The following is a 72,089-nucleotide window of genomic DNA, read 5'->3' on the forward strand; positions in this document are numbered from 1 at the left end:
TATGGACTCTAATAAAAATAAACAATCAGCATATAAAAATATAAATCAATTCATAGACTCAGCAGGACTTAGGAACAAAATATAATTACTATCCCCACAAAACCAAAAGACCCAGTAACTAGCTAAATAAATTTAGAAGCCACCACATAAAAAACCATAACATATCATTCAATTTTATAAAAGTATTAATAAATAATTCACTTACGAAGCACCTATAAAAAACTAAGGAAACCGCAAAATCGGATGTCCTAGATGTCCTTAACGAACCGAGTAATCAGCTAGGATTCCTGTCCTAGATGTCCTTAACGAACCGTGTAATCGGCTAGGACTCCGGTCTCTTGCTAAATAAAGTATAAATAACATTCAATCTCTAAAAACATCAATTAATAAATAGCTTAAAGAGGTAATATCTAAAAACTTATAAATAACATAACGTAGGAAACACACCCTAAACACCTCGACTAGTAATATCATAATAACCTTGAAAATCTCTCTTCATACATGATATCTACTAAGAACCTCTATAAACAGCATAGAACATCCCACCTCCTTTTAGAACATTTTAAAGAAGAAAAAAAAACAACAAAAAAAACCCCAAAAAAAAACAAGCCACCAGGCAAATGCAACAAGAAACCAGCGATGTAAAGCAAGCAGGACCGTTCCCGAGCTCTCCTTCCCACTAATGACAGCCAACCATTCAACTGTAGGGACCTTTATGGACCCACAGATTGAGGCCAAACTATCAGGGTTCCTTGAATCCATAAAAGCCTGGGGGAGGTGGCACCATCCCCTTCCCCAGGAACAACTAGCAGGCTGCGGTGCAGTCAGAAAAAGTGGCACATGCACAATTGTGCGAACGCTACTATAATTAAACTCAACAACAAAATGATGATGATAATACAATTTTGGTCACCTATGCAACTAGTGCTTTCGCGACCGGTTAGGTCCTGAAGGTCAGGATTCCTTATTGGTCGGGGATGTGGGTATGGTGCCACCACAGCCCCGTTTTTATGTGCAAATGTTGCACTCCTTAATTTTGGACATGTCTAGGCGAGGAAAGGAGGAAAGACACCCCGGGGAAGCAAAAAGCCACAGGAAAGCGGTAGGCCCTTAAACGTTGAAGCGCATATGGTCAAATTTTAGTCCAGTTTGGCTAGTGAAAATTACATTCCCAATAGTGAGTGAGCCACCTATGCAATTTTTCAAATGTTTTGAGTTGTATAAGTTGCTTTACTATTTTGAAAAAAAGTTAGAACTTTGTGTAAATGATGTACCTTCAATTTTCTAAATAGTACCAATCAGATGGGTGTCAGGCACCCTATGGGCTTTTTGTGTCATGTTATGTTTTCTTTGGTTTTGAATTTTGATGGTGGTAATCAAATATCAGATCAGTATTTGAGGGAAAGAGCTGTTTTGAAATGAGGACTTTATAAGCCAAAGGAAGAACATCATATAATCAGATTATTTGAAAGCCAAACTTGGTAGGTAGTTAAGTTAAATTAACGTCTATTTTTCGCCGGTTAGGGCATGTTCGACTATTTATTGCAGCACATCTGGATGTTTAATTACTCCTGGGGTAATGAATCGGTGCCTCATCTCCCAGGCATTTATGTGTTCAAATAACGCTGATTAATTTGTCCATCATGAGTGAGAATGAACCCAACACGCACTCATGATTAAAAAGTTTAATTCAGTTGTGATTGAACACACCAGGTGTCAACTCAAGCAGTATGTAACGTCCGCTACGATTGGTCGGCAGCGATGACATTACATTAGGACACCTGGTTTGTTTTGACGGGTGGAAATGGTTCCACATCTCCGTCAATGTACGATATCTGAGTGAGGCAAGGATGCAAGGAACTCGGCAAGCCAGCCATGGATGTTGTGTACTCCCAGAAATTCCAGCCCGTACTTATTTCAAATATAGTCCAGCTATGCTAATGGACAATAAAAAAAATACAAATAATGTATTATCCACCTGTGCAATTAGATCAAATCCAACAAGTCTAAAAAATCCTTCTTCTTAGCAAATATATCTAATGCTAGTACATAGTGTACATAATAAATTCCCTAATTGTCCTTTTTAACTAATATGTCTAAGCGACATATAAAAAGGTTTGGTCACTATTAGATCATAAGAAGTTTTAAGTTTCGATGTGGAAGTCCAATAGATCAAGTTTGTGTAAATATGGCTGTATCAAAATGGGATACCAAGCCAAAATGGTTCCCTAAATATAAAACACAATTCAAGCCCTTAGAAGGGCTATTTTTGTGGCTAGAAGGTGCCACGTGTGGTCGTCTGCAATCTTGACCTTTTCTGCATTTCGTTTATCTTGTCCTTTAATTTGCGGGAAAGCTTACTGGTGCATTGTGGACACGAATTCTGCAGCTTCTACTAGTTGCCAGAGAGGATAATTGGAATAGGTGTGGTGGTAGTACTGCGTGAGTATCCTGACCCCGTAATACTATTGGGCAGGATTTGGCTTGTCTGTTTCCAAAGATTTATAGGCAATGTATTTCACAGCGTTAGTGAAATGTCCTGCTTTCTTTACATCTTCCAACGCTGGTGCTCGGCCCATTTCTTTGTACTTATTGATTAGGGGATCAGTTTCCTCTTCTTCTTCCTCCGCTTCTATGTCTTCCTCATCGCTCACATCGTTTGCGATGTAAGATTATTCTGTCGTTTTAAGTTGAAGACATGGTCAGGTCAGCTGCAACTGTGTCCTCTGTTTCGCTCGTGGTTTCTTTCTATAGTGGAGCTGCCTGTATTACAGGAGTATGTGTTACAATTCTCACAAAAGTCTCCTGTAATGTTTGTTGCAGTCCAGCTGCGACATTAGTCCGGGCACAATGTTGTTGCACAACTCTTTCCGGAGTAGTTATTTTGGTTGGTACTGTCGGCTGTTGATTGCTGTCTTTTGAGTTGACCTAGGTTGGTTGCATACTGGCTGGATCTGCATTGACTGCTCCATCTGCTGTTTCATATTCTTTCCACCACGGCGCCACCTGGGCCTTATTATTTTATCTTCTTTATTCTCCCAGATTAAGAAAAGCGTTGTTATACTTTGTTGGGTTCTTAAATTTCAGCCGGAAGCAACAAATAGGCCTAAACCTTTTATTGCGTTCAACGCCTGGGGTGGTGGTATTAATTCCGTCGCTAACTCCATTGTATGTGTCACCTCTTGCTCTGTTCTCTGCAGACTGGAATGAGTGAATGAGTGGAATAGGAAAGCCAAACTGATGATGATGATGATATTTGATTAGAGTCGCTTGCGCGCAAGGTGCATGCGCGACGATTTAAATTCCGCAAGAGCCGACTAATTAATTGTTCCAGGGGAACGGAAAAAGAGCCTCATCCCCCAACGCTTTAATGCACACAAAGTGTGCTACTTAGTTGTGTCCGATTTCGGGATAATGTAATCCCACGGGACAAACCACGAGCGAGAATAGGAGCACCCAAGCTCATCGTTTTTAGTCTGTATCAATTGCTTTGCTTATTGGGGAATTACATCCCACTTATAGCGCTACCCCAGTACCATGATGGCAAGTTCATCGGGGTAGTAGGCTTAATACGTGCTGCATATTATGACTGAATATCTGGTTGAGGGTAGGAATGTAGGGGTATAAATAGTACGGGAGCTGTTTCAGACATCAAGAGTTGATTTTAATCCCAATTTCCAGAGGAAATAACGTCTGGCTGTATTTTTAATGATTTTATATGTGCTGCTGGATATAGTGAAAAACGACAGAAAGGAATAATAATATTTTTAAAAAATATGCATTTCAATTTTTTAATTTTTAAAATGTTTTTGTTGTTGAGTATACAGTGTTTTGTTTGCGATTAAGTTCTACTTTACTTCCATACGGTTTTTATTTGTATCATTTGTGGAGTGGAGTGAGAGGATGATCATATAGGTTTACAATTTTCCTTGTTTGCCAATTTCTTTCAGGAAAAATAGGATATTATTATATGTAGAATTGATGTTAGGGTTACTAGACGACAGGAACTCCGGGAATATTGTTGGAGATCCTATGTGTTTTTGATTTGTCTTAAAGCTGTCACGTTGTGTTCCACTCATCAAATACATGGTGTAAATCTTCTGGGGTGGGAAAATGCAGCAAGTCACGCTTCTAACATTGTTAATATGGATGTATTTTCCGAAACTGCTGGCCAATAATGTATTTCCAGTTTGTATTCTATTGATAATTTTCTGGTTTTGTTTGTTGGCCAGAGTGGGCACTTTTATATTCCTGTATATTTTCTTTTGTATGAGGTAAAGCGTGCTACCTTTTGTACTATCGTCCCATTCCTGCTGCCATTTCCATATAATTTTATTCCTGATTATGCTATAGTATTCTTTGCAGCTGTACTGGAGTATGATATGGTTGCTTTCTTGAAGTTTGTTTTTAGCTGCTTGGTCAGCTTTTTCGTTTCCTGAGACGTTGATAAGTGATGGTACCCACATAAATTCGATTATCCTGTCCTTGTTTTCCATTTGTCTCCGTAACAGGTTGGTCTGTTTGACGAAATTGTCGAGGCAGGTGGAGATTCCGGATTTCAGTGATTTTAAGACACTTAGCGAGTCACTGATAATTAGTACTTTGCAAATGTTTGTCAATTTCAACCATTTAATGGCTTTAACGCGGAGGGGGGGGGGGTGACTGGCTTCACTCTCCCAGTTTTCACTTTCAGGGATAGTGAAGACTACCCTGTCTTCTCCTATGCCGCACACGTGGATGCTGTGGTCTCTTTGCACTGGTGGCAGATGCTGTGACTGTAGTGCTGGTACTGGCTACGGAGGCGTTCCCACCTCAGGCTTGACCTCACACAGAGATCTTAGCATGAGGTATGGCAGGATCCCTCTCTTCTTTTCCTTTTCTCCTTCCTCTTCTTTTGTCCTGCTTTGTTCGGCTATGACCTCCTTATCCAACTCAAGCAATTTATCAGTTCTGTTACTCATGATGTCTTATTGGCGATGGGTCGCCACTGACGAGCGCTCCTTATCTATATTTGTCAAGCGCGGACGTGATGGAAAACATCCCCTTGATACCAAAACGTACACGACCCATATCATCACCCCAAAATGGATCGTGCGGACCTAAAATAATCACTCTCTCACTCTTTTAATTACAAACACAAACACATACAGATTATTTTTGACAAGCTACGGAAAAGAAGTGATTATAGTCACATTTCTAACAAAGTCAAACAAACAAAGTGCTTATAGACACACTTGTTAAAACTTACTATCATCATTTGGATTATAGACGCTTCCGCCGAATAAGGGCGTGTGCGTCTGGCTTATGTTCATAAACAGACTATTTAATTGATCCCGGGGGAAGGAATTAGAGCCTCATCCCCCTGGCATTACTATAATCATAGATCACAAATTAATTGAGCAATCATATCATGGGACTAATACCCGATGGCCAAAGTCCCTAACGACCTGAATATAGGGCTTATATGAATGCGAATGGTCTCAGCACACACTCATCTTCAGAGACTAATTGCAGTCTGCCAGAACTGAGCAAGGGTGTCAACCAAAGCAGTATGTCACACCAATAGAGGTTGTTCGCCACTACGAAGTCACATCGGGACACCAAGCTTTGGACGGGAGGAAATGTTTCCACATTTCCGTCAATGTCCGATGTCATAGACAGGCAGGAGAGGCAAATAGCTCGGCAGCCAGCCATGAATTTTGTGTATTCCTAGAAAAATCAACTCGTATTTATTTCAAATTTAATCCAGTTATATAAATGGACAATAAAATGCCAATAATGTGCAAGCCACCTGTGCAATTATTCAAATTAACTAAGTCAGAATTTTTTACGAGTGTTTCATTCTGAAGTTGGAATTTAGTGTACAGAGAGTACATTAGATATGCCAATCAGTAAAGTCGAAATGACTTATGAATAGTTTGTATCACGCATAAGAGAAAATAGTGGAATAAAATTTTTGATGGCGGTAACGAAACAGGTCAAATTAGGATTTAAAAAAAGAGATATTATCAAAAACAGTTTTCCGCCAAATGAAAACCGTATACTTTCAGGCAGTGTTAGCAATCTTTCTTTTCTGCGTTGTTCTTTGAGACTGCTATTGTGGAACAGGCATCTTCTGGAAATTGGTAGCTGCTCCAGTTAAATTAATACATCTTTTCTAAAGTATTGGGGTAGCCCTGTAGACAGAAAGTTATGGCAATCTTTTATCATCTAAGATTGTGTCATCGTCTGGCGGCAGGCGTTCCCACAGGATACGGCCTGCCTCTTCGGAAAGCAAAGGAGAACTCTTTCCTGTCTACATGGAGGTCGACAAACCTCTGTTTGGTTCCTGATGCTGCTCTCTTTGCTTCTGAAATATGTACATCTCCGTCCATTCTTCTTCGCTTTCTTGATTTTCTCTTTGAAAAGCTCTTCTATCTGGTCTTTAATCACTTTCAACATCCTAAAATTCTCTATCTTTTCAGGCTTAGGTGTCAGGCTTTGCCTGACACAATTAAATTCACGTAAGCTCCGTTCAGCTTGGCTAGTCCTGAACACATCTTCATAGGAGGATGAGACAACAATGGATGGTCAGACTGGAGACTACCTCGTTTAGTATGGTTCAAGCGCAGACGCGATAGAAAACATCCAACAATGTAGAGTCGGACCGCTGTGATAGTTTTATTTGAGGGTGATGGATAGAGAGAAGTCAAAGAGCATGTATCCTGGCAAAAATTGAAAACAAACAACAGACATGTCTTTTCTTGAAAACTTAACATTTTTACTCAGAAAACAACCAACAATTAAGAATTAACAATACAACTAACAAACAAACTTTTTCAACTAACATATTATTTATGACAAGGGTGACAACGTTGTGAAGTTAAGCTAGACTTCCACCGATTGAATTTCTTGGGCATTGATATACACTACGTTTTTTATCAAAAGATAAAAGTTAACCATAATGATGACAAAACCATCGAACTACTCTGTCAACATTTATAGCAGAGTGACGATCAAAATAAGTCACTAAATGTTCTAAAAAATATCCAAGACTGCGTTTATGAAAATATGCACACAGCATTGTCCATACACCATGGAATCTGTGCCTTGTAATTTCACATTATTGAGTCGTGTCGTCTGGGCATTTCTTCTCATAAAGTCAATGATGTCGTCTTCGAAAGGTGGCAATACTTACGAAAAAAATACTCCAAACAACCTTCTTTAGGAAATTAGACGGCTACCAAGTGGGTTCATGGGAGATGACTGTTGTCCGTGTTGATGACAAGCTTGATGGTCTTGCAGTTCATCTTTACCACACAGGACAAGGTTCCATAAAGCAGTGTACAAACTGTGGTTCAAAAGGTAATAAAGTTCCCAGGTAACCAGTTATGTTGTTTTTTTTTCTTTGTTGTTTTCTTCGCAGGTAATGATAAGTCATCAACTGAATCCTGACGTTTTGCTTGAAAATGTCTGACAAATAACCGTTTCTTCGCCTCTTTGCGCTCTGAGCCAAGACAGTTTCGATGTTATGGATCTCTAGAGCCATCAGTGGAGGAGAGGAATGATCACGGTAATCTTTATACCACTGATGCAACACGGTTTCTTCCGAGATGAGACTCCAAGCTTCGTTCAGATACCTATCCAATAGTTCTTCCTGACTCAGCATCAGGCATTTATCGTGCTGAATTTGACTGGGATGATCGTTTGGACGCACCATAGCAATCTTTATTGATGAATTCCGTAATTTTTTTTCCTGCCAAGTGTTTGGCAAAACAGGAGACTCAATGTTGTTATTGTTCTGCCCATCTGGATTTCATTACCACATCATGTTTGTCTTTGTCTTTGGGGTTTTTCTTCCACGGTATCCTCCCATTTAATTTCTATAGATTATCCACCATTCAAAGAGGGATTACAGTCTTCCATTGCTTCTAATAGTCTATAATTACTTCTCTCAAACTGTTCGATTTATATGGTATATCAAATTCGGCATACAGTCTGACAGTCACTGTGATGCCTAGAGGTGACGCAAACTGAAGTTCCTCACGAATCTGGCCGTATTTCATAGGTTGGAAATGTCCATCGTCGTTGACTTGGTCTCGAGTGATATCAGAAGCCCAGAAAGCATAGCCTCCTGCATAATCGTCGTAAGTAATACCGTGACTGGTGTTGATCCCTAGCTGTTTTGTTACTTCGTACATGGACAAGTACGATCTCAAGTCATTCATATTTCTACCAAACATAGGTTTGAAAGGTCTGGTACACAAGTTCTTGCCATCGCGACTGACTTCGATTTTCTTCACTTTAAAGTTTTAAAAGTTGAAAGGATGTTTATTGAACGCTTCGTTGAAGGCTTCATTTTCGACGATACCAATGATTAAACGCTTGGGTAACTGTCCATGGAACAGATGATCTTCGGTCATCGATTGATATTCACTGGGAATGATAAAAGCTTTCGCTTCCACGTGTCGTATTGGATACTTGGTGGTCGTTCTGCTCAAACTGTGACTGATGTAGTTTCCAACTTTAGGTAACACTTCCACGAGTCGTACGTAGAGCGTGGCGTCCTCGACTTTGCTTCTGGGATTGTCAGTAGCTTCAGATAAGAAATGGAAAACGGTACTGTTGAGATTCAGAGTCAAGCGGACATATGCACCATTCAGTAAATACTTCCCTTGTAACCGCATGTCCAAATTCAAACGATCCTTCAGTGTAAACTCTTCTTGTTTATGATTATTTTCGACGCTCAGCAAATCCATCATTGTCTTTCGATATTTTGTTAAACTCGCCCTCCTCGTCAGATTCCCATAGCACGCAAGCATTTAGACGAGTGTTCTTGGCGTTTATTCCGTACCTCAAAAGATTTTTCAGACAGGCACGGTAAGGGCATATATCCATGCTGATACTTACAAGTTTGTTATTCAAGTACAAATCCACTCAGCTTAACAAGGAATGCATGAAATTGTTGACGGGAGCTACTTTCACATATTCCTCTATAGGATTTCAATCTTTATCACAACTTTGACTTTCAAGAACAAGTAACTGCTATTCAGATCTATGTTATCTTCGGGCTTTCCTTTGATTTTAAACTCGATGGGGGCTGAGTCCTTGACAAGAGGAAACGGGATGAAATTCGCCCCATTGGGTTTCTTGCATCGTCACCATGGTGTGTGGCATGGTAAACAGATCCAGTTCCGACTTGGGACAGGCACAAAACTCTAGGTGCATCAGTTGTTTGTCTCTTTGATTTAATAATCGAAAACGTCAAAGTCTCGGACAGTTCTTCATTTCTTAGTCTTTCTAGCTTATGAGTATGAAGGCTTCTGAAGGGTTGTTTTCTTCATCGTCTCTTTCTGCCCAGTCCTTGCTGTGGCGTCAGGGAAACACGATTGCCTGACTCGGTAACGTCCAGGGCATTTATAGGCGTTTCTCGTCGGCCCGAAATGTCTTTGTCCGTTTTCATCAAGATATTTTTGATTGCTCTTAAGAATGCTTCTTTAGGGTTTTGTTTGTAGGTGTTGCCATTTTGGAGAAATTTTTTGCCTTGCGTCAATGCGGCGTCTTTCAAAGCGTGCAATATTTGTGTCACTATCGGCTTCAAAACTGGGACCACCGAACGAAAAGCTGATTTCAGCATAGCTGCTAAACCATGTCATCGCTGTCGAACGACGCCTCGGTACACTGGATATATGACTTAAGAATCGTTAAGGAATCTTTATTCGACAATGAAGTTTCACCCTGACTTTCCCTTTCTTGAAGTGAATATTTTGTCGCAGATCTCCTTTCATAGCAATGTTGACAGTGTCAAAATACGACTTACTGACGGATAAATGGTGAGGATGAACGAATTCACGGTGAACGTGCTAGGTGTTTCCATCTTCCTCATCAGTGACCGTGGCGGATTCCACTTTGAACAGAATGACACGTAGAAACGGTATGGCGATGTGTCCCACCACGTTGGACTCCACCACATCGAAATACACAAAATTCAAATTGAGTCCTTGGTTCAGTTCTACCGAGGAACGAAAATGTTTCACAAATTTCGAATTGTCGTCAATGATTGGCATTTCTCTTATGATCTTGACATCCTTGATAATCTTGAGTTCCCCACCCAAAATGTCATACAATTCAGGGCAATATCTAATACCTATACCTTTATCCTCACTTTCAAATGTCTTCAGTAGGCGACGAGCCACTTTATAGTACTCGATGGTGGCAGGTTTGTTCAGTTTGGCCAGGACTTTGTCAAATGCTGCATTGAACCTAACAAAAGGACCTGGCACGCGCCGAGCTGCATACGTGGTAACAAATTGACATCATTTTGTGTTTTGACTCGTATGGACTTCCGCCAACCGTTGAAGATGTTAATCGTTTAACGACAACCGTTGCTTTATTCGACAATGTCAATAAAACAGCTGGACGGCCAATATGCGGCCATCTTAACATTTACGGATGTTATTCTGCCCGACGAAGTGGTGCTGATGTAGATCTGAGCAGATCTGAGGCCAAAGCTTACATGTCAAAGTTTACAAATCAAGTTGTTGTTGGTGTTGATGCACGTAGCTTGTGATGTTTAAATATCAAACTGGTTAACTCACAACTTTCAAAGTAGACATTCTAGATAGTATTTCAAGTTGGAAGACGCTGTCGCAAAAAACCTGAGATCACCGAAACCGGCGGAATCATAGACAGCCATGTGTCGGTTGAGTTTATCAAAGACTACGTTGATACTATTAATACTGTAATAAGATAATATGTAATTAATAAAATCCCTAGCGTGCCCGAGTCACCGCGAGTTGTAACTTTTTGGAGCGCAATTATGGAAATGTTAATCAACGAAGGCGAGGAACCAATTGAAACGGTATTTTGAGCAACTGAGTGACTTAATGTAACATATCTTAAATGAAATGGTTTTGTCAGACCTAAAAGTCACACCTTAAAAGTGCGCGAGTCAGGAACATATTTGTTTATCATAACGGGAAGTAAAGGTATATGGGATCGAATGGGTATATTGATAAATGATAAGCGGCATACTGGTAATTTATCACAAATTATCAGGCTGGACTGCATGCTATGGAATTGAACACTCTTGTATTATCAAAATCATTAGTTGCTAGAAATGAAATTCAGTTCGAAGCACTCAACTTTTATCATGATCGGATTTTACCCGTCTTTGTTGTTTGTGGTTAAGATCCGATTTTATCTTTATATAAAAGTAATGGAATCTGATATGGTTGCAAAATTTACCGATGGGGTGCTGTCATATAATTTTGTTAAAGGTAAAGTAGAAATTGCCAAATTGAGATCACCATGATGAATCACAACCAACTCGAGGCCAGCTTGGAATTATAGCACGTTAACGTGAAAACGCCCAAGCGTTGACGTCAGCAGAAGATGTAAAGCCTCTCCGGGATTGTTTTTCTACAATGGTGAAGCCACTCAAAGATGTTCCACCTTATTAAGTTCGCCAATGAATAATACACACCCTCGTTGACTAGATTGAAAATTAAAAGATCTCGGCTGTTCTTCAAAAAGCATGCACTTGTTCAAGTGACAGTTGTTGGGCAAAGACGATCATTAGATGTAAAAGGTGCTGGCGTAATCAGTGTGTTTTTCAGTGGCGCCAGACTATTAGAAGTCATAATCGCCTGATGGTAAAGTTTTTATATAATAATTGTACGTCAATTGTACCAGTAAAATGGGGTCCCGATAACTGTCTACAAGTGCGTGTATGTATTGCGCCGGCGCGTGATGATAAAACCGGACAAGATCTGCCTGTCACACAATTAAAATACGCGATTATAGTATTAATAGAAGAGTTATGATGGATCCTAAATCTTACCGACGTGAAAAAATAATCCATGCAAAACAAAAGCTGCCAGATGAACTTACCAAGAGAAATGAGCTGATCGTGAAAAGGAAACGCGCGTGTTTGGTGGTAGATGCTATTTGTGGTCTTGCCGCAGCAACGACTGTTGGTTTTGGTGTAAATGGAATCACGGACACAACATCTATCGCAGGTGCACCAATCGGTCTTACTGTTGGAACTATATCAATATTTATTGGTGACTGATGTTGCTAGCAAATTAATTTCAATGCGACTTCATTCACAAATACGCAGCTATTCCAAATTGTTGGCAGCCACACAAAACAGTATGTATATGATTAGTACTCGGTTGCAATCGACAATAATATAAGAAGTGCGGATGAGTTTGAGACTCTGCTGGCAGAAATGAAAATCAACGACAATTGCGAGCACAAATAAGAATCAGCTGGAATTTACATTTCAAAATCAAATGAAAAACCCAAGTACTTATCGAAAACACATTAGATCCTACAATTAGTACAATCATTCACTGCGCTTGATTCACAGTGTGTTTTGATCGGTACCACATTTATAAAAAAAAGCATGAGCAGTATCAAATGCTGAGTTTTGAACCACCCACCCCAGTGGAGCTCTTGGGGCACTGACATCCGTACTAGACTCAAGCCCCCATGACTGGTCACGTCTTTGCATATATAAAATTGCTAAACATGGTACGGGAACATATGGGCTAACTATATCATGGGGGGGGGGGGGGGCAGAGAAAGTCAGTGTTGCAAAATCCCTACTTCCAGTCTACTTAACAAAAGCAAAGCGTAACAATGTCAGTAAATATAAAATACTGCCTTGTAACATAATATTACTGCTCCATAGAGGATTCCCAGCGTTGAACGGAGCTGACGAACAGCTACATTATCATAGTGTTGAAGGATAAATTAATCATGATGACTTTTTCCAAGGAAGTTGAATATGCGCTAATGAGGCCACGGTATACCCACTTGACTGCTAGCTAATCCAACTCTTCCGCTTCGTTCCAGATACAAGGACAGACTTGAAAAGAGGTAGTACATGTTTCTCTAATCATAGATATCAGTAACCTGTAGGTACATGAAGTGAATGTGCTAGATATGAGAATTTAAACGACGTTAGCTGTGCAAGCACAAGGGAAACAATCCACTTTACACTGTGTGACTAACAAATTTCAAGCAGTGAATATATAATAAAGTGACTATTCCTAGCCCAATATATGAGGTTGTTAGAAGTATGATTGCCAAGGTAATTTTAACCATTTACAGGCTAAACAACAAATGAGAAACTACAGCTGTCATAAAATTTTGGAGGCTGGGTTGACTTTACCATTTGCGCATGAATTAGTACATAACAGTATATAGGGGTTCAGTAAAAATGTATTAATTAAAATACATTAAAATAAGTAAAATAATTTAATATGGAAATAACATATTTCATATTTAAAAATCTTACCGCATATTATGTACCATATATTCATCAAGCATTTTAGAAGCCGTACGATGATCTATTGGTTCATTTTCAAGTGAGTTATGAATTTTTACTTCGAAATCAGAATAAGAAACAACAAAATGTACCCACTATCATAGAGCAAAATTTGACTCTCAGAAATCTCTTCCATAGGCATCAAATAGCCAGGTAAACAGCTACAGGGAATTCGTACTTTGGTGTTCAATCGATGATCCTTTATCTTAAGAGCTAGAGCACTGGCTGGAAGGTCTCATTTGCATATCATTAGTGTGTAAGATACTGGTCCTGAAATGGCTTAGATATAAATTCCTACATAAGATCTAGTTCCAGCTGAGGTGCAATACCATTTCGAAGTCAAGTGAAAAAATGCATATGATCATTCCTTGCTGATAAAATATGTATTATCCATCTAATATTGTGGTTTAAAACAATATGGATGCCAAAGCCTTGGAAAAATATGTAGAATAAAGAACTAAGTAATTGCCTTTGGAAAAAGAAATAATAATCCTGCTTCGCCAGAAAATCCAAGGTTCAACAACAAACAATTAAATAATCGGCGTTGGTGCACTAATTGCTTATAGCTTTGCTTATGGCACGTTATATTTCAACATCTATCGATCTTTTAAAAGAGGATAAAGTAGTTTTTTTTTTAAACTGAGGAAACAAAATATCTGCCTTTAGTTGAGAGACACATTTAGTGGCTATATTCATAAACCATTCTTTAATCTGTTTAAAAAAATCTTGTGCCATTAGGGTTTATCACGACAGTCTGTTTTGACCTCTTTTGTTTGTCAAGTGTATGGAACCTTCGAATCAATAGTAGATGTGCTGAAGAGTTTTATTTATGAATTGTAATTAAAAATATTGTTCTGGATAAATGTGTTTTAAAAATGTCGAAAATTAATGAAAATTGATATGTGAAAATTATTTTTATAGCTGAGATTTGTTTCCGTTCGAAATATTTCAAATTAAGTGGATGTTTGAGGGGAGGCCGTGCCTTTTGATCGTTAAGTGTATATTTTTGTATATAATCATCCGAATGCCGAGTAAAGGGTGGGATAGTTTGTTATAATCCTGAAAGTGCTTATTAATTTACTCGGTAGAAAACAAAAATAATTTTAAGTCAATTAAGCTCATATGTTGTTATAGCCTCGACATATTAACGTTTTTGAATATTTTGTATGAAATGCTATCAAATAGAATGAAATTTGGAACATCTTGCAAGATTCATCTTGAATGCTTTCAAATTGATATTAATTAAAATTTAATACTCAGGTAACCAGACAGTCTTGCCTTTCGGAAACCGGTATAAGTGGTCATGAAGCCTCACTTGGTTATCGCCCTTGATATTGGTAGTACGTACTCGGGTTACGCATGCCTGTATCGAGATGACAGCCCCATGAACATGCGGATGAACAACAGATGGGGTAGCACAAATACCACCAACAAAACTAAAACCTGCGTTCTAATCAAGGAGAAGGACAAAGAACTTGTTGCCATAGGTGACGAAGCTGAGATGCAGTTTATGGAACTCTATGACAAAAATGAATCACACCACTATCACTTCTTCAAAAACTTCAAAATGATCCTATACAACGAGGTCTGTAACTCATACACTTAAACTTTAGACTAAAAATGCAATAATAGACCACATAACCTCCTGGTAAATTGATCCTAATACACCCATTTCATAATCCCGCTTAAAAGTTGTCGCTCGGACTATTATCTGGGATTGTGTCTGGAACCAGAACGAGGCTAAGGGTATAAGCCCCACCCCACCCCCACCCCCCAGGTTGCATCATTGTATTCTCGATATGTAACAATAAGAAACCATATTAACCGACAAATTATTCTTTGTTTTACTGGTCTATTAAGGTACCGACCAAACGATGAGATAATCAAATTATAAATTTACTTTTATCAACCAGATTTCAAAATAGTCATTTTGTCGTGCAAAATCTATTGGCTGTTCATTCTGGATATGATTTATCACCCACCTCCCTGCAAAGTGATATAAGAACTTATTAGAACATTGATATTTACAGTTTTTACAGTAACCGCTCCGGTGGCCTAGTAGTTAGAGCGTCCGCCCCGATAGCGGGAGGTCGTGGGTTCGAAGCCCGGTCGAGTCATACCAGAGACTTATAAAAATGGTACTAACAGTTGCCTCGCTAGACGCTCAGCATTAAGAGGTCAAAGTTAGGACTGTTTGGCCTGGTGTCAGGATAATGTGACTGGGTGGGACATCATGCTACATGTTTGCGGCATCATGCCTCAGTGCTAGACATCACTTTAAACTGCCACACTGCAGGCATTGTAGCGATATCACTGGAAAATTGTTAAAGCTACGTTAAAAGTCTAAATCACCCCCGCCCCCCACACATAGAGTTTGTACAGTGTGTATCACTAAGCATTGTTAGATTATAAAGTGTGTACCCTTCTGAGTTGGGGCTTTGTCATCTCTTTGGTAAGAACCGATCGAAAATAAGTGTTGCCCCTTCCCATTTAAATGGTATGTTGGGACATTATTGTCATCTTTCAGATATTTAGAAAAAAGAGTAACAGTGGTTGCTAGAGTGAAATCCATATAAATTTACATTTCGGTCATGCATACTTTTTAAAATGTTAGTTGCAATATGTTGATTTTAGTAGCATCATTATGTGTTGTCTGCTAAATCTTAAGCTAATGACAAGATAATATTAGCTAATAGGATTGTTATTTTCTAAATCGTCCTGATAATGCTTATAAAGATCATATATTTCAGCACAGTTAATAGGGACCCCATATCAAATTATATTGGCGTAATTAACATGGGAGCGTTACTTGGAGGAAAATCGATAACACTGTTTCAAGTGGCTGACCTTGATTGGGGTGACAGAGTAACATTGTTCGAATTGACCTCAATATGCGCCACTTTTGACACATAGAAGAAATCCCTTGTTAAACTGGTCTACAGGTTTAACGTTGGAACGGTGTTATAGCCTCAAGCGGGAAGGAACATTACGTTGTAGGTTTGCGACCATTGGGGCCACCGTAACATATACAGTCCTCCACCGGTTTTTTAAAACAAATATTGCATTCATACACACCATATATAGTTCAGCACCCTCTCTATGACACCACATATACAATGCAGCACCCATTTATTTATTAGTATACACCCACCCTCCATCATCCAATGAAAAGGGTAGGAATGTTTCTAGTAGGGTTGTTTTGAAGTGCTAGTCGATAGGGAGTTTATACCAAAACACGTACATAAAACAAAATATTTTGTAATGAAGAATAATATCTCTCTTTTCGAGAAATCTATGTCTTTGAATATATAGCTTTAAACGGGAATATTAAAGTGAACATGTTTACTATCCATACACAACTTACAATCCATCAACCACTTTTTGATTATCCAAACACACCCCTTACAATCCACACCCGGCCGAGTCATGTCAAAGACTTAAAAAACTGGCCGGCCTGGTATCGGGATAAATGTGACTGGGTGGGACATTGTGCTTCATGTCTGCTGCATGATATCCCAGTGCTAGACATCACTATAAACTGACACACTGCATACAGCGTAGCGATATGACTGAAACAGTGTTAAAGTATTTAAGCCCCCCCCCCCCAATCACACATACACACACGCTCGCACGCACGCACGCACACTCACACCCGCACAAAATCCACACCTTCATTTTGATTACAATCCAAACACACCATTGCAGTCCAGCAAAAATAGTAGTAGTGTTTATGTACACTCTGTACTTACATATATATCAACTTAATATCACACTACTATACCCCACCTCCCAATATACTATACAATCACAAAGAAGAGAGGAGTCGGGGTTTTTAAGTTATAGTAGCAAACATAGACATAGACATATACAAGCATGAAAAATTGACAATGATTCAAGGCTGACGAAGTTCGTTTAGCTTATTGCTATTCGGTCATCGATGCACACCTTGTTTCTGAGCTAAAAAAAGAGATAACGATAAAGATAACAAAACTCGTGGAATACTTTGACGTTTCACTGCGAGCATAACTTGAACATTTTTTGAAAATAATGAACAACGCAGTTTCAGCAAGACAATAGACAATCTTCGAAAATGTATTCGCGTTGACCTTGTCTGTGATAATGAACAAGATAAGCTCCGAAGGCTTATTCCTCTCTCGGCATTCGAGTCCAAAAATATTTTCGATGGTGGACTCATTACCGTGCACAGTAAAAACTGAATCTGATGCTGACAAAGCCTATCTACGTTGGCACGTCAGTGTTAAGCTATCTAAACTGTACGAATGTTATTATGATAAGATGACACTGCGGTACGGAGACGATGTACACGGACACAGACTCATTGTGGTATGTACGTGGAAATGGGTGAGGCATCGCTGCTAAATGAGTCTGACACGAGTTATTATCAGAAAGAGCATCCACACTTTAGTAACGAACACAAAAATGTTTCTTCCAGTTCAAAGATGAGTGCTCGCGTAAACATATCCAGGAATACGTTGGACTGAGGCCCAAAATGCACTTGATCATGCTAGGACAGCAGAAGTGTCTCGCCTCCAAAAACACGAAGAAGGCGAAGGTGTCTCCTGCGTTATTGTGCAAAAGAATCTTCGACACGACATGTATGTGGAATAACTTCGCGAGCGCCATGACGCGAACCTGAATCCCACTCATTATATAAACCTCAAACCCCACCAATGTATAAGCCCAAATAAGCGGAAAAAAACAACAAGCACAATCGGCAGTCCCACCCGAACTTGTACATACACGCGAACCTAGGTGGTAATCGACTAATTTCCTTTTCAAACAAGAATCTACACAGAAACAACAAAGACCACCCTGAATTTCATGTTGGGACAATGTTCTTCTATGCACCAACCAAAACGTTATCAAACCAAGGTAGACCCTATGCACTCCACCCCCACTCCCATTGGAACAATGCTTTCGTCCAGTTCAAACCAAATATCTAAGAGAACAATATGAACTTAAACGGTGGATATAGTAACAATGAAAGAAAGGAGACAGTTGTAGTGGACTGTATGGCCTTAATTAACTTGCAGATCGGCTAGAAACACTATTGGGACTGGTTCAATCGGGCATACAAACGACAAAAGTCCTTAATGAAGCCGCACCAATTTGTCAGCTGTAGCTTATCATAGACATCATTGATATGGGAACGTTTAGCGCGTTGATACATGAACTTGTGGAAGACATCGACGCTGAGTTCTGAGGCGATTATTATCGAATCCAATTTTCCTCTTCAGAGTGTTGCTGCAAATACAACTACGAGTGTTGTCAATATGATCCCGGTTTCATGAATGTGTCCAGGATTGTTTGTGGCTTTTTGACAACATTCACAACTGATAAATACAACACACTCAAGATCGCACTGGTACCGTTGTTCGTATATACCATTTGACCTATTATTCGATCATTTCAATTTGGGTGCTTCCCCGCAAATAACGGCTCTTTGTTTCGTCAGACTATAGCACCACTTGTAGATTTTTTGAACTTTCACCAGGCGCATAGGAGATTTAACCAAACACCGAAAGATCCCAGAAAGATCACAATGGTTATCAAGCCAGATTACAAAGTCATCATACGCCTACATGACCTTACACTCAGCTCTGCCATCTAGATTGAATCTCTAACCTACTCTGTTGATATTGCACATTGATGCTGATAACAGGTTTCGGTTGTACGAAATATGTTAATAAGATTCTCGAGGACGTAACAGTTACACTATTCCGTCAATCATTTTTAGGATCATCACCACTCAGGTTAATCTGGCATGTGACGCCATCAGTGGTAGTTATGAAGTCTCAGCCCCAGCTGCGTACGCGTAGCAGGGTTATACATTATATGTTTTCCCGCGACTGAGGCGCCCCCTCCACCCTTTGATCTGATATATCGATTACTGCCGCGGCACATGTGTATCGTCCATGTCATAATGGCCGGATGACACGTATTCGTTTTACTCTTTTGGGCTAGGACGGGATTACTTAGACCTGCTGTGGAGACTTTGACAATGCAACTTTACAGTAGAGATCGACCTGATAGTTCAATACATTGGCAGTCGTATGTGTACGCGTGATACCAGTGCGGGTTTTTAATTCAACTGTTCCTTGACTGTTAACATGCTCGCCAAAAGTGCTCATGACCTTATCTTCGTACGCTGCACCAATCGCTAAACAAATTACAATGCGAGTCGTTGCTAGCTTCAAAAACGTTTCTGCGAACAGGTTAGAATATTTGGGATTACAGGCGGTTCAATATATTCGAGGTCGACTAAGATGATTACTGACTCAGCCGGTTACACTTGGAACACCCTCGCCCGTTCTAAATGCGATATAAAATTTAATGTTTTCTAATCCCCATTTCAACACCTTAGAATTTTGTATCGTCGACTACAACATGAAACTTGGGGCTTTGTGTGCGTTTCCCCCCTCAGTCACATATAATCCGATTTCGCTGAGGTTGTCGCAAGGTTATTTTCGAGGCTAAGCACACGATCATCTTATTACAAATGGCAAGGCCAATGATGCAGTTTGGCATTGTGCTGCCGTCGCAGATGGCCATGTAGAGTTATCAACATTAGCATAGTTGATGTTTATGCTAAACCCTTCCCTCATCCTAGAAAACCTTTTTGTTGTTATTTTGTGCTTCTGGAGCCACATCAACGTTATCTTTTCTCGCGCACACCACATAAAAACACAAAAAAGCGATATTCATTTGCATGGTAGATAACTACCCAACATTCTTACAGCGTACCGAAGCACGGTTTCGTAGCATTTCAAAATATGAATCGTGAGCATGAACACCACATTATTGCTGTGGTATTTAACTAGCGGGTGTGTATGAGTTTCTTTGCAGTCAAACGGTCATCGTAAACCCTGTGAGCAAATTTAGTTTAACATTGAGGACAATCAAGGCGCACAGAGACAACACAAGCTTTAGCCCTACCCGGACTGACATGAAAACATTGAAACGTGACTGAAATTTTCGCAACACGACTTAGTTTGTTTTACTCGATTTATTACTCTTCATCGGAACTCCTGGAGTCGTTTAAGCAGTCTGTGAGTGATATGTACTTTCATGGATGTGTAGAGGAGCAAGGTTCCCCTTGGCTTTCCCGTCGACGCTCCCGTCGTCTTAGATGGTCAAAAATGTATCGCTGTAATTCTTTCATATATGTTTCTGTAGTTGGAGGCCACAGGTGGCCTAATGATGGTCCAAGACGCACAAAAGAAAACTCCTAACACAGTAATTAATCCTGTTTCATCCCAAATACAACTTAATCAGCTGTATAAGTAGTGAAGTGGGATACTATAGGCTCAATGGGAATTAGCATTAAAAACACCCTTGGGAACATATAGCCTCAATGGAAATTTAACATGGAGAAAAATCGTGGGAACATATAGCCTCAATGGGAATTTAACATAGAGAAAAATCGTGGGAACATATAGCCTCAATGGGAATTTAACATAGAGAAAAATCGTGGGACGATATAGCCTCAAGAGGAATTGAACGTGGGAATTGGGACTGTATAGCGTCAAAGGAATTTAAACAGGGTGGGACTGTATAGCGTCAAGGGAAATTGAACATGGGATTTTTTTTTAAAAAATAAAATAAAATAAAATAAAAAAAGGGGTAGGCAATGGAAAGGCTATCTCTTTTCGAGAAATATGGCTGGCCCTGAAAAGGGCCTTTGGGTTTATGTTAATGTATTCATTAACATAAAGGGCACCGCATTGGTCTTCTTCTTGTCCTTAGGCTGCGTCTCACTGTTGGCCCGTAAATTAGCACTCTTTTCAGGCATCCTTGTCTTTCAACGTAGATCCTACGTATCCACAGGCTGGTGTTTGTCCTGTGGACAACGGTCCACTTGGATCGGACATACATGAGCATGTCTGTCCTAAACATCATGGAAGACACAAGGGTGGATGACTCAACTGTGGTCCACATCTTAAAGCGACGAGAACAGGTGAATCAATGCACTGAACTGCGCTTATTTATAGGCATAGGTAGGATTGAAACGGATTGAGTTCATTCACCAATCCGAACACGCGTTACAGAATTCAGTCAGCCCGCATCCAATTCGAAGAGAGCAGTCTGTGACGTCACGTAGTCTATATAGATTCGCTAGCGCTTGTGTGCAGTCAATCTATGCGACAGTGATTCAACATGACGGAAACTCAGAAAACGATCCAATGGGGTGCACCAGCAGGGGAGACCGCCCAAGGGAACCCGGACTTACTTTCAGAAGAGGTGAATTGGGATTTTGTGGATTTTCTCTCCTCGCAAGAATTTGTTCCGGAACCTTCGTTACCTTCTTCATTACCGCAAGTGGAGAATTTTAGACAGAGACAGAAAGAAGAATTGGAGAAATTTATACAACGACAAAAGGAAGCGGAACAGGCTTTTCTCCTACAGCAACAGCAACAAGAAGAAGAGGTAAGAAAAAAACAACAGCAACAGCAGCAAGAAGAAGTAGCAGCAAAGAAACAAGAGGGTGAAAATCAAACGGTCACGGTACTGTTGGACATTTTAGCGGAGTTAAGAAGTCTGAAACAAATGTATCAGACTTCTTTATCATGACCGAAGAGAATACGACCTTCCCGAGCTAAACACGTCAACCCTGTGACTAAGCCTACCGTACCACCCTTAGTGATTTCAACCCAATCATTATCATCATCATCAACATTACGCAGTCCAGAAGTAGGCCTTGGCCGTGGCAAAGGCTTAAGGCAGTTAAAGTTGATTGCTTAAACTCACCCCTTCACCATAAAGAAAAAGGCCCTTTTCAGGGCCACCCACATTTCTCGAAAAGAAATACAATTTCAATTTGCCAATAACTCAAAAAAACCCCCACCCATTTTACCCTTATAGTACGTGTCTGTGTATGAGTGCGTGAGTGTACGTTCGTATTTTAAAATCAGAACTAAAAGACTCTTACCTTATATCATTCATTTATTCTTTTATCCATTTTTTACAATCCAATTCACAATTCACAACACAACACTTTAATAAAAAGTTCATTGACTTCTTCTTTCTCCTTTTTTAGTCTCTCTGGTTTTTGAATTTCTTCACCGTCTTTTCCTCATTTTCTTCCCTTCTTCTTTTCTTCTTCCCCTGTTTCTTTGCCTCTTGTAAATAGAATTGTCTTTTTTCTTCCTCTTCTTCCTCTGAAGAATCCCTCTCTTCTTCCGAAGAATCCCTCTCTTCTTCTGAAGAATCCTTCTTTTCTTCTGACTCCTCTTGTTTCTTTTTTGGGCAATCTGGAGGCCAATGTCCTTTTTCTTTACAATAATAACAGGTATCTTGACTTTTGTCTTTTTTAGTCCCTGTTTTTGTTCTTTTTTGACGGTCTGGACACTCTGAAGACTAATGCCTTTTCTTCTGACAGATATAGCAAGTATCTTGACTTTTATCTCGAAAGGAAGGAGAGTAGTCCGTAGGCTGGTCTGAAGAGAATTTTCTAATGACCCCTCGCAAAGCTCTGACGAAACGTTCCATCTGGTTAGTCTCTTCCATCGTTGTGCTCGGCTTGAGAGTGAAATGAATAGTGAAAGGATAAGACACACACCCTTTTATATACGCTGGTCTGCCAGGACTATAAAGTAGCTCATGGTGTTTGAACTTGAGTCATTTGACTTTTTGCTTTCAAGATGAAACGATCTAATTCGTTCGAGAAGAAAGAAGAAGAAAGTAAGAGGCAGAAACGTGATCTATCGCCTCGTACCAGGGCTGAAATCTTGGCACAAATTCATGCCAGTGATTTTGAAGAGGACATGAGTGAACCAGAATCAGAACCCTCTAAACCAAGTTCACCACCCTTAGTTAACCCTGAAAAGTACTATTCCATTCGAGAGACGGAAAAGCGCTCCTCTAGAAAATTTAGAACTACGGCTTACAAATACACAGTGAAGTTTAAAGATTTCAAGGCTGAAGTGCCGTTAGAGAAAGCAGAAGTGTTCATCACTGGGGTGTGGGATTCTTTGCTCACTGCACTCAAGCGACAATGTCAACCCAAAGAAGACGATCGCTTGAGACTTTCCATACAACACGACGGTTTGAAATCCCCTGTTTGGATCGAGTTTAGCACCCCTGCAGAATTGACTGCTTCCAAAGTCATGGACAAGATTCAACACGTACAACAATCTAATGACCAGTTTGACATCACCGATGGTAAAGCCACACTGGACATGACCCACGTCTCTCCTCCTCAAGGGACTGGACGCAAAAAGATGTTATTGGTGGACGACCTTCGCAACACCAAAAAGAGTCTCGTCCGAATTCGCAACCCTCATGACCAGATGTGTTTAGCCCGTGCCATCGTGGTGGGACGAACCTATGCCAACAAGAACGACACGGTACAATGGAAAAGAACCTGGAAAACTATTCGACAATCGGACAGAGCCAAACAACGAAACGAAGCAGAACTCCTGTTGCAACAAGCTGGTCTGTCCAAAGACACACCCTGTGGCATTCCTGAGATGCAAAAATTGCAAGATGCCCTAGCTCCACGATACACCTTGAAAGTGCACCCTCAAGAAGTGCGTGGGCCTCTGTTGTTTCGAGGCCAAGATTTTAAGGACGGAAAATACATTCATGTTTATCATCACGATGACCATTTCGATACCATTACCAGTATCACCGGATTCCTAGGATACGGTTATTATTGTGAGAAATGTGATTATGGTTATAACAATCGAGAGCAACACAAGCATTGTGGATCGAAATGCCCAGGATGTTTGGCCTCTCCACCCTGTCTGAGCGAAGAACCAGTGCCTTGTTCAACTTGTCTGCGCACGTTTGTCAGCCCTGCCTGTTACCAGCAACATTTGAAAACACAAGGTTCACAGAAGAAATGTGCTTGTCAACTCCTGAGATTGTGCCCTACGTGTGGACAAGGCATACTTACCAACAATGCCAAGGCACACGTATGTCGAGGAAAGAAAAAATGTCACATTTGTCACCACATCGTGGACTTGGAACACGAATGTTACGTGCAAAAATACCAACCCCCACCAGAGAAAGAGGACGGTCACAAGAAGAAAGGCAATTTCATCTTTTTCGATTTCGAATGCATGCAAGAGACCGGCATTCACATTCCTAATTTCTGCGTGGCTCATCGAGCGTGCGAGAAGTGCATTCAAGAACCTATCTTCAGTCATTGCCCTCACTGCAGCAAGATTCCCGGAGGGCGTGAAAAAATCTTTCGGGGACCGAACACGTTAGCCGATTTTGCCCAATGGGTTTTAGACCCCGTCGACAAGACGTGGAGCCAAGAGGACATCGAACGTTACGGAGATTGTCATCGCCATGCCACGGTGATGGCTCACAATTTCTCCGGATACGATGGACAGTTTCTTCTCAGATACTATACGGAACAAGGCACCGAGCGTCCTAAAGTGACTTTGAACGGAGCCAAAATCATTTTCATGCAAGTGGGACAAGTACAGTTTAAAGATTCGATGAGCTATTTGGCCATGCCTTTGAGTCGAATGCCTAAAACGTTTGGAATGACAGAAATGGCTAAAGGGTACTTTCCACACTTTTTCAATACGGAAGCCAATCAACACGCCGTTCTACCCCATTTACCTGAGGCTCACTATTACGAACCCGACAACATGCGTACCGAACAACGAGAAGCTTTCTACGCTTGGTACCAGGCTCACGCCTCGGACCCTTTCGACTTTCAGGAAGAAATGCTAAAGTATTGTCGTTCCGACGTGGACATTTTACGGCGTTGCTGTGGAAAATTTCGAGAACTGTTCATGGAACACGGAGGGGTCGATCCTTTGAAAGAAGCTTGCACCATTGCCATAGCGTGTTCCTTAGTGTATCGGCAAAGATTCATGCCTGAAAACACCGTGGCTGTCATCAGTCCTCAAACGACCAACTTTGTCAAACGTCAATACTCGGTCAAAGCCCTACGTTGGTTACATTACTTGTGCGACAAGGAAGACAAGTGGATTCAGCATGCCCGCAACGGAGGGGGCGAAAAGACCATCGGAACGTATTCGGTCGATGGCTGGGACTTAGAAAACCCCAAGATCGTGTACGAGTTTAACGGTTGCTTATTTCACGGATGTCCCGTCTGTTACCCTGACCGTAGCACTAAAAATCAGTTTTTGCAACGAACCATGGAAGACTTGTACCAGGACACTTGTCAGCGTCGCCTAAAGTTAGAACAGCAAGGATACCAAGTGGTGGAAATGTGGGAACACGAGTACGATCACCGTATGAAAACCGATCCCGAGTTTAAACGCCTCGTGGAAAGTTACCAGTTCATGGACCCGCTGAACCCAAGGGATAGTTTGTACGGAGGAAGGACCAATGCCACCTGTTTGCTGTACCAAGCCGACGAAGAGAAAGGAGAAGAAATCAAATACTTGGACGTGTGTTCGCTGTATCCCTACGTGTGCAAATATTGTCGCTTTCCTGTAGGGCACCCGCAATTGCTGACGGAACACATCGACCTGAAAAACATTCGACAATACGAAGGCTTGATCAAGTGTAAAGTTTTGCCTCCCACGAATCTATACCATCCCGTCTTACCTCACCATTGTCAAGGCAAACTGATGTTTCCCTTGTGCCGTACTTGTGTCGAAACGTGCAACCAAGACCAACCTTGTCAGCACACCCAGGAAGAACGTGCCTTGACGGGAACCTGGGTCAGCGTAGAATTGTTCAAAGCTCTGGACATGGGATACCAACTGTTAGAAGTGTACGAAATTTGCCACTTTCCCAAGACACAACAATACCACAAGGGTGACCCTACTCAGAAAGGCATTTTCGCAGACTACGTGGATGCCTTTTTGAAACTGAAGCAAGAAGCCAGCGGCTATCCTTCCTGGTGTCACACTCCCGAAGACCAAATACAATTCAAAGAGAAATACTACGAACAAGAAGGCATCAATTTAGACCACATCGAGAAAAACGAAGGCAGGCGATCGTTTGCCAAAGTGATGTTAAATTGCTTGTGTGGGTAAAATGGCACAACGACCGTGTTTACCCAAGACGGAATATTTGACAGAACCTTCCCGCTACTTCCAGATGATTCACGACAAAACCAAATACATGAAACACGTGGACGTCGTTCGAGAGAATTTGATCTTGGTCAATTACGAAGAAGATCTGGACTTTGTACAAGACGACCCTTTTGGAAATGTCATCATTGCGGCTTACGTGACAGTCCATGCTCGCTTAAAATTGTACGAAGCTTTAGAACTGTTAGGGGAACGCGTCCTGTACTTTGACACGGACAGTTGCATTTACATCCATCACCCGATTCAGCATCACCCTAACATCGAAGGAGACCGTTTAGGAGCCTGGACAGACGAGCATCCCGACGACAAGATTCTAAGTTTCGTCAGTGGCGGTCCCAAAAATTACGGCTACGAATACCGGGACAAACAAGGAGAAGTGCACACGACGTGCAAAGTGAAAGGACTGACTCTGAATTATCGTACCAGTCGTGTGGTCAACTTTGGGGTATTGAAAGAAGCCTTGCAATCGGGAGAGGATGGAAACTTTAAAGTGACCACTCACCAACCGAACAAGATTGTACGTTTACCCACTCACCACATCGTCAGTCGACCCTTGGAAAAAGTCTATCAAATCGTGTACCAGAAGCGTGTTCGACTTCCCAATCATTTCACCTTACCGTATGGACACGTTGGTATAAAACATTGGTTGTAAGAGGATAGTTACCCCACTAGAAAGATGACTTCGCCACAGCAAGAATCGAGTGAGAAACCCGATGAGAACTCCAAGTTCAAACCCTACCATTTTCCAGTCTTCTTACCTGACTATTGTGATTGTGCCCGTCGATTGGACACGTTTCAGAAATGGCCTACGGATAGGGAAGGATTACCTTCTTCGCATGTTTTAGCTAGAACAGGATTTGTCTACTTGGGACCTGAGTCAGGATTGGGATACGAGGTACAGTGTTTCGCGTGCGGACTGAAGTTACGAATGGATCTATGTATCTATAAAGATTCAGCTATTCTGGAACATACTCGATGGTCTCCGCACTGCCCTTACCTTTCTATGGCCTTTCCACCCATCACACTACGGTACAATGTTGACGGTACCTTAGAGACGGTACCTTCCAGAACAGGACATAAAAAACGTAAAAAAGGAAAGATGTACAAGCTGGAGACTGCATTGAGACTAGTATAAAAAGGGGCTATGGTCAAGATCGATAGTTCATTGTGACTACCAAGACCGAGCGAACAAGATGAATACTTTGAAAGAGACATCGTTCCAGTTTGGGGATTGTAAAAAAGTTGTATCTTCCTCTAGTGTGACTAATATTGGATGGATAAGACCCATGCATTGCGACGGAAAATGTCCGGAAGGAAACTGAGATTGTCCATGTGGTTACCATTGTAATTGCGTAACGGAGTTTGCAGACGAGTGCGATTGTGAGCCTTGCGATGGATACGATGCTGTACCTTGTGACCTGAGCAATGCCGTAAAGCATCATGGGAACTTTGTTCTCACTGCCCCTATCATGGAAAGTGATGCTGTGCGTGTCAAACCTGAGGGATGCGAAAGCGATGCCGCTCGTCCTCTTAGACATTTTACCGGGTTTAAAGGGGAATGTCGACCTTCACGTTTACCTCCCTACGGATGTCATCCAGCCCTGAGCAAACTCCTGTTCATGTCACCCAACCCTCATCGAAACGAACCTGTGAAAGACGAATATTCGTTTCCTGTGCGTTTGTCGGAATACTGCGACTTTGAAAATCGTCTTCAATCGTTCAAAGGAAAATGGCCAAAGTATCTGGGAGGACCGACCCCTGAAGAATTAGCCAGAGCCGGATTTTTCTACTTGGGCTTAGGAGATAAAGTCAAGTGCTTCAGTTGCAGTGTGTCACTTCACCACTGGGAACCGCAAGATTCGGCCTACGTTGAACATGCTCGATGGTCACCGAATTGTCATTACTTACCTTTAGTGGGACCGAGACATTGAAGTAACTTCTTACCATAATAATCTGTTCATGGATACTTTACAAGAGAACATTCGTGCTTTGCCTGTGGAGTTGAGAGAACGCATTTATCGAGAGCTGGTCAAAATACAAGTGAAACGTAAAGAACAATTGCATCCGTTACGTCACCGGTGTTTGAACCACTGGTACCTTCAGGCTATACAAGGACTGATTGAGTTGAAAGTGTTCTATTGGACAGACATTGATCAACGACCTCCTGGTTATAAAAAGGAATGGTTTGGTATTGACGATTCTATCTACTACATTGTAAACGTACTGCATCGAATTCCAGAGGAAGAGTTAACGAATTACCAACATCTTTCACGCAATGTCAACTTGGTGAAAGACGAAACTTCTGAACGAATTGTAATGTGTAGATTAGTGGTGAAACGATTTAGATTCGACAATGAATTAAAACCATGTTTGTGCAAACAGTACATTTCTTGTGTCAGACCAAAGAGGATTTAGTATGACCTATTCATGGATACTTTACAAGAGAACATTCGTGCTTTGCCTGTGGAGTTGAGAGAACGCATTTACCGAGAGCTGGTCAAAATACAAGTCAAACGTAAAGAACAATTGCATCCGATATGTCACCAGATCTTTAACCACTGGTACCTGAATGGTATAAGAGAAGTGATTCGTCAGAAATTCTTTCAATGGTCAGACATTGTTCAAAACTTTGAGGTCGCTAATGATCGACATGTTCATAATTATGGTTACTTCGAGATTCACCTAGTGCAACGCATTGAGGAAGACAAGTTAAAGGATTACCAACATTTGTTACGTGGAATCTGCTTAGCGGAAGATGAAACACCTAAACGAACTCTGACGTTTCGGTTACAGTATGCAAGATTTAGATTCCCTACTGGAGAACGAAGATCTCTGGCTAGAAAGTACGTGTATTGCATCCGAAAAAAAGAGAATATAAAAACAGGCTGCCATGCCACGGTTTATGTCACATGTCATCCAACAGATTCCGTGGAAGGAACTCAATGACCATATTCAAACCGTGGATCATTACCATCAATTATTACAAGAATTTTATCCATTCAATTTGGGACGACAAGTGGTGTGTGTCTTAGTGACTTGTTTTCTGGGATTTCGTTTACCAGCCGATTCTTTGTGGACTCTTTACGATCAGTACTTACCACCTCAATGGCCTTAAATGGTCACGAAAAACTCCTTTTGCTCAAAGCCTTGCGTTTTCATCTGGATACTTCTCGACCTCAACAGGAAAAAAAGATTCGTCAACTTTTAGCTACCCAAGACGTGTATGACGATGTGTGTGTAGCTTGTGACTTACATCCCCATTGGACAGATGTCCGTGCCTGGAAAGAATGGGGTTTTGAGGCTTGGACCCAAGAAATGGCCCAGTATGCACGAGAGTTGTTCAAGGAAAAAAGTTACTTTTCAACCCGTGTTAGTGACGGTGCCAGAAGAACCCGTCACCCAGGACAGGACTGTCGTGGACAGGCCTGAAAGACCCTTTCGGGAGGACACTTGTGTGACCTTACCCCCTACTATAGAACTGGTTAGAACATTACCCAAAACATGTTGTACAGACACTTGTTTTTATTCCACGTTCATCGTTATCATGTGCCTTTTATCCTTGTACTTAAGCCTTTGGCTTTTATGTAATTTTGTCTTTCGTATTCATGTTTGATAAAAAACATTCAATAAACGTGTTCTGAAAAAGTATATAAACTCTTGTCTTGTTTGTTTTCGTGTCACAAGTGACATTTCTGACACCATGGCTACCTCTACTGTCTCTGCTCCCTCTTCCTCTACTGTCAAAGTCATCGACGAACACTTAGATCGTGCCAGTTGGGAGGCTTTGTATCTTCGCCATCCCTTTAACATGCTCATTGCTGGACCTAGCGGTTCTGGCAAAACCGAATTCGTCAAACGTTTGATCGAACATAAACATCATTTGATCGATCGGCCCCCTCAACGGATCGTGTGGTGTTACAAAGAGTGGCAATCGGCGTACAGCCTCTTGCTAGAAAGTCAAGGCGATTCCATCGTGTTTGTGGAAGGCATTCCTAAAGAAGACGACGGCATCGTCTCTGACTCCCGTCAAACCCATTTGGTCATTTTCGACGACATGTTAGGAGAAGACGAAGAAGAAATTAAATTGTGGTTTACGCGCAAAGGGCATCACCGTAATGCCAGTGTCGTTTACATCACCCAAAATTTGTTTCAACAAAGTAAAGCCCATCGCACCATCAGTCTCAATGCGCATTACGTGGTCTTGTTTAAAAGCCCTCGAGATAAATCGCAAGTGCAAGTCTTAGCCAAACAGTTAGGAACGCCTTGGCTGACTCAGGCGTACGACGATGCCACTCAAACGCCACACGCCTATTTACTCGTCGATTTGAAACCTACGACCCCCGAGGATTTGCGATTTCGTACCCACTTGTTTCACCACTGGTGCCAAGACGGAGGGCCTGTCCTGTACACGTCTCCGTCCTCGACTTCATTTCACTCCCCATCAAAAAATCTATAAAAACCTCAGACCCTTTTTCGTCTGTCTCACACAGTGTGAACATGACGTCCCTTCAGTCGCATCTTCCCGTCAAATTGATTCGTGCCTTGTATGGCATCAGTCGAGAAAAAAATCCACAAACACGAGCTCGTGTCTTACAAGCTAGTCTCAAAGAAGTCTTACGATGGTTCACGGTGACGGAACGTCAAATACTCCAAGGAATCATTCAGATTCCTCATCAAACCCAACGCTTTTTCGATCGAAACAAAGTCGCTTTGGTCCAACTGGCCGATCCCCGCATCGACACCTGGAGGGAGCGGTACTCTAGGAGGGGTCATCATTCGCTCACTCTTAAGATGGGATCCTAATGCCCCCAAAGTTATCCCCAAGACAAAAGTCCAACGAAGCCCCAAGAAGAAAAAGAAAAAGACCCCAAAGAGAAGAACTTCTCCAGTGGCGGGACCCTCCTCTTACCAGACACCACCCCGGAAAAAGAAAAGAAGCCCCAAGAAAAAGAAAAGTCCACAGAAGAAAACTAGTCGCAAGAGAGGCACTTCGGCCAGGACGCAACCTTACACTCGCAAACCACGACCTGCCACAGCGGTGACTGCGTCTCCGGCAGCCTCACGTTTATCCACTTCTCCGTTGATGTCACCAGGAACTGAAGAGTACTTGGAGACGTTGATCACACCAAGAACTTCTCCGTTGATGACCCCCAAAAGAACTTCCCCAGTGGCAGGACCCTCCAATTTAGTGGCAGTGGCTGCTGCTCACAAAGTACCTTCTCCCAAAATCAAAGTCCATGAAAGATCGGGCATGTTACAAAGTTTACTGGATTTGTCCAAGCAAGAACTGGCTCGATTTAGTCCGTTACGTACCCCTGCACGACGTGTCATGCCTGTCCTCAAACTGATACGCCGTAAAGACAATCAGTGGCGACGCGTTCCAGTATAAAAAAGGCCTGTGACCGAGTAGGGTATCAGTGTTTTTAGGTGCTCCTAAAGACTCAAAGATGTCACCCTCCAGAAAACCCCAAGGAAAGAAAAGGAAAGGACTGCCACCACGTTTAGCCAAACATGGGGACCTGTTATCTGTCCTGTCCAAAGCTTCTCCACCCCTACGAAAAAAACTCATTCAGACGGCCTCCAAAGAGGTCATCGATACCGTGTGCGAATGTTGTTTGAACGTTTTGAAAGGCACGATTCCTTTGTCCAAACACCAGAAACAATGCTTAAGCAAACATCGTCACGTTCTTCGCCAAATGGTTCGAAAGAAAATTCCCATTCGTCAAAAAAAGAAGATGTTAGTGCAACGTGGAGGCATTTTGCCTCTCTTGTTAGGCCCCATACTGAAAGGAGTCTTGGGAACCATGTTGGGAGGACTAGTGGGAGCAAGATAAAAAGGCCTTCGGAAGTCCCAAGATCTCAGAATCGACCCTTGACAACCCCATGGAAGGACGAAAACTAGCTTTAGTGCCTTACAAACGATGGATGGAATACCATCGGTGGCAAGAACAACGCACCCCGCATTTACCTCCCAATCCCAATTTGAGCGAAATGTCCCAGTTACAACACGAATTGCAGTCCTTGATGGATCGCCAAGATTTGTCCGAAACAGAAAAATCGCAAAAGTGCGGTCAACTCTTGCAACGACTGCAACTCTTTCACCAGAAAGCTTTAGACGAAACAGCTCTACCCACTCTGAAAGATTTTAAGACCTTGATGAAAAGTCCAGCACCATCACCAGTACCAGTACCAGTGACCAAGACAGAAAAAGGAAAAGAAGAAGAAGAGGAAGGGTTTCAAACTCCACCAGAAAAAGTACGCAAGTTAACAACACCACCTACCTCCAGAATTCGATGGATTAAAAAGATGATGGCCACCCCTTCTTCCTCACAAGAGAAAAAGAAAGTGAAGACAGAAGTAAAACAAGAACCGATATCCCCCGCTCAGACATCCTCCTCCTCTTCAACACCTATTGCCGGTCGCACACGCAAAGCATTGCAATCCAAGAAAATACCCCAAGAGAAAAAGAGTAGCCTCTTCCAAGAGTGGGTGCCTTATTAAGACACCAATCAACACAAAACATGGAAAAAGTCTTAGCCAGCATTTACTACGATCCCTCGCATCCTGCAGGTTACGCAGGAGTTCAAAAATTGTATCGTGCTGCCAAAACGCGACTGAAAAGTCTCCGTTTACCTCAAGTGCAACGATGGTTACAAGAACAAGCTACCTACACTTTACACAAACCCATTCGACGCAAGTTTGCCAGAAGTCGCACCCGAGTGGAAGGCATCGATCATCAATGGCAAGCCGATTTAGCCGATGTCTCTCATTTGGCCAGCTACAATCGTGGCTACAAATATTTGTTTTGTGTCATCGACGTCTTTTCCAAATTTGCCTGGGTCGTGCCCTTGACTTCCAAATCGAGCAGCGAGTTAGTGCGAGCCCTGCAACGGGTGTTGAAACAAAGCGGTCGTCACCCTCTTCGATGGCAAACGGACAAAGGCACCGAATTTCTGAACCAAGCTTTCCAAAAAGAATTAAAGAAACGTGACATTCATTTTTTTACCACCGAGAATCCCGAAACCAAAGCCAGCATCGTGGAACGTTTTCAACGCACTTTGAAAGAACGCATGTGGAAATATTTTACGCATCACCACACTCTGAAGTACATCGACATCTTACCGCACCTGGTGCAAGCGTACAACCAATCTTACCATCGAAGCATCGGACGTGCCCCACAAGACGTGACTCCCGACAACGAAGTGTTGGTGTTTGAGCGTCTGTTTGGTACGTCCCCGACGAGGGCTGTCCCCAAGAAAAGTGGAGAGTTGGCCGTAGGAGATTGGGTGCGCATTGGCAAAACCAAACGCACTTTCGACAAAGGTTACTTACCTAACTGGACGACCGAATTGTTTCGCGTCACTGGACGAGTGCATGGCCGTCATCCTGCCGTCTATAAATTGGAAGACATGAACGGAGAAGTGCTCAAAGGAACGTTTTATTTGCCCGAGTTACAACGTGTGACCAAAAAAGAAGACGACGTGTACGACATCGAAAGCATTCTCGAACGCAGAACCCGTAAAGTGGGCAAACGACGTATCAAATAAGTCAAAGTACGTTGGAAAGGATATCCACCCAGTTTCGATTCTTGGATCGACGCTTCACAAGTCATCGACTATAAAAAGAAGTGACCATCATGCCCTTTCACACATCAGACGCAGCTACGTCGACCACTCCTTCTTCACCCAGTTCTTCTGTGCAAGATTTACAAAAACAACCCTTGTGGGTGTGGTGTGGAGAACGTGTGCCTAAAACGCAAATCGTCTTTTTCTGCCAAATCTTCGTGGTGTATTGTGTCATCGGGGCAGCCATCGCCAATTTGAGTTTGCAACAAGGAGACAAACAATTGTGGACCATTTTATTGAGCAGTTGCATCGGTTACCTGCTTCCTAATCCCTCCCTGAAATTCTCCTCGAACGGGAACCTTGTGTCCAGTGCCAGTGTCAGTGCCAGTCACCAGTCCAACCACAATCAGAACCCCATTTTGGGCGGAGACACGCCTCTGACGTCCAGTAGTATCTCCTCGGACAGTCACAGAACTCTAGAATTATGAGTCACCAAAACCAATTTTACTTGACCTTACCCAGTGACAGTTCCATGGAGGTCTTTCCCAATAACACGTTGTGCTGTTACACGGCCAAATTACCTCAAGCCATCCCCTTAGATCACGAAGCCCATTGGGAAGTGGCTTTGGTAGAAATGATTCACCCGACCCAAGTCCTCAATGTCCTTCCCAATCAAAATTTTTTTACGGTGCAAGTTCATGACGACCAAGTGCAACAGTGGATGGATACCCATAGCAAATATGACAAGAAAACCCGTAACAAAGAAAATTCAAACTGGACCGACTATCACTTGTTCATTCCCCCAGGTTATTATTTTAGTGGTCAACATTTGGTCAACACCATAGCCACCAGGTTTAATGGTGTGTTTCTGAAAGCTTTGGAAAGTACCAAAAAAAGTGTCACCCTGGAGTACCACAAAACAGCTCGTCGCTTCATGATAAAATTTCCTGAGGGGCCTAAAATAATATCTTTCTTATTTTGTCCTGAATTGTTTGACATGTTGGGCGGTGACATGAACCTGAAGAAGATAGTAGAACAACAAAAAGGCGAATTACTAGTCATTTCTGACAACGATACTTTTGCCAAATATTTTCGTACCCCGGTAGAACTGAACCAAGGACTGAATTTGATGTTCGTGTACTCCGATGTGGTGGAGTATAACGTGGTGGGACACACCTCTGTGCCGTTACTGCGTGTCATTCCTTTCAAAGTGGATTCTGCCGCGAACGCTGACGAGGAAGGTGGAAACACTTACCACGTCCACCACGAATTTGTCCATCCTCACTATTTGCCTGTCAGCAAGTCGTATTTGGACACGGTCAACATTACTATAAAAGGAGATTTGGGACAAAATATTCCATTCACCAAAGGAAAAGTCACGGTGAAACTCCATTTTCGAAAACGGTTCTCTCACGACTCGTAAGTAAGTCATGTATCCAGTGTACCGAGGGGTGGCTCGACAGCGAGGACACGGTTTAGGAGATATGTTAAAATCGGCCTTTCGTTCGGTGGCCCCGGTGTTGAAACCGATGGTGACACGCGGATTGCACGCCTTGAAAGATGCGGCACTGACGCAAGGCAAAGAATTTCTCCAAAATGTCATCATCGACAAACAAAACCCTAAAGAAGCCTTCATGAGGGCAGGCAAAAATGTCTTGCTGCAAACGGGCAAAGACATTTTAGGCCGACGAGACACACCTATAAATGCCCTGCACGCTACCGAGTCAGGCATTCAGCAAGGACAAGGCAGAAAGAGACGACGAAGAAAACACCCTTTCACCAGACTTCAAGCTAGAAAGGCCAAGAAAAGAAGAACCGTTCGAGACTTAGACGTTTTCGATTATTGAGACACAGCAACAAAAAAAAAATGATGCACCGAGAGTCATGTGCTTGTTCCAAGACGGAACTGGATATGTTTGCCATGCCCCCCACCATGATGACGATGCAAGAATCCCAGTGGGTGGAATTTCACCCGGTCTCCTCATTGACCGATTCCGCTCCCATCGAGTTTGAAATCAAAGGACAGCCCGAAGATTACATCGATCTGAATAGCAGTTACTTGTACTTGAAAGTGAAAGTGATGGAAGGAACACCTCCCGCTAACATAGACGCTGATGAAGCAGTAGCTCCCGTCAACAATTTCATGCATTCCTTGTTCAGCGAAGTGGACTTGTACTTGAATAACAAACTGGTCAGCAGCAGCATGGATACTTACCCTTATCGAGCGTACCTGGAAAATCTCTTGACGTACGGAAAAGAAGCCAAGAACACTCATCTGGATGCTTGCGTGGCATGGAAACCTGACCAAGCGACTAAATTCAACGGCATTACACTTGCTGGGGATGCTTCAAATCCAACGGGATTTGTAGAACGACAAAAGAAAATTGCTGGAAGTCGTAGTTTAGAACTGATGGATCGTTTGCATTTGGACATGTGGTTACAAGAAAAGTATTTGCTGAACGGGGTGGATGTCCGCCTGAGACTGAATCGCACTAGCGCTTCTTTCCATTTGATGGCTGCTGCTGATGCCACTTACAAAGCCATCATCCAAGAAGCCAGACTCTACGTGCGTCGTGTGGAAGTGTTACCTAAAGTAGGTAACGACATCAGTCAGACATTGAGCAGAACAACCGCCAAGTATCCGATACGACGCGTAGAAGTGAAAACGTTCACCATTCCTGCTGGACAGCGATCCATGATCGAAGATCATCTGTTCCAAGGACAGTTACCCAAACGTTTGATTGTTGGTATCGTCAAGAATTCAGCTTTCAATGGTGTCTACAACGAAAACCCTTTTGAGTTTAAGCATTACAATGTGTCCAAGATCGAAGTCAGTCGCGATGGCAAGACCTTGTGTACCCGACCTTTCGAGCCTAACTTTGGTGCAGCAAAGAATTATTTGAGATCGTACTTGTCCCTGTACGAAGCTACCGGACAGTTAGGAACCAACACCAGTCACGGCATTACGTACGACGATTATGCAGGAGGCTATGCTTTGTGGGCTTTCGATTTCACTCCAGACCAAGGCAGCGACGAGGGACATTTCCACCCTATAAAATCAGGCCAGATTCGTGTGGAAATTCAGTTTGCGAGTCCACTGGATGCAGGGAACACAGTGAACGTCATCCTGTATGCAGAATTCGATAATACCATAGAAATCAACAGTTTGAGAGAAGTCATTCTAGATTACTAGAAACCATGGAAGACTGTTATCCCTCTTTACCTAGTGGAGAAACTTTGGATATGAAATGTAAGGAGACTGTGGAAGAAGAAGTGATCATGATGAAGTCAAGATGGCCAGAACAAGAAGCCCATTTAGTCTCCTGTTTTGCCAAACACTTGGTCGACAAAATGACGGAATTGATCAAGAAAAATTGTTATGGATGTCAAAACGATCATCCCAGTCAAATTCAACACGATAAATGCCTGATGTTAAGTCAAGAAGAAAAATTGGACGAGTATCTGGACGAAGCTTGGAGTCTCATCTCGAACAAAGACGTGTTGCACCAGTGGTATAAAGACTTGCGTGAACATTCTTGTCCACCATTAACCACTCAAGAGATCCATCGTATCGAAGCTCTCCTGAATCAGAGTGAGGAAACAGAACGAATAACCGTTTATTCGTCAGACATTTTCAAGCAAAAAGTCAGGATCGAATTGACGACTTATTATTACCTGTGAAGAAGAAGAAAAAAACCACACAAATGGATACCTGGGAACTTTATTACCTTTTGAACCACAGTTCGTATACGTCTTCTTGGAATCCTGTCGTCTGTGCTAAAGATGAACTCCCTCATCGCAAACCTAAAGACCATCAAGCTTACGTGATCAACACGGACGACAGTCATCTCCCAGGAACCCACTGGGTAGCCGTTTACTTTCCTCAAGAAGGATGTGTGGAATATTTCGATTCGTACGGATTGCCCCCTTTGGAAGACGATATCATTGACTTTATGAGAAGAAATGCTCAGACCACCCGATTCAATAATGTGAAATTGCAAGGCACAGATTCCTTGGTGTGTGGACAGTACTGTGTGTATTTTCTGCATCATCGCAGCCTGGGCTATTCCTTAGAACATTTAGTGACTCATTTTGATCCTCGTTCTTCTGCTAGAAACGATGTGAAAGTAGATCGATGGTTTTGTGACCATTATGCTTATCTTTTGTCTCAAGCTAGGAAACGTAGTGTCCATCAATGGCCTAATGATTTCCAACAGTGGAAATCACAATTTCATTCACAACGTTGTCAGCCCTGTTCAAAGTAGATTGTGAATTGAGAAAAAATGTTTGTGGTTTGAAAAAAATTGTTTGATGTTATAGTGTTGGATTATTGTTAAAAATGTTAGAGTTGCTGTTTAGTGTTAAGTGATTTTTGAATAAAAAATGTTGTGTTTTGAAAAAAATGCCTTTGTGGTTTGTTTAGCTATAAGAATGTTGGATTGATGCTCTTTCATTTCTTACTATCCCTCTCATGACACTCACTGAACGTTGCGACTCGAAAACCGTGTGGGGGATGTTTTCCTTCACGTCCGCGCTTTGACTTTAAGAACCGGGGTTGTTTCAAGTCTAACCATCCATTGTCGACTCATCCTCCTACGAAGATGTGCTCCAAACTAACTAAGCTCAACGAAGCCTACGTGAATTTGCATAGGGTCAGACACAGTCTGATACCGAAGCCAGAAGAAATAGAGAATGTGAGAATGTTAAAAATCACTGAAGACCTGATAGAAGAGCTCTTCAGAGAAGAAATGAACAGGGAAAAAGAAGAATGGACAGAGAAGTACAGACTTCAGAGACAGCAGCAACAGCAGCAGCAACAACCTGAAGCTGACAGAGGCTTTGTCGATTGCAGTATCGACACCAAAGAGTTCTTCTTCTCTTTCCGAAGAAGCAGACCTATCGCCAGAAAGTCTATCCTCAGAGGACATCGCATTCTTAGAAACTAAAAAAGAATGCCATAGCAAACAAAAAACAGCCCTTTTCAGGGCTACCCAATCCTCTAGAAAAGAAATAACTATTAATTTGCCAATGTGTGTAGGTAGAGTAGTGTGAAAATAAACACTAACTCTTTTTAATAAAATGTGAGGGTATGTGTTGGTGAGTTTATGTGTTTGTGTTTGTAAGAGCTCACGTAAGTTGGTGTGGATAGTAGATTAAAATGATGTCTTTTTTAGTGTTTGAGGTGTATATTTGGGGTTAGATTGGATTGCTTTGCGTATGTGGATAGTCTATTGAAGTGATTTATGAAAAATTTTTAAAATAGTGATGGGTAGCATAAAAAGTGAGTGAGTGTTTCTTTTAGGTCCGCGCGTTGTTGTTTTTGGTCATGATCTAGGTAAGATGAATTTTATGTTTTTAGGGGGATGTTTTCCTTCACGTCCGCGCTTTCAGTATAAATTAAAAACTAATCGTCAGTTTGGCCCATCGTCGACCTGTTAACAGCAAGACAATGAATACAAGGATTGTGAAGCTGCTAGAACTCCAGATGCACCTGGAATATTCCAGGCGCATAGTAAACGAACTATCAGCGGAGGCTATCGTAGAAGAAGCAAGAATGAAGAAAGAAGAGGAGGAGAGAAGAGAGAGGGAAGAAGAGGAAAAGAAAAGAGAAGAGAGGATGTCGTTCAATATTCCCGAGACAGAGGATTGGGGTGTTGAAGCGAATCATCCTCCCTCTGCGCTCCCCAGAAGAAAGGTGAAAGAAGACTGGGGAAGAAGATGCGTGTGTGGCGCCAGGCCAGGAAGGTGCAACCATTAGATAGGTGCATCAGGAGTTCAAAAAAACCAACAGCCCTTTTCAGGGCTACCCAATACTCTAGAAAAGAAATAACTATTAATTTGCCAATGTGTTTAGGTAGAGTAGTGTGTATATAAACACTAACTCTTTTTTAAAAAAATGTGAGGGTATGTGTTTGTGTGTTTGTGATTGTAAGAGTAAAGGTATGTTTGTGAGAATAGTAGACTATGGGTTTCTTTATTGTTTCTTAGCAATTGTGGAGAGTATAGTTTGGGTTATATTATATGAAATGAAAAAGTAGGGGGATGTTTTCCTTCACGTCCGCGCGTTGTTTGGTCATGATCTAGGTAAGATCCATTTTATGTTTTTTAGGGGGATGTTTTCCTTCACGTACGCGCTTTAAGTATAAGAACCCACAGCATTCGTCGTTCAAACCATTCTGCAAAGAATAAAAAGAAGATGGCGTCAAACCAAATGGACAAAATACAAACCTTGCAAGACGTTTTAGACAACTTAGGAATAATGGAACAGATGCTAATAAGACTCGTTGAAGACCATTATTCCTATAGTCCCCATCGTGTAAAGATGGAAATTAATAACTTAAGAAAAGCAAAGGACAAGATTAGTGGTGTCATGAAAGAGATAAAGGAGGAGAAGGAGGATGAAGAGGAAAGAATAAGAATACGCAAATGGAACGAAAAAATTGAAAAAGAAGAAGAAAATGAGAAGAGGAAGAAAGAAGAAGAGGAGGAAGAGAAGAAAGAAGAAGAGGAGGAGAAAAAAAAGAAAGAAAGGAAGAGAAAAAGTGTTGGAGATAAAATAAGAAGTTGGTGGAGGAAAAGAAGAAATTAGAAGCAGAAGAAGAAGAAAACCCAAAGGCCCTTTTCAGGGCCCCCATATTTCTCGAAAAGAGATAGCCTTTCCATTGCCTACCCCTTTTTTTTATTTTATTTTATTTTATTTTTTTAAAAAAAATCCCATGTTCAATTTCCCTTGACGCTATACAGTCCCACCCTGTTTAAATTCCTTTCACGCTATACAGTCCCAATTCCCATGTTCAATTCCTCTTGAGGCTATATCGTCCCACGATTTTTCTCTATGTTAAATTCCCACTGAGGCTATATGTTCCCACGATTTTTCTCCATGTTAAATTTCCATTGAGGCTATATGTTCCCAAGGGTGTTTTTAATGCTAATTCCCATTGAGCCTATAGTATCCCACTTCACTACTTGTATATATTTCCATTCCTCGCGCATATTCCTGCGTTGTTAGAGAACTGTGGCTCCTGCTGTTGCAAAGAGACTGCGTTAGGAACCATCGTGACTGGATTAGGATGGCTCTGAAACACGACTTTTGGAGGACATACAAAATGGTAAAGGGCGTCGAATATCCAGGCATGAGAGTCAAAAGCTTCCGAGAGGATGTGGGTCTTGGTTCTGGTTTCACCGTTGACTAATTTTGAGTTGCTGGCTATGGCAAAGTCAGTCAAACATTTTCTAGGTATGTTTATGCGGAATGAACTTGCATAGATGATTCCCCGCACAAGGGAAAGTGGCATCATTATCCTAGATTTGACATCATGCCCTGGAAAACATTGCTTCACATAGGTGATGACGCTCAAACATTTTTTTTTATTTTGATCGGTATGTTCTTACACTCCCACTTGAAGCTGTTGATCAATTTAACCCGGGGCGGTGGACGACAACCAACGTTATTTGGTGGTGCCGTGTCATTCTAGGTCGGAGCCTTAATGTTAATGACGTAAAAGTAATCGAGGAATAACCGAGGCGGAACAACAGCTGTGAGATGAAATTACCAAGAGAACCGCGTTGCTCATGAAGAACAAGCTTATGTATGTGGTTGTAGATGTTATTTACCGAATCGTCGAGGCAACTACGAGTGGTCTGGGTGTGTCGATCCATGACATGACTTCCCTAACTATTATAGGCACATCGATCTGAAATATTGCTGGAGTCATATCAGTAGTAACCGGAGTAACTGACAGAGCTGGTAAAATAATCTCTTTACGGCTGCTTTCGCGAATACGTGTCTATTTAGAACTTATCACGGCGGGACAAAAAAGTCTCAATACAATTACCAAACTGTACTCGATGGTTATAGAAAAAAACAAACATTTTGAATAGTGTGTTAGACACCATGGTGGCGAAAATGGAAAAATACTGGAGCATAAATACGAAAACGGGATATTAACTGCTCTAATTTACAAGAAATGAAGTAAATATTTGCCAGTGTCCTGATTAGTACGATGCTAAAGGTTTTGTCAGTTAGTAATTTTACGTTAAAATCTTAAACCACCCCATGTTCTTCGTCTTTTAGTGGTGCCTATTGGCAACGTTCATATTTGAACGTGTGCGCTTGAAAGGAAAACAAAGTTGGAGGGGGTTAGGCTGCTTTCACCTAGTTCTGTAAAAATACAAAATCGCTAATATAGCTAAATTTACGGAGATTATTAAACACGATTAGCTACATCACATCTTTTGCTTAAAAAATATATTTGTCATGCAAATGGAGTGACCGTGCTACTAAAGAATCTCATTTGATTCGAATTGCCAACAAGTAGACAATATTACGGACACACTCGAGACATTTAAGTTCTGAAATGACTAAGGGTTTTGCATTTTTCACAGCCTTGATGCTGTTTTTAAATTCGGCGTGTGTGTGTGTGTGTGTATGTGTGTGTGTGTGTGTGTGTGTGTGTGTGTGTCTGTGTGCATGTTTGTGGGGTTTATAAACACACGGGAAGGTTTGCGAATACTACTGACCTAATTTATTATTACTTTAAAGTGGTAAATAAATATAACGGATAACAAAAGCAACAATTAAATGTAACAACAAAATCAACTAATTGTCTGCTGAATACATTCGCGTTCTCTTGTGCTTTGATATAAGTGAACAATAGTAAAATGCCTTTGAGTACGAAGAACGAAGGCTTTCATTATCTGCTAAAGAGAAACAAAAAATATTGGCTTACGGCGATTTATAAGAAGCCGAAGGCTTAAGCTTCTAACAGTGCTTTGATTTATAAATGAATTCGTCCACAGACTTTTTCTATATGCCTAGCGTCACCATCCCATCCCATCGACTTTGTATATGATTGATTCATGTATAATATATTTCTCGAGAATTGCAACTGGCTTAGAGCTTGTCCTTGAAAGATACATGCCACTTGCTGATTTGTTATCAGAAGTGAGAATAAGAGTGTAAGACCTAGCTAACGTTTATCCTTCCAACCTTTTATTATTTTTATTTGGTCACTCATTTGTAAAGGTTTTCGGTCAATTTGGATCACGTCACGTGTATCAAAAGTGATTAATATGATGTTAACTGTAAAGGTCGAACAAATCTTGTATAAAGTCTCACTTTTGATTAAGGAGATAATGCAATAACTCGTGATTATAAGCTATTGTATAACTTGTTTATGAGCGTTATTTGACCTGTGTATACAAGTGAATAAGATTACTCATCGCTATAAAGTACCTATCTCAATTACTGAATTTTGCTCAAATTTTTTAACTTAAAACGATCACATTTAGGTGCTACTCTTCTTTGTTTTTCCAGGGAAATTCAACTTTTCTCTTGCTATTAGGACATAGGCCACGTCCTGACAAAATCCTAAGACAACTTTTGCATTTAAGAATGGTATTATGTTTAGTAACGCTTTCTTACGTATAGTTCTTTGGTAATTTGCTCTGTTATACAGAATTTCTATCAATCAAGGATGGATAAGTTCGTGATTCATGCTGGTCCATTTTCAGTGCATATTAGAAAGGCACATATTGAGTGCTGGTAGTAGGAGGTCGGACTTGTATTGGATTCTGTCATTCTTAGGTCGTTCCAGACGGTTTCGTGGTATAACCGTAACAGAAAAGCAGATGCAATTGGGCACGAGTCTGTAATTTTTCATCTTTGATTTTATTATCACAAGTTTGCATGACTCACTTTGCAGGAATTCTTTGGCGGAATCAGTGCCCAAACACTCACGAATGGTACTTTTATGCGATCATACAGATACAAAGAGTTATTCATGCAAAAGTGTGAATTCTGTAAATGTTATGGAAACATCTGAGTGTACGTTGTAGGGTCAGCGTGAAACATAGCTAATTAATTAAATGATTGTGTTTAGGTAACGTGTTATGGCTAGGGATTGAACTATAGCTCGTTTGGGTATAATTGATTTTGAATGAGGTCCCCATTTGATAACGGTCAAATAGATTGACAAGGCTAGGTGAATTTGAGGTATAAGTATCGGAAAATGAAAAAGTTGAAAGGATGCAGATACAACTTTGTACTCGTTGAAATAAATGTCATAATACGAGACTATCCAGAAATCGGCTGATTAAGAAAGTGCGGGAATCTGAGGAATTACTCAAGCCCGGCGAGGCGTATGCTACTTTCTTTTTAGATAATTCTAGTCCTGACTGGCTAAGTTAAATAAGGGGTGGGTTTCCCATGCAAAATGTTGTGTTGTATCAATTATCTACATCGCAAAATTATTTAGTCTAAGTTTTGCAAGAAGCCAAAGTCTTAACTCCTAGGAAGAATAGCGAGTATTTTGTCTCGTTAAATACAATTCTAAGGAACGTGTATTGGAAATCTTGATTGACGATTGCGTAAAATGGTAAATAGTCGATTCAGAAAGGGGGAGAAGAGAGCAAGGGAAATAGTTGCACACAACTACACAACGACATAACGCCAGACACAACACCGCAACATAATGGGGACGTAGAATGGATCCATATTGTAGCTGAGGTCTTACAACGTTGGATGCGAGAGAGAGAGAAAGAGAGAGAGAGAGAGGGAGGTTATTGAAGGCAGCATCACACAAGAAGTCAACGGATAAATCAAGCCCTGTACCTCTGGTGTTGAATCTGGAATCTTTAGTTATCCTGTAAGAATTATCTTCGCACACTCTCACTCGAGTTTATGATGAAATTGATCATATTTGTGTAACAGAACTGCTAAATGCATTTGGTAATAACGGTTTCTGGTAATTATTTTATAATAGAAGTGCACCTGTCAAATGTTTTGTACAATTTAGTATTGTTTAATATCATTGATTAGAATGTTCTATTTTCTATATAGAGGCACGTGTAGTTCTATCTATATCCCCGCTTAAAACTCTAGTCTATCCATTCAACATTGATCACTTATCTGCATAATAACATCGTTTTTGATCAAACTCAGGATAACATTAACCAACAGACGATTACACCACGCAAGAATATATATATATATATATATATATATATATATATATATATATATATATATATATGTGAACTTACTGAATGGAATAGATATCTGAGCAAGGATATATAATAGAACAACAAGTACCCCTATATATAAAATTCTAATCAATTATATGAAACGATAATAAAATATACAGGACACCTGAATGGTGCACTTGAATTATAATTTTTAAAAAATACTAAATTCATTATTAACAAATGCAATTAGCAGTACCGATATATATATATATATATATATATATATATATATATATATATATATATATATATATATATATATATATTATATACTTGAATTTGTGCATATGGTTTAAAAAAAACAGCGCACTACGTGTAAAGCTGACCGTATTTCATCTGAATGTCAAATTTCAAACAAGATCTATAATGCTAAAGCAAAATAATATAACTTTCGCCAAGTTGCGCCGTCGCTTTAGATTGTGTGCATTTTATTGTACGACATCGCCACCAACGTTTTATATATTTCTGTTAAACACAAGCTGAAAAGTGATACTATTTCATTAGATGCTAACTGGTAAAGCTTCATCTTTTTTTGTAGAACTCAGTCAAGAGGTTGATGTGTGCATTTTTGTTTTGGCTTGTTCTTGTACAAATACAACTGAGCTTTCTTCTTGTATCTATACATTCTTCTGACAGCAAATAGAAATACGACATTGGTTAAACATGATGAAAGAAAGACATCATGAAAGTAGTATATATCATGATAATTAATATACAAGGAATAAAACTAAGATTTAAGAAACATTTCCAGGATACAATGGATACAATTAACATTTGGAACAGAACAAACAGCCGTACAAGTTTCCACCTGGAAAAGCTACTTAAATTCCGAGATTTTAGTACCGATGATTGAAAATTCGTAAGTAATAGAATGAAAGCTGTGGAAGTATCGATGAAAACTATACAAAACTACATGCTCACAACAGCATTAGAATTATGAAATACGACCAAAAGATCGCTGCACGACAGTAAATATTTATATTTGTAATATTGCGTAAAGTGTCCTGGCATCACAGAATGCGTGTAAAGTGAGGCATGTGCTATTGTCGCACGAAAAATAATCATTTCGTGATCACTTGCATCCACTTTTCCATTATTTCGTTACTACGAAATCTTTTAAACCCACTTATGAATGACAGAAACCAAAAACTACATATGGATTAGAAGAGGAACAAAATGTTGGAAAGTACATGCAATATTTTCATAATGACGATAATGGGGGTAGTGGTGAATTAGGAGGCTTCATAAAATTGTTTCCCTTAGCACGCCTATACATATATAGAAAGTACCTCACAATAGACATTTATAAACAAGTTTTCCGCATTTGGAAGGTTTGAATATTTGATTGTTATAGGACTTCAAAGACGATGAACGTAAACTAGGTAGTGCAGAAGACTACGGTGGGAGACATGAACCGATTACATTTGTCATGGCAAAGTTTATTGAGGGACTCAAAAGGCATTGCCTCAAAGGATTAAATGATAGAAACCAAACGATTCAAGAGACTAACATCAGGTGGGTTCTGACTGTTCCTGCAATCTGGAACGATGATGCTAAAAGTGCCATGAGGAAATCTGCGGTCAAGGTAATTTTACTATTTTTAATTTTTCAATAAAGGAAGGTGAACAAACAGTTAAAAAAACTCTGTTTGAAGCACCACCCCACTGGAAACCTTAACGCAAAATACACAGTAAAATCCTGCATGTTGAGAGAGAGAGAGAGAGAGAGAGAGAGAGAAAGAGAGAGAGAGAAAGAGAGAGAGAGAGAGAGAAAGAGAGATGATATTCACTTACAGTGTGAAGGGATCACAAAAGAAAAATGAATAATGAATGGTTAAGTCTGATAGATTAAAACTACTGAAGAACCACACCTCTTGTCCATTTCATACAGTTTGTTTTGTTTACGCTTATAATGTTTCATAATTTTAAAGCGATCGGACAAAATCGATACTAAAAGTTTTATAGAAGCAATCTTAGTAGCGATTTTACACGTATATAATTGTTCATTCATGTATGTTATCTGCGGTTGCTATAGTAGGCTAAGAAATTTATATTGAAGTTCTCAATATTAATACTGGTTTGCTTAAGACGGGACTATGCTATTCTTCCCCACTGAAATCAAGGTTGTAAAAAAAACATTTTCCTCAACTTTATGACAAGTTATTCCACATTCTTCTGGGTCAAACAAATAACCTTTACAATTAAAGGCACCACGGTTTGCCTTTTAAAAGCCTTTTGACAATCGTCTGAGAAAAAAAAAATATTGTAATCTGGCTCTATTTCTTACTTAGTATAATTCACCTTGTCCTCATATTTTGACCTAATCATTGGCGATAATGGGATATTACGTTTATAAATGATCTAAGAGTATTTTAATTTATATCTTCTATGCTATAGTTTTACCTGGCTAATCTACACTCAGAATGTTTATAGTCCTCCAGCTAGAAGGATCAGTGATGATTAGGAATCAAAGACACTAAACTAAGAGTTTGTAAACTTGGCAGTGTGCCTTTCGGAAAATATAGTTTAATATTTTAATAAAATATTTCCTCAAACCCAATCTTTCAGAATAATATTATAAAACTAGGAAGCCACAATATTAACCCTTGGACTTTTATTGTTTTGAATACTCTTTTACACAGTTGTATATTATGCTAATATAAACCACTGACGTTAAGAAAACAGAACATTTCATATCATAGAAAACACGAATAAACGACTGGGGATTTCATCTCTCGATTGTGGCAGGAGGATGAAGGAGAGTTACCCTACCAAGAAAATAATCGTGACGTGAACAGGGGCTTCATTGTTAATTTAATATTTCCTTTACTCACAGGCTGGAATTCCAGACAGTCAGCTGATCTTGGCCCTAGAGCCAGAGGCTGCTGCGATATACTGTATGTATCTTTCTCCCCAGGGGAAGACCGATATGGATGGACTAGGAAGTGTTGGAGACAAATTCATGATAGTGGATTTGGGAGGTTAGTAAGGCAATATGTTAGAATCCCTAAATGGTTCATATACAATTAAACTGTTTAGGTTTGAAATACGTGGCAGTCAGATCATTCACACACATACAAATAATCCAGATGACAATGTTCAAGAGTTTTATTTGGTTGTGAGTGTTCATTTGCAAGGGGAGTAAAATTCTTTTGATGACAATATATGCCAGAGTGTTTGATGGCGTATAATTTCACACAAGAAGTCAACGGATAAATCAAGCCCTGTCTACCTCTGGTGTTGAATCTGGAATCTTTAGTTATCCTGTAAGAATTATCTTCGCACACTCTCACTCGAGTTTATGATGAAATTGATCAAATTTGTGTAACAGAACTGCTAATTGCATTTGGTAATAACAGTTTCTGCTAATTATTTTATAAGGTATTTAGAAAATGCTGTTGGTTGGACGCTTTGGTGAAGCACCAATTGTGCAACACAAGATCAGAGAGGCTGTTTCAGCAAAAAGGGTATTTGTACCAATAAATCCTTTACATGCTGTATTGAAAGGAGCAGTTCTTTTTGGCCACAATCCTGACATCTTCAAGAGCAGGATTTGTTGCTTCACCTATGGAGTAGAAACAAGGATACCTTTTAATCCTGACAGAGACGATGAAAAAGAAAAGTAAGAAAGATTGATGGATCATTTTGGTGCATGGGGATCCTTGATATTCATGTCAGAAGGGATCAGATTGTTTCTTTGAATCAAGAGCAGCCGAAACAAACGTACAGTCCGTTCAATGAAAATCAAAAAGCTGTTGACATTGAAATATATTAGTCTGTTTTACAGAATCCGACATACGTTTATGATAACGGGTACAAGAAGCTCGGGACTCTGAGGGTGAAATGCCCAACACAGTCGGGTGTTGGAAGCGAAAGGCTGATTATACATATAACATCATTTGGTATAGTAGCAAGCAAAATAAAATGGCTATGAAAATGGTTGGATGGAGAAAGCCTTTGCTCATTCAAAGGTCTCTAAGGATAAGATTAAAGAGCATATTTTAGAAGAAAATAAAGACCTGTAGCAGCTTCATTGCAAATGTGTATTGTTGAAGTTAGGTGTTAAAATATTGCGTTTTAAATGAGTGATACACGTGACACTAATTAATATTGATATTCTGTAATAACATCAGTTTTTGTTGACCTTATCTCTTCAGTTGTGACTACACAATGTGTGCTGATTTTATCTGATGAAATGATAGAAAACAGCCATTTAATAAACATTAAAATGCTCTTGTTAATCTCTTTTCTTCTAAAGGTGGGACAGTCGATATAACTGCAGTGGAAGTAATGGATGACGGGCATCTGAGACAGATCCTCAGAGCAAACGGTGGACCATGGGGAGGACAGAGGATAAATGACTCCTTCTTCTAGTTGGTCAGAGATGTCTTTCGAACTGAAGATGGAAATTCAGCATTTGCACAATGCAAACTAGGCGATCTGTTGAAAATAGAGCAAGATTTTGAAAACCAGAAAGTCAATATACGGGACGAAAATCAGCGTGGCAAATAATGGATAAAACTTCCTCTTCCGGATGACATATGGGAAAAAGTCAAAGAGGAACTCAAAGTAAACCCGACTAAGTATTCAGACTCCTTTAGTAAGCAGAAGACTGGCTTGACATTCAATTTAGAGACTATTCCGAAAGAGCTATATGGTGAGACCATAGCCTTAATAGTGGAACACCTTCAGTTAAAATTCCATGAGGAATCCACACAAGGTATTGAGAAAGTTTTGTTGGTTGGATGCTTTGCTGAAGCACCAATTGTGCAACACAAGATCAGAGAGGCTTTTCCAGCAAGAAAGGTATTTGTATCAATAAATCCTTTACATGCTGTATTGAAAGGAGCCGTTCTTTTTGGCCACAATCCTGACATCTTCAAGAGCAGAATTTGTTGCTTCACCTATGGAGTAAAAGCATGCATACCGTTTGATCCTGATAGACACGATGAAAAAAGAAAAGTAAGAAAGAGTGATGGATCATTTCGGTGCATGGGGATCTTCGATATTCATGTCAGAAGGGATCAGATTGTTTCTTTGAATCAAGAGCAGACGAAACAAACGTACGGATTGTTCAATGAAAATGAGAAAGCTGTTGAGATTGAAATCTATCAGTCTGATTTACAGAATCCGACATACGTTGATGATAATGGATGCAAGACTCTGATGGTTGAAATGCCTGACACAATCGGATGTTGGAAGCGGAAGGTTGATGTGACAATGATATATGGGGGAACTGAACTCAGAGTCAAAGGAGTTGATAAAACTACAGGCAAAGAGTTCAAGACATAGATTGCCTACAACAGATATACATCTTGATGGAAATACTCTTCATACAGACTTTGGAAGAAAATATAGTTATTATAGACACATATCATATTTAATGACTAATCCACGTGTTTATCAATGAATCTTTTAATACAAAAGGTTGCAATCGTTCGACTGTATTCAATGAGGTAAATCTTTTGTCAAGGAAAAGGTGTGTAGTAATATAGGATTAATTTAATTTATCAGAATGGAATATATCGTGGTGAATTAGGGAGATTGTCTATACTGATACAAAAATGTATACTTTAAAATATAGGACCCAAATTAAATGTGTTAATTAAGGTACTGATACAAAATGGATACTTTAAAGTATAGGACCCAAATTAATATATATATATATATATATATATATATATATATATATATATATATATATATATATATATATATATAACGTTTTTTTGTGTTGACCATGGCTAATTTACTTTATACCTGCCATGGTTAATGGATTGTTTGCAATAAATTTGACTTGATTTCTCTCATCATCATCATCCCAAGCAATATGTATAGTTGTATAGTATCATTCATGCAAGATGAAACAACACATATAAATATTACGTATAGAAATTATAATTTGTTTGGCAATTACACAGATTATGATAAAGTTCTTTTCTATACACTTCACAATATGTCCCATATAGCATGTATTGAGTATACATGTACTTCAGAAGGTTTATCGATCAATAAAACATTTTCGCTTCCATATTATAGACTTTTGTCGAACGGGCTCAATACCATTTTCAGCACACAAGAGGATAATACATGGCGGGCAGTATAAATAGTGAATGAAGGACCCGGGATAACATGAGGAAGAACTACAAACCCACGAGAAGCTGCTAGCAAGCTCTCATACCCGCATTGGCTGAGTTCGAGACTCGACCCCATGAGGACAGAGGTGAAATGGCAGTGATCAGAAATGGGGAGTGCATTAGACCAGTCAATCACCCGGATTTTCGCAACTAAAATGAGTGGTTAAGAATTAAAATGTATTATATTTTTTTATAAAACGCTTTTGCTCGACCTGAACAAAAAACACCTTGTTTCTGTCTGATTTTGTCTCGAAATCAAATGATGTTGTACAATGAAAGCGTTCGCTTAGCACGCTGAATCTATGTCAGTAAGCTCGTTACCTCTGAACTGTATGAGACAAAGAGGGAAAGCAAAAGCAATGCAAAATTTAGAGACATGTGAGAAAAATACTCGGGTAGTCAGATCAGCAGGTGGAATCAACCACTCATAACTCTGAGTCAAATTTTGCAAGTGAAGGATGATGTATGGCTTGGCCCTACCAGTCATTATATGTTCTTGCATGTACATATGCTTGTATTTTTATAGTCTTTTAAACTGTTTGATATGAATGATAATGGCTCATAATATCTTGGTACACAGAAATAAAATCATATTACAACCGTTATTACACGTGTAAATCACAATCCTTCGTTTCACATATCCTCCATCGGTTGGATTTCGTGTTATATATCTTTCCAGCCTGAAATGACTGGATGACCTGAATAACTTCTCGCAGTAGAAGGGGTCGACCGAACCAAAAAGAAAGGTGGAGAGCCCCCGTTTTGCAAATCGGGGACTAAAAAATGTTATTTCTACCTGTAAAATGCTGATTTATTAATAACCAAAAAAGCCAATCTGAGCCTTGTATGTAAGCCTGGATGGAGCACTGGTTACTATCCAAGCTGACCTGAATCAAGGTGGGGGGGGGAGGGAAGCGGCTACCCAAAGACAGTGGAGTCAACTTTGGGGGGAGGTGGAAACCGATGACATTAACAAATATACGAGGCCATGTTTTCGTAATGGCTCTTGTTATCAGACCCGTTACTCAATTCTGTGGTTTTGTTATGTTTCCAGCAAGTATTATTTTATTTGAAATCAATGGCCCAATCCAAGCAACAATCAAAAATACCTTCCTTCGAATTTTCGTGCAGCGAAAATAGATAGCATTAGCTGAATTTGTTCTTTGTGCCAATTTATGCCAGTTTTAGTTTATTGCCATTTTATGGGGTACCTCCATGGGGTAACCTTCAAACTTCGCCAATTTATGCCAGTGTAGTTTGTAACCAGTTTATGGGGTCTCTTCATGAGGTACCCTTCAAACGTCGCCAATTTATGCGACTGCCTTCATGGGGTACTCTTCAATAAGGTTTTTCTTTGTATTCCTGGCAAAATTTATTTCTTGGCTGTTCAGTGTATTTCTCAGCAGCACTCAAGACTTCCATAGATGCCGATTTACAAATGGTCGAAGATTACATAACGACCGTCAAAAGAAAGGTAATACCTTAAATTACATCATTAATACTCATGGGAGGCGGAAACAGAAACAACTTTGTCATATAAATATGATTTTGATAGAGATGGCCAGTTAATCAATCAACCAATTTCTTTGTAGTTGTCCCACACAGCGAGGATATAAACGATGGAATGCAATCTGATTATAGTGACTTTGGCTTAACCAATCTTTGAATTTCAGAAATATTCAGCAACCTGGACCAGTAACGTCAACATCTACAAGTAGACAAAAATCAAAACTAAATCAGATATTATTTATATTATCAATTTTATCCTGTTGTTCCAACACCAACAAATAAAATCTATCGTGATGTTCAGATGCTCAATATGTACAACAACCAACTCATTGCGGTACGTGCGCTAGATGGAGATGCTAACGTGCCAACATAAAAATGCACGATAACAGTAAGATAACAAAGCTTAATTAAGATCAAGATGAATTTGTACAGATAGTTACTACCAGGATGACTCTAAAACCGCGACTGATATTTTTGTAAAGCTCAATAAAATACTAGTGAATTTTCCGATATTGCCAAAAAACTATCTACGTTGGTATTGTTACAAACTGTTCTAAATAAATATTTAACAGATTTTATAAAAATATTGTTCCATTCGTGAAGACAGACCAGTCAATGTTCAACAGGCTGCTGTTGCCAAGAGACAAACTGCGTTGGATGTATTTCAATCATTGCAAACTGACCTAGATCAAATGCAAATCTGAAATATAAAACTTCGGGATGAAGTTGGTGAATTCACCCTTTGTATATTTAAAAAAGAAGAAATGGAAAAACAGAGGTGGAACCCAAACGAACCCATCAATCGTAACGTGTATTCCAGCCCAGATGGTTATTATGTTAACACATTTGGTGATTGGATTGGTGAAATCCCATTAACTCATAAAATAGTTGTGCTGGAAACATTGCTCGATTTGGCTGTCAGATCATTCGATGATACAATCTGCCATTAAATATTTAACAATATGAAAACAGACTTTGATCAGCAACGCTCAGGCGTAGTTGCATCTGGATCTGGGACATGGAATGACATAAGACAAGCGGATTATTATACCTTTTCACGTGAACACAATTGCTATGGAGTGTCATTACACGGTGAGACAAAGTTCGTCGATAGTATCCAACGCTTTCCCCAGGTGTCGTATATACCACTGATGATACCAATTGAGGGTTAATAAAAATGGAAGAGTTCTCTGAATATAATTTGAAGGGGTAGTAGTTAGGTTAAAGGCTATTTTTAAATTAGTCCCAGATGATAAATTCTAGCACTAGCAGGCTATGCGTACTGTGTATAATTTGTATACATACTCAAGTAATAACGCTCAGAGCGGGCAGTAATCTATAGGTCAGTAATTAAAGTGCATGCATTAGAAGATAATGGACCCTTAACAGTATCGAGGTATTTAAATCAACGACGCAAAAAAATTATTTCGTGGCGAGATCATTAAATATCAGGGAATACTGTAACGATACAAACTTTTAAGTGGAATCATTGATGTCGCATGTGGTATTGCCAACGCGGGCACAGTTGGACCTGATGTGACTAGAATAACCAATTCGATCACAGTCAGTGGAACCTCCGTTGGAATAGCTGTCAATGCTTTTTCACTCGTGGCCGGTCAAGTTAATGCTAGTGGAAAAGTAATATCGACGAGTCTTCGAATAAAATGAGTCGGTATATTAATATCATGACAGAAACTGAAAGTATATTGTGTGGGATTACTATACTATCTTGATGTCGTCGTCGAATGCAGCGTCATGCTGACTGAGCTGGACAGCTTCAAAGCACAAAACACACAATGCGCGATGAATCACTATCATGTTGTGTGAGAAAACTTGAAAACAATTCCTGCCACATGTTTACACATATCTTCTGATAGAACTCGTACTTCAAAATACTCTGGGTAATGTCAATACGTGTTATATAATATTACGAGAAACCCGCCCAAAATTTGACTATCTTAGTACTGAATGGATACCGGTGGTCTCTTTGAAAACTGCCTTGGAATCTAGCCCTGACATGTTATCATATCGTGTTTTTCCGTCTCTAAGCCTAAGCCAACCGGTGATATCACTGGCTGATTACAAAACCGAGTTTTTCAACACCGCGGCAAGATTCTCTTTGAATTAACCGCGAACTTGACTGTAACACAATGTCTAAGACACGGACAGGTAGTTGCTTAGTTTCAGAATCGGTCTAAAGTCGTTTTCTTTTATTGCAATGCCAGCCAAGTAACCATTTGCTCCACTGAAACAGCGACACATAGATAGAAAAATAAGAATATAAAGTTCACCGCGCTATAGATGATTGGTCATACGCCCCATTGCACAATATAATATAAAAATCATTTTTTTGGGGGAGGGGCCTGCTTCTTCTCTGTAAAATGATATTTTTTTCTTAAATATTGGCTCAGCAAACAAGTTCTGTGCGACTAAGTGTAGCCGAGTACAGTCGAAACTTACAGAATAAATTCTCTTTGATATTACAGACACAATACATGTTTGAACATTCATGTAAGCTTTCAGAGACTGAATGACATAATCCCAGACAGGTAGAAGTGTCGTAATCAGTAGTGCTTCTCGAATGTCTAACGTATCACTAACACTGCAAGCGTGAGCATTCGGTAAGCGTGAGGTTTCGTCTGTTCTGATTTATCCATCTTTTCCATGTGGATCCATTTGCAGTGAATCGTTCCAATCATATGTATTAATATTATATAACGTTTCCAACTTAATTAAAACAAAGTTTCCACGCCGAGGTGATCTGATTCAACCCTACCGGATATATAAATCTAAGAAGATCGTTGCTAAATCAGCACATTCAAGATTATTGGAATCGATTCGGTACAGTCTATATTTGTGGACTCGTGATAGATCATTTAGAATTATTTGGAAGGTTAATGTTAACATTGTATTGTTTGTTGAATTTTACAACACTTCTTTGTTTCGGCTTCTTTCTGTTACTTAGTTTTTGACCATAGAGTCATTACTGTATGCATACTAATTTGGAAGCTGAATTGTTTTTCCCACACCTGGTCAACATATTGATCAAGAATAACACATGCCATCTGGCATGGTTAAAGTATTTCGTCACATATCTATCATATGTTTCCTTTTTTAGTGATCGAACACATGATAAAATTAATGAAATGTGTGGATAAAGTTTCTAATTGTTTACTTCATGTCTGTTGTATTGTGAAATCAAGTATTTAAAAAATATAAGAATAAAACATGAGTTTACTCGCACTTGTATTCTCCCTCTCTTTCTCGCGACTTTACTGTGCTATAACCACAATAACAGGTAGTGACACTGATACGTCACAAATACAGGGTTTTCTATTAGAAAATGGCGAATATCTTTGGTCGAAAATTGTGACATGTAAAGATTTATCCTTAATTAGCGGTCCATATATACTTAAAGATTACAGATGTAATGAAGAAAGTAAACAATATAGACTAAGTACATATTCTACCATATTTTGTGTTGAAGTTTTGTGTCTCCTGCTTAATTTCCATTTCCAAATGTGTCTAATGCTTGATACAAGTGTCAGCTGGGGTATGAATTAGAAAAAATAAAAATAAAATGACACATACTTTGATATCTTATATAACGTCTTGTATAACTTCTATCGATTTCCCCAATTTAACATCCGCAAGGTTTTTTTGAGAAAAGAAATGTTGTGTTTTACTGAGCTTATTTTTGTTTAGGAAACTAGTTATATATTTATCGCCATCGAAACGATTAATCAAACACTTTTGTTTACATGCTGAATGAAAGAGGATGTTGTGTTGGAGTAGTCAAGCGTTTATCTATGACGACTCTACCTCTTTATTTGGCATTATGACGTTTAACATTCCAGTTTACCCTTTCGGCATGATATTGCAAATGTTATTTGCCAATAACCTTATTAAATGCTGTGTTAGTGATTTTTCGGAATTTAATGCCATACTAAGCAAATGATACATTTTTTCTGTAAGAGCGGCTGTTCAAAATTTGTAAAGTTATCAGCTTTGTTGTGTTTTTGAATATTCAACAGCTGTGGTTAGTATTTGTGATAATAAATTTCAATCTTTGGCTGTTTGGAGAAACATTTGTAACTATCAGTTCATGCGGGTGGTGTCAGATAATTATATTCTTGTTGATATCAACAGGTTATTTCTAATCTGAATAAATTATAACACGGTAGACTTTTTAATTCTTTATAAACAAATATTGTTCTATTTTCTAGTGTACGGTGGTTTTACGGTTTCCAAGACAACATATTTAATACTTCATGGTGCTTAGTCACAAATGCACTTAACAGACCTGGCTACTGTCATGTGGATGTTTTAAAATTTACATGATGTAAAAGATGGGAATGGGAATGGGGTTCGCAAACTATATATATATATATATATATATATATATATATATATATATATATATATATATATATATATATATATATATATAACCTAAAACAGGTCTGAAAGAGGGTTATAAAATGGTAGGTGGCCAATACATCGTTCAGGATAGGGTGCACTAATTCGACCAGTTCCTTTTTACGATGATTATAAACGTCCACAAACGTATATGGCCGTAAGAGCCAAGGTAACATGGTCGAAAAGGACCTCATCAAGACGTAGACTAGTTAAGTCTTCGGCAAAGCCATGGAAAATAAGCTGCGCTGATAGATATTATACCCAAACTTCCATACCCTCTATATCACTCTATCATCTAGATTGTAAGCATACGAATTAAGATATTGGCTTGGGCGGGCCGGCCAAGGGCATAGCAACAGCGACAGTTAAGGCCGACAGGTAGGACATCGATTACTTTTAAAGTATGACTGTTGTGCCCCCACAAATTCACCACCATAAGGCCACAAGTCATAAGAGCGGCTTGTAAAATGTAACAAAGACCCGCCTGTCCCCGCTGAATTCGAAAGCATGGATCGCGACTGGTGCCATCGCGACCCGTTTTTTGGGTCTTTAGCACCTACACCTAGACGTGCATGAGTGTTACAGGCTGTAATGGAAGCGCAAAGAAGACTGGTTTTGACATAAAAGGCTCCTTGTTTGCATTTGACAGGGACGAAAACTGAAACAGCTTTAAATAATTGAATTATCAACAAATCTTGTCCACCATAATTTGATTTTCTCTGTTTCATATACCTTGTGTTGAGCTAGAATTTGGCCAATGTATTTACACAAAGGAAAGCATTTTGCTGTGGGATGGGAGGGAGACTATATATTACAGTTTATCATTTGTTATTAATCTGCACATTTATTGTCGGTAAACTTAGATGCTGAATATAGTGGGTCACACGATCAGTGCACTTCAATGCCCAGTTTGCATGAATTTTAATAATTTTGAAACAAAGTTTCCTAATGGTCAAAAAGAGTCTGAATAGTTTGGAGATTCATGGGCAAGCCCTCGCGACGTTAAATTTTCTATCACTTTTTCCAAAGGTATCGAGCTTTATTGCCAACTTTGTTAACTTCAGGCAACAACTATGGTTTTGTGTGATGATTAAACTTTTTTGATGGTAAGATCTGAGATGCTACGTCCATCGTAGCATAAATTAATTTACTATAACTTTTTTCTACTTTTCGTGGTTACTGGTGAAGTAATTCACAATTTGGCTTTTAATACGTTTATCTACTTCAAGCTGATACGCTATTAGTTTCTCAGCTCCATATTTAGACCACAATGGGGATGGGAACGTGGGAAAACGAATATTACAAAGCTTTGCTGCCGCAAACACCAGGTTGCTGCACGCAACCTGTTAATCAGAGGCTTTGCAAAAATCATTATTTGAAATTATCTCACAATCGACTAACCAATATGTCATTCTTTGTTTCTCTCTCTCTCTCTCTCTCTCTCTCTCCATTTGGTCGGTTTGACTTAACATTTACTATCATTCTTTATAAGTTCAGAGACGTTATGGTATTACACAAGCGAAAATCCTCTATTGTTGTCTTCTCATGAATTTTCGCTATTATCTTGATACGATGGTCGACACAGACAGAGAGAGAGAGAGAGAGAGGCGGCTTTTCGATATTTTTATATTTATTTAATAATAATCGAGTTTTAGAACCTCATGACAGGTTTAAGAAACAACAGCAACTTCAAGAAAGCCTTTAATACATTACATATGTGTGTCCCGTAAACACAACATTTACCTTACACTGTCGACCGGCAATGCAACTTAGTATCATTGACTATATATACTCTTTAGAGAGGTCCCAGGGGAAGTGTAAACATACCATTATGAAGAATGATATTGCAGGTTACTTGGTGCAATTTCAGTTTCATTGTTTTTTATCCAGCTTAATTTCTTTTTCTCTCTCACTCCATATTTCTGCACATTTTGTCCCTTGTGCATGAGATGGGAGGGAGAAACGGAAAAAGAAAGGATTGCGATTAAATTGTGTGCCATGTTAAATTCATTTAGAAAACGAGGGTTATTATTACTTTTTATCGTTAATTTCATATGTCACTAATGATTGATGAGCGGAACTTCATTATTGATCTGTATGAATAGACCCAACAGCACACAGTTCATAGATTATTTACGTATGCGTATTATGGCGCCATGGGCGGATCACAATTTGATATACCAATAATACCGATATGTCAAATTGCAATATACCAACACTTTAAAATCCATGTTATTTTTAATGTATGTGGAATATATATATATATATATATATATATATATATATATATATATATATATATATATATATATATATATGTAAGTTGATTATTTTGAAAGCTTACTTGTGAAGTGGTTTCTGATATGGAAGAACTACTAAGTACAATGACAGGGCACTTGAGAATACAAGGTTGAACATTTACTTTCCCGCTAAGTGGTAAATGCGTTTTCATTTGGTTGATATCTATAACACTTTGTCAATTTTAGTGGCATTGGCGCCTAATCGCGCTTTGTAGCTGTCATCGGCAAAAGCGTCAATATTGTGATGCATACTTTTTAAAAGCTTCTAGCAAGGTCAATTTAGCCGCAACATAAGAAACAATTCTTTTAGAGTAGATTCCAAGATAGTGGTTTTAAATTTTAATTCCTCAATTGTTCGATCTTTCAATTGAATACGTTTGGTGGCTTCATTTACTTCGATCTTTAATTCATTAACCTTTGTGGTTGCGTTATGCAGATCAGCTTTACATTCTGCTAAATTTAGGTTCCGTGGTATCAATACTGTCTTTATTCTTGGGTGTTATCACCGCTGTTAATCTACAGAAAAAGTCTTCTATTTCAGACTCATCTCCATTCAGAAATAAGGCTTGACAATCTTTGAAGTATTTTTTAGGAACTTGTACCCAGTTTAGTAGATTTTCTTACGATAAGTGTTTCTTTTTAGACATAGAGGAAGATTGTCAACTCTGTTAGCTAAGACAGTTCTGTACCAGGACACCATGTCATTCTACTCATTTGAAAGATTAGTGAGTTTCTTAATGCAAAGCTGTTTTTCAAGACCCGTACGTCCACTGTATCTTAACAGGCGTTTGAAGAGTACTGGCTACTATAATAATGATCATCGGATTGACCTTTGCTGTCTTCCGCTAGAATTTTAGCGTGCTTGCTTTAGGGCTTTGTGTGATTACCCTGAGTTGTTGATAAGTTCTCATCAGAGGATTTCTCATAATATCTCTAACAAGAGCTCTTACTATATTGATTGTAACTGAATAAATAAAATCTCCTTTAACATTGATATAAAAGAAGGAAGATACAATATTACCAGATACATTCAATTTGTTCGGTATCTTAACCTTATAAAAGGTGTTTAAGATTAGTAATTCTCAGAATGTTTGTAATACAACGATGAGTTAGACTTAGATGTTATACACCTTGAGCTAATTTTTCTTGTTTAGCATGTTGTGGAGGAATTGTATTTTTCCCTCACGTCGCAACTTAAGCGAAATTCTCCAGAGCATGTTGCAACTTGTCTTTTCCTCTCTCTCTCTCTCTCTCTCTCTCTCTCTCTCTCTCTCTCTCTCACACACACACACACACACACACACAGGGGTAATTAAAAATATAAAAAAACTTATATATTTTACATATTTATATAAAAATCCATACGTAATTTGTTTTTCGAGGAACCTTGTTATGATATCTTTCTGTTAATTAAACTAGTAGCTTTGTTCTATTGTCAGCAATCTCATTGATTTACATTCGCAGTTCAGCAACCGATTTATTGTATTATTCTCACATCATATGCACCATTAGAATCGAATAAATGAAGTAAAAATGGCTTCCTCTAAATGCTAAGACATTACCAATCTGCGTCCCCAATCGTAGCGACTGCTGCATCTATATTACTTGCGCGCCCTACTTAACGCTAAGATGTTTCGACGCTGTTTCCCAAATTAATGATGACAAAATTGCTTAATGACGTTTAATAAGTCCTTCAGTTACGGAAAACATCATATAATTCTCCTTCAAATAATACTTTGAAGGTTCGTTGTCTTTCTTAACTTAGTAACTTCGTCATCAGGTTCTAAAGTACTATGGTATATATTAATAGTAGGCACTAAAGAAATGCTCAAGTTTTAAAATAATATATATGTCTGATTTATTTATCTAATAAGATGACTATTAGTACATATAAGTTAATGAGTGCAACTTGTGTTCAGTATAACGGATGGAGCATCATAAAATCAATTCATATCAGTTACTGAACCTGGTGTTTTATTCATAGAGAATACTCTAAAATGAAAATGTGTTTATATATTAGAAAACATTCGCAACTCTTGCATAATAAAGTAATACAGTAGTAATGCTCTTCTACTTCTAGTAACTACAACGTCCATTATTTCAACGAACCTGGAGATATATAAGTATCAAATACTCAGCACCTAACTTGAAAATATGTACCGTCGAATTAGAATCGCTATCAGATTATATATTCCAGATGATTGCCTCTAGAATTCGACAAGGAATCAGCATAATATCTAAAATATATACAACACGAAACAAGAATAATATGTGGATGAATATGATAAATCAACGCGAAGGGCATTCATGTTGCAGATAAGTACTGATAACACGTATGATCGTGCCAACAGGTGCCTGTCAAAAACTTAACACAAAATAAAACTAAAAAAGAGGATCTCGCGTCTTCAATAGCTAGTGAAACATTTGGGGGGATTTTAGAAGTAAAGTTTGAAATAGCAATACGTTTTGGGGGATTTTGAAAGCAAATTTTGAAATAGCAATACGTTTTAAATACCGTTTTAAGCACTTGCCTTTGGCACCAGTGAAACTAGTTCCTAATGAGTCTGATTTATATCCACTACAGAAGAAATCAACATAAGTTTAAAGGCCGCAGAAACTGCAAATGAATATAAAGGTACTATAATTTTTCAGGGTGATCAAACAATATTAAAGTTTATGGGAAAATCAGAAATCAAAATGAAGATACATTTATAAATAACCACATAATATACATTTAACCCAATTACATATTTCCATAAGATGAATTTAATTATATTCTACCAACACGAATTAGGAAAAAATACATTAAATAAGATCGCAATGAGCTGCTGTGTTGACAAGATATATTTATTGGATACATTATATGCTCTTCCTGACGGGTGCTCCTCCACCTTGTAATTAAACAGGAATACAATCAATATCGACAGCCTATTTCTTATATTTTTGGAAAACGTTTCAGCTGTCGTTTCTCTCATTGCAACAGGCATTACAATATTTTCATCACACATATTCCATAGACATGCTGTCTTCGGAGTAATAGACAAATCTGAGTCTAACATTTTCACGTATATCTATGTCACAGTTATACTTTTGCCGTAAAATGCATACAAATATTCCGTAAATCTACTACTCATTGCTAATTATTAGGTTTCCGGTATGCACTAATAAGTAAGTATAGCCATTTATCTGGCGTTTTAACTGTGATCTGTTCTAATCTCTACATTGTCATTTTATATTTAAAGTCTTGTTGCACATAAATGTTGTAGGACAATGACAACAAGTAACATAAGTTTTATATGTCAAATTAGAAACAAATGTAGTACAAACTTTGCCTTTCGACAATTTCTAAAACAATATAATCACGTTATGAGGCTGTTTCAGATACACGCATTTAATGCTAGTTTAAAGACACGAAATTATCAGAAACTGTAAATGTTTCTGAAGACGCTGTACATAGATATCAGACAAGAATTTGCTGGTTTTCCTCCAAGTTTTCACAATTCATTCAAGAAATTAATCTTATGTTAAGTACGATTTGTTTATATATATTATTTTGTGTCACATGGTTTTTATATGTACTCATGTCATAAATAGCACATAGGTTTATGTAGCGGTGTTATGTTGTGCTATATGTTTTTATATGTACTTATGTCATAAATAGTACATATCTAAAAAGAATGACCATTTGTTGTTACTTTTTCACCTTATTTCATTTGCACAAAGTCAGTAAATAAATTAACTTCCACCTTATCCATACTAACATGTTCTTCTGTTTCATTTATTTCGCTGTACCTTGTTCAATATCTCGTGGAGAGGTTTAAAGTCTCTAAAATGTTATAAACGTTATAGAAGTTAAAGTCTGGGATATTATTTCTTTTCAGTAATTGTTTCATAATAAATTATTTTTTATGACCATTGATTAATCTGTAATTGCCTTATTGCATATATATATATATATATATATATATATATATATATATATATATATATATATATATATATATATATATATACACACACACACACACACACACACACAATGAGTTAATTTTATATTGCTATTGTGTCGTTTAATGTCCTTTCCCCCTGTCTGGAAACCAAATAGAACACAACTTACTTGCTAATTTAAACCATTCCTATTACATATGTTACCCTTTCCAAACATGATACTTCGAACGTAGTTGTCCTTTAAAACCAAGTCGCATCTAAGCATGCTGACATCTGAAATCTTACATGAATCCTTGTAATGCTTTGAAGGATTGATTTTTCCGAGTAGTTCTGACCATTTCCCTAAATATCACACACACAATAATTTTTCATTGTGTGTACATCTAAAACGCTTGAAAAGGAACAACTGGATAGTCTAGACAATGACCTCTTACTATCTGGAAATGAAGTGGTATTCTAAATTTCGTTCTGGGTACAATAAGTTAAACAATTTCTTTACTAATTTTATGTACATTAGCCGTTCCTGATCTTAACAGTTTTTGGTCATTTATTACTTCGTCCTTGCTCTACGTTGTTTGTCTTAAAATTTAGTGGTAAACGTCTTGACAATACTGTAATAAGTATACTTAAGATACCATCAAAATGGCTATTTCTCTAATAAGCATTCATCCTAAATTGTTTACAACTAAATGGTAGAATGTCTGTCACCTTTATATCAAACCAAAAAGCATGCTACAAATTACAATTAACACACCGGGTCCTAACATAGGCCTTACCACTTGAATTATATCTCAGCTTGTATAATACTTCATCTATGTGTAATACAAGTATTCGTTTCACTAAAATGTTTAACGCCCTGTTTGTGACGAGTTATACATTTTCTCTGCATGCAATTATTCAAGATTAACTTTACCCTCTAACTAGCAAAACATGCCAAAGCATAATGAAGTTCAAAATTAGAGGCTATTGCTTTTTGTGTTTTGAAATTAGAGAAAAACGAAATAAACCGTATTTTTTATGGTTTACTTGTTTCATGTTAGCATCAATATCCTGTTTCCTTTTTTAACTAAAGCACGACTATCTGGTATATTGCTAAAATTAGAAATCTATATAATTCCTTATCTAAACGTTTCCAAATTTCATCAGTTGTAGTAATTATTGCAATACACGTGATAAGGACAAAGACTACGTTGTGTATTTAAGGCCACTGGACCATGTACAATTTACGTTATGAATTATGTTTTACGATAACTGCAATAAACATTAGCGAATGCAGTGCTTAATTACTTCCTGATGCGTTGAAAAATTCTTATTTACAGGGATATAGAGAGAAAAAATAATGTGGAAAAACTTAACATTTATGTTAACATTACATTTGAAATATATCAGGCAGGTAAAGTGTTTAAAACATAATTGTACAAAAACAAAACAAGATACATATCCAGTTACACTTGCCTTTCTAGTGTACAGAAGAAAAGAAATATTTCATTTCGTAGAATGGGATTGATAAAAGTTGAGGAGACGTTTTGGATCTTAAAATAGTAGACAGACAATGATGATAGGAATTTCGTCAGCTATTTCTAAGAATTCACACACACACACACACACACACACACACACACACACACACACACATGAACATTGCTGGCATTCCAATATTAAGATAATATTCAATATTTTTTGAGGATTAAGATGTATGTAAGGATAAGTTTTGATTGAATTTGGTATATATAAAACTCTTTCAAATTGTAAAGATAGCTTTAGGGACACTAAAAATGTTTCTGTCTTTCATGTTTTGATTCATAAGATATGTACCAAAGCCATATTTGTATCGCAGCTCTTTTACATTTGATTATCACTTAACTAGGCATGTTCTAGAAGATTTATTAATAGTTTATATGATTGTTTCTTCTGTTAAATTTCAGTCAGTAGGCAATACATTTTGTAAAATGCTGTATACAGAGAGGATGTCAGGTACATTGATCTCTAGGAAAATGCAGAAACCACTGTCTTAATGATCTGAACATAGATATGTATCTTTTTATTTATGTACAACGTGTAATAGCACATCCTGAAGTCACAAATAGCATCATAATGTTATGCAAATTCAAGTCGAGAAGTGCGAACGTATTTTAAATTCATTTTTCGTTTTTAATTAAAGGCAGTATATTTCGTCATGCATTAAGTAAAATCTGACGTTTATGTTATTGAGAGATGAATTTATGAAACTCGTCGAATAATTTTAGTCATTAGCTCGCCAAGGCTCTTAATTTAAAATTTCGTTATTATTATCATTTAGAATGAGCGTTAATTTAGCTTATCAATTTCTGCAGTCATTTTAAATAATGAATAGCAAATTTGTCATTGATATATATTCAGTATGGTTTGAATATGCATATCTTCCCAATACTGCTTCGTAGCCTAAACGCAGAAAGACAACAGTGACGAATAGTTTAATAGATATATAAACTGGTTCAATCTTATTCTGAATCTTATAAATAATAATTAACAATTTTCTTGCTTGTGAAGCCAAATATTAGTTTTGCTTTAGTCTGCATAAGTTTGAAAGCAAAGAAAAGCAATTCCCCATTTTTGTATACACTAAGGCAGCGTCAACCTTCTAACCTTCGAAATATCGCTGCTATTACTTTCTTAGAAAACGTCAGATTCTGAAAAATGATTTTTTTTAGTTTTATTAATATTGTATGGTTGTTCGTTCGTTTTTACATACGTTTTTAACTTTGCGCTATAAAGGAAAATAGGAATTAAAATGTTCTCTTGAGCTATATTGACTAAATTTATAAAGGTCATACAATTCAACTCATTTCGGGTCCGTGCCTATGCCATTAATCCAACGTTTATTTGAATATGAGACTATAAGGCCCGGATTGTATTTATATGCAATCTAGATGATGGCTTCATCACCTTTAACACGAATAGCTTCCAAATTCATGAAAAGCATTATTATAAGTACCACTAAATGCAACATTTTACATTCAACCAACCAAAATATTATAAAATGTTGTGCACCTTCATTATCCTTATCAGCATCATTAAATCACCATGACTGAAGGTCAGTTCACATATCAGTAGACAATGCACTAATTCATATGTCTCTCCCACTTCAAAATTTGTTATGTAAGGAAATAATGCACTAGAGACTACACAATAATCCGCATCATTTACATCTAAATTAGAAAGGCTTTTACAAATTTTATCTTATCGTCATGCTGCATACATGATAATGGAAGATTCATAGGTCTTAACATAACTCTATGAGTAATATTCCTAAACTCTTTACATCGTTACCTTTAAAATCTCTTTCGTCCCTATAACTAAATACATATATCGTCTGAAATAATAACTGCTTGCGAGAGACTGAATCAATTGTTTAATAGACAGGGTCACCATAGCTACTAATTATTGTTACGGTTATAGGTATGACAACAACTAATCTTATGACATCTGTTAAACGGCTTAATGGGAGGGGACGGAGAAACAAATACTGGTGGTAATGGTCGCGGTGTTAAATGAAATAAATGTGCATTCGTTGAAATTTAAAAGAGGTATTATAAATATTGCAAACAAGCAAAGAAATCATTACTATTACAATTGAATAATAGCAGTGTATTAAGCTTAGGTTGTACATTATCTGGACATAAACATTTCTTTATTAACTGATAATGGAAATTTGTTTTTTTTTGGCAATTGTTTTTTTCTTCATTTTAATTGTAACAAAGGTTCTTATTTGGTGAACAAATGAGTAAGACGACAAAAGGATCCTAGAAAAATTAAACATATCAAGCTAAGTATAATAAACGATCTCATTCAACACCTTTGCCATATTGATACACGCGTGTTTATTTCTTTCACGGTCTATGCATGTTAATGAAGGGTTGTAAACCCCGTCGTGCCGATGATAGAGTTTGCACCAATTTTATCCTTCCGTCCACATAACTTTTACCCAGGCTCACTTTGAACATTTCGTTGTTTGTCTTACAAATTGTTTCAGCCTCTTTATCAGCTGCTGGAATTCCATTTTAGCCACGTTGTTCTTTATTGCAGTGTTTATTAATACATTACATATATCGAATGCCTTTCATAAATGTTTATATTATGCAACTATACTGATCACCGTATCACTTGCTGGCACAAACATGATGTCACTACCAGGAACATAGTGTAGCCTACCTTCTGAATATAAAGAGTTAACAAATCTTACTGTGCTTTTTTGAGACTCGTCGTTCTATGTCCAATATAAACTTTTTTCTGCAGCGTATTGTACATTGGAAACAGTGAATTGTCTATATATGTTAAACCTAACTACATAAAATATATATTACATAAGACCTTATATTTTGATTTAGTCTAGATATTTCTTCTCCTGTTTACCCTTTGCTTATTACTTTCTTCAGCAGACATTTTATATAGAATTTTAATATTTCCAATTCCGCAATTATATTTATATTTGTAAACACCAAACATATCAGGTTGTGCGTCCTGACGTTGTCATCCATATTGCCCAGTTTAATTGATTTTGCCAATGTTTTATAGCGCAAAGTCCTCTATATCTGTTTATGCATTGACGGTATCTATAATCCAGAATTATTTTTGTTAATTAATTTAAATAAAGGGTATTATCTAAGGTATGCAATTGACCTGAAGGACAAAGGTAAGATGTGATTTTTAAAACAAATCTTATGTGCATTAATGATTCATGTACAATTTTGGATTATGTTTTATTTTGTTTATATTGTGAATTTGTAAATGTAGTATTAAGGCTTGCAAGCACTATATTTTAGAAAAATAGAAATAAGGATATTTGTTAAACAATTGTACTAACCAAAACATCAATGTTATAGAACAAAAATTAATCCCTTGAATTTTTACTATTTTGCTTGTAGATCGATGGATTCATAACCTATATATATATATATATATATATATATATATATATATACATTTTGGAGTATACCCAAACTAGATCATAAATTAAAATAACAAATAGTGTTTCTCATTTCCGTGTTTTAATGAGAACAAGGTGGACAAACAAATACTTTTTTTAATTATAGATTTTCTTTCAAAGATGTGATTCTTATATTTTCACTACAAGACCAAATACGAGGCACTATCTGTAGCCGTTTTCATTTTGTTAACATTGAAGCGGAAGTCGCTCTCTCTTACCATGTTCGCTTTACATTTGTAAACATTAACATATCAGGTGATGCATCCGTACGTTGCCATCCATACTGCCCAATTTAATTGAATTTGCCAATATTTTATAGCGTAAAGTGATCCAAATCTGTTTACGTTCATTTTTTATCATATTTGCTTGAATTAAAGATTCAGAACTGATGTGGTCGAGGTAAATTTATGTTAATATATCTCGTTTTCAATTTCCAGACACGGATAAACATCAGAAAGGCAGCAGATTGTGCAATGCAAACGATCAATGGAGCAACAAAGACTCAATCCTTACGAGCTCATTAAAAGGGTCAGATCTGCTTGTCGAACATTTCATCAAATACTTTTACTGTGCATCAGATTGTTTTTCACGTTACCTGAACTGCGACATTAACAACTATTTAAGGCATTAGACTAAAGAATATTTGTGATTGATTTGCTTTTCAAAATGTCTTCAAGCTTCTCATGCATAAAACTTGAAGTAAAATTTCATTAACTTCCTATGCAGATTTTACATGAAATATGTGAAACTATATTATTTACTGACACGCGTGACGCTTCTTGCAACATAGGAGAAAATACCTTACTAGAGATCCTAGACTATATTGACATCTATATAGCTTTTGACCTCTTTACAATGTTTGAAAATTCTTTATTTTTATGAACTGCGGCCCTACTGATGTCATGTCAAGAAAATGTAGGTCTATCTGTCTTTACTAAACTAAGTTGCTTTTCAATAGCTAGATAACCTGTTTCTATCTAAAATCGTGAATAAAAGGCTATTTTATGATCAATAAACTAAAGGGAAATACATTTGTCAGAATATTAGGTATTTACATGATTTGAATTTTTACACGAAAACACGTACACTTCATACTCTGTTCCTATTAATTGATGAAAAGAGTCACTCGATTCTGTTGCACGGTTGTTTATGTATAAATAAATATTTAACTTTTTTTATTTAATTTTAATGAATCTGTTATAAAAACATATTAAACTTATTATTGTACTGTATTATCAAGCCTAAAATAACTACTAATGGTAAGTATTTAAATGGTTTTATAGTAATATAGTATGCATACAAAGAGACTTCCTCTATCTCCAAATGTCTTTATTTGAGGTGGAATAATGATAATAGTTAGAATGTTAAAGAGATAAACGTGTATGCTAACAATTATGTTAATTATTAATATACACATGATACATCACTTCCTCTTGATACTTGCGGTAAAATCGCACTCCAACGAGAATGAGTAATTAAACGTTAATGCTCGAGCCATATGAACCTAGAATCATTCAGAAATCAAGCAAGTTCTGTGTTATGAGGAGCATAAAATCCCCCCAATAACTCTCTGGTCTTTGGATACATGTCACCTATCATCCGCAGCTTCGGTTGTCTTTGGTTGATAATCGGCTGGGACATTACTCGATCTTCTTCTGCACTGGACAGCTGCCCTGAAAAATCAAAGAAGTGAACAGGTAAATAAATAAATCTGTAAATGGACCTATTTATCTACTTATCTATGTATCTATAGGTCTATCCATATATTTATCTATTATAATCCGGAGTGGTTATTTGCAGGTGATTAGTTTAATGATATGTCTAGGAAACATCTCGCAAAACTACTATCGAACGATACCCGATTCCATAATTATATTCTAATTATAGCAGGAGACTAATACCCAAATAACAGAGGCGCTACATTGTATACGTGTGCAAAATTTACAGAAAATCTAAATGTAGCAATTCAAAGTCAAATTTACAGATGAGTAGCTCATCAAATCTATGTCTCTGACCATCATGTAAAACTAAAATCATTAAAAAATTTCAGTTACGTTTTTGAGTAAATTTATACATATGGATCTTAATTACAACTCTTCGGGGGATATATATATATCATGCTGGAAATAAAGGGATAATATTGTTTACGGTGTGCAAGGAACAAAGAAAGAGTTCAAGTATACCGGGGAAAGAGGAAAAGCTTTGTGCATACCAGGGCAAGAGGAAAATGTTTGATTGTGCCAGGGCACAAGGAAAGAGCTTTAGTCAGAGTAGAAAGTCTTAGTTGAGTACTAAGGCAATGTTTGCACAAAACAAACTGAGGTTTGTTGTTGTCCTTACTCGGTACATAAATAATATGATAAATACCCACATAAAAAAGATTTTAAATAAAAATGTCTATAAAAATATTCTACTCAAGCAGCACATACAATTCCGATAATTAAATATGGACAGGGTTGCAATGGCACATAACGTCTTATAATTGGTTTGAAACTAATTCCTTTAAGAATGTAGAATCAATAATGTGTTCTTTCATGTGTATGCTTCCCAGTTTTAGCTCTTGATATGTGCTTTCAATTTACCTGGCCCCTTTTCTGTTTTTTTTCCCTTTGCGTCCATTTATTCTCTACTGACTGGATTCGTATTCTTAATTTAATGTTAGTGGTCGAGAATAAATCTATACTCATTATGGCTTTGAATGTTATCAATGATCGCTTTGCATAACTATTCAACAACTCTGATCAATTTATCAATTGCCGATGTTACTATTTCATTATGTTTTAAAGTCTTGATCGATATTATTATTTCAATAAAATCTTTTGCAACAATTTCCTAACTGTGCCAAATCCGGTGACGTTTAGTGAAGTAAGCCCAACAAATAGCATGTCCTTATAAACAAAAGCCATTTGTTGAAATATCTACACACTCTGAAACGCTTTCCATACCAGCATTAAAGCATTTCAAAGCTTTGCACAGTGTTATGTATTTTTCGCATGACTTTGTAGTGCTGGATATCCTTGATCCATCTTATTTTATTTTCGTAAAACCTCTATTCCATGTTCTCGTGCTGTTGCACTAATTGCACATGCTTTTTACCGAGCAATACAATCATTATCTTGTTTAGCAATTCTGACAGGTAAAAGCTCCTTTCAGCAGCACGAGCAAAGCTAATATCATGGTGTCATTTTTTGAGACCTCTTTTAACATTGATATGCGTGGTGTTATTTATAAAGCGCGAACGTTAGCTAAAGTGGCGTAGGTTTTAAGTATGTTAGCAATATATCTTTCATTCATCATTAACAATGTAGTAACGTACAAGTCAATGTCGCATATGATAAACACTGGATGGATGGACCAATTGTGAAGTTACATAGCTTATTGAAAAGCATATTCTGTGCATCTATGAGAACATAAAAAATGGTAAATTATCTTCATGATGTTTTTGTTACTATCTATTACAAATAAAGGTAAGACAACTTTAGAACACATATAAAGTATTGTGCAATTTTGGTTTAACATACAGATCTTAATCATTTAAAGCATTCTGCATTTTGGGTTGTACACATTGTTCTCAATCTTCTTCAGCATGATACTCCAAAAAGCAACAGAATACCTTGATGACGAAAATGATATCTATATCCGCGTTCGTAATGGTGGCAACCTCTTCAACATAAGGTGACTTCAGGCCCACACCAAGACCTTGGAAAAACTGATTAGAAAACTTCTCTTTGGAGACGCCGCCGTCCTTTTTGCCAACACGGAAGCCACCTTACAGCGTAAAAGCTTGCCATCTCTTTGGTTTTGAGGTCAGCCTAAAGAAAACTGAAGTACGTCATCAGCCTGCTCACAAGGAAGAG

The 72,089-nt window shown here is 38.5% G+C and overlaps 1 protein-coding gene across 1 annotated transcript; it reads left to right on the forward strand.

The window, feature by feature from the left end:
- The first annotated feature begins 12,613 nt into the window (after positions 1–12,613).
- LOC149775436 (heat shock 70 kDa protein 12A-like) lies at positions 12,614–50,437 on the forward strand. The gene is made up of 7 exons (XM_089943482.1): positions 12,614–12,864; positions 14,576–14,900; positions 46,309–46,539; positions 47,790–47,934; positions 49,212–49,326; positions 49,363–49,457; positions 49,506–50,437. Exons 2-7 carry the CDS (start codon positions 14,619–14,621, stop codon positions 50,243–50,245), a joined length of 1,608 nt encoding a protein of 535 aa, XP_089799608.1. The 5' UTR covers positions 12,614–12,864; positions 14,576–14,618; the 3' UTR covers positions 50,246–50,437.
- The last annotated feature ends 21,652 nt before the right edge of the window (positions 50,438–72,089 follow it).

This window comes from Sinohyriopsis cumingii, chromosome 19 (genome assembly GCF_028554795.1).
Source record: "Sinohyriopsis cumingii isolate HCF-2022 chromosome 19, ASM2855479v2, whole genome shotgun sequence".
NCBI lineage: Eukaryota > Metazoa > Mollusca > Bivalvia > Unionida > Unionidae > Sinohyriopsis > Sinohyriopsis cumingii.

Coding starts and splice junctions, on each gene's coding strand:
- LOC149775436 (XM_089943482.1), top strand. CDS start 14,619: ATGAAGCCTCACTTGGTTATCGCCCTTGATATTGGTAGTACGTACTCG. Junction 14,901..46,308: donor AAATGATCCTATACAACGAG/GTCTGTAACTCA, acceptor TGATTGTTATAG/GACTTCAAAGACGATGAACG. Junction 49,327..49,362: donor ATAAATGACTCCTTCTTCTA/GTTGGTCAGAGA, acceptor TGAAGATGGAAA/TTCAGCATTTGCACAATGCA.